The sequence below is a fragment of the Oncorhynchus mykiss genome, chromosome 23 (genome assembly GCF_013265735.2).
Source record: "Oncorhynchus mykiss isolate Arlee chromosome 23, USDA_OmykA_1.1, whole genome shotgun sequence".
NCBI lineage: Eukaryota > Metazoa > Chordata > Actinopteri > Salmoniformes > Salmonidae > Oncorhynchus > Oncorhynchus mykiss.
The window spans coordinates 2968219-3032500 of NC_048587.1; the positions used below are offsets into that span (position 1 = coordinate 2968219).

Sequence of the window (64282 nt, forward strand, 5' to 3'; positions counted from 1 at the left end):
AATAGCCCACCCATTGACACCTACCTCATCCCCATACTGTTTTTATTTATTTATTTTTCTGCTCTTTTGCACACCAATATCTCTATCTCTACCTTTACATAACCATCTGATCATTTATCACTCCAGTGTTAATCTGCATAATTGTAATTATTTGCCTACCTTCTCATGCCTTTTGCACACAATGTATATATAGACTCCCCTTTTTTCTACTGTGTTATTGACTTGTTAATTGTTTACTCCATGTGTAACTCTGTGTTGTCTGTTCACACTGCTATGCCTTATCTTGGCCAGGTCGCAGTTGCAAATGAGAACTTGTTCTCAACTAGCCTACCTGGTTAAATACAGGTGAAATAAAAAAAATAAAAAAAAAAAAAAGGTACTAAATTACCCCATAGCCATATTTATACCCTACAGACCAGGTACTTCATCATTTATTCAAAACACATTTTTAACATTATGTGAACACTTCTGAGTAAGCTTCATGTTTATCGCATATGAACATTGGTATGCCAAATCCTTACAATCAACTGGGCATTCCCTTGTCGCACAACTGGGCCATTAGACCCTGCCTGCTGTGAGTCAGACTATAAATGAGAGGACTTACTAAACATAAATCAGATCTTTGTGAGGTGTAGTCGAGCCCTTGAAGGTTCAATGATCCATCTCTAGGGCTGTGGCGGTCATGAAATCTCGTCAGCCGGTGATTGTCATGCAGTTAACTGCCGGTCTCATGGTAATTAACAAACACACTTAGCATCTCCTGGCTTCCACACAGGCCACTGATGCAGACCTCTGGAACATCTACATTTAAAAAAGTCTAATAAATCCATGTAATATAGCCTACACCGGGTATTCCGAAACTGGGGTATGGGGTACGCGCAATGTACCCCTCCACACTGACTCGGTACCAGTATCCCCTGTATATAGCCTCCACACTGACTCAGTACCAGTACCCCCTGTATATAGCCTCCACACTGACTCGGTACCAGTATCCCCTGTATATAGCCTCCACACTGTCTCTGTATTGGTACCCCCTGTATATAGCCTACACACTGACTCAGTACCAGTACCCCCTGTATATAGCCTCCACACTGACTCGGTACCAGTATCCCCTGTATATAGCCTCCACACTGACTCGGTACCGGTACCCCCTGTATATAGCCTCCACACTGACTCTGTATCGGTACCCCCTGTATATAGCCTCCACACTGACTCGGTACCAGTACCCCTGTATATAGCCTCCACACTGACTCTGTATCGGTACCCCCTGTATATAGCCTCCACACTGACTCTGTACCAGTATCCCCCGTATATAGCCTCCACACTGACTCTGTACCGGTACCCCCTGTATATAGCCTCCACATTGCCTCTGTACCGGTACCCCCTGTATATAGCCTCCACATTGACTCAGTACCGGTACCCCCTGTATATAGCCTCCACATTGACTTAGTACCGGTACACTCTGTATATAGCCTCCACATTTACTCTGTACCAGTACCCCCTGTATATAGTCTCCACATTGACTCAGTACCGGTACCCCCTGTATATAGCCTCCACATTGACTCTGTACCGGTACCCCCTGCATATAGCCTCCACATTGACTCAGTACCGGTACCCCCTGTATATAGCCTCCACATTGACTCAGTACCGGTACCCCCTGTATATAGCCTCCACATTGACTCTGTACCAGTACCCCCTGTATATAGTCTCCACATTGACTCTGTACCGGTACCCCCTGTATATAGCCTCCACATTGACTCTGTACCGGTACCCCCTGTATATAGCCTCCACATTGACTCAGTACCGGTACCCCCTGTATATAGCCTCCACATTGACTCAGTACCGGTACCCCCTGTATATAGCCTCCACATTGACTCAGTACCGGTACCCCCTGTATATAGCCTCCACATTGACTCTGTACCGGTACCCCCTGTATATAGCCTCCACATTTACTCTGTACCAGTACCCCCTGTATATAGTCTCCACATTGACTCAGTACCGGTACCCCCTGTATATAGCCTCCACATTGACTCTGTACCGGTACCCCCTGCATATAGCCTCCACATTGACTCAGTACCGGTACCCCCTGTATATAGCCTCCACATTGACTCAGTACCGGTACCCCCTGTATATAGCCTCCACATTGACTCTGTACCAGTACCCCCTGTATATAGTCTCCACATTGACTCTGTACCGGTACCCCCTGTATATAGCCTCCACATTGACTCTGTACCGGTACCCCCTGTATATAGCCTCCACATTGACTCAGTACCGGTACCCCCTGTATATAGCCTCCACATTGACTCAGTACCGGTACCCCCTGTATATAGCCTCCACATTGACTCAGTACCGGTACCCCCTGTATATAGCCTCCACATTGACTCTGTACCGGTACCCCCTGTATATAGCCTCCACATTGACTCTGTACCGGTACCCCCTGTATATAGCCTCCACATTGACTCTGTACCAGTACCCCCTGTATATAGCCTCCACATTGACTCTGTACCGGTACCCCCTGTATATAGCCTCCACATTGCCTCTGTACCGGTGCCCCCTGTATATAGCCTCCACATTGACTCAGTACCGGTACCCCCTGTATACAGCCTCTACATTGACTCTGTATCGGTACCCCCTGTATATAGCCTCCACACTGACTCTGTACCAGTATCCCCCGTATATAGCCTCTACATTGACTCTGTACCAGTACCCCCTGTATATAGCCTACACATTGCCTCTGTACCGGTACCCCCTGTATATAGCCTACACATTGCCTCTGTACCGGTACCCCCTGTATATAGCCTCCACATTGTCTCTGTACCGGTACCCCCTGTATATAGCCTCCACATTGCCTCTGTACCGGTATCCCCTGTATATAGCCTCCACATTGTCTCTGTACCGGTATCCCCTGTATATAGCCTCCACATTGTCTCTGTACCGGTACCCCCTGTATATAGCCTCCACATTGACTCTGTACCGGTACCCCCTGTATATATCCTCGTTATTGTTATGTTGTGATCCTTTTATATAGTTTTTTACTGAACTGTTGGTTAAGGGCTTGTAAGTCAGCATTTCACAGTAAAGTCTACACTTGTTGTATTCAGGTGACAAATAAAGTTTGATTTGGAATACGTATGTAAATGTGGTATTTCAGTTTTTTTTTTAATCAATTTGCAGAAATGTCTAAATTCCTGTTTTTGCTTTGTATTTATGGGGTATTATGTGTAGATTGATGAGGGGGGGAAAAACTATTTCATTATTTTTAGAAATAGGTTGTAATGTAAAATGTTTTGTTTTCAACAAACCCGAAATTCCAAGATCTGTGCAGAGAGATCCTTGATAAAAACCTGCTCCAGAGCACTCAGGACCTCAGACTGGGGCAAAGGTTCACCTTCCAACAGGACAACCACCCTAAGCACACAGCCAAGACAATGGAGGAGTGGCTTTGGGACAAGTCTCTTAATGTACTTAAACAAATATCTGAATGTCCAGAGCTCGGACTTGAACCCGATCGAACATCTCTGGATAGACCTTAAAGTATCTGTGCAGCGACGCTCCTCACCAAACTGACAGAGCTTGAAAGGAGAAGAATCGGAGAAACTCCCCAAATCAAATCAAATCAAATTTATTTATATAGCCCTTCTTACATCAGCTGATATCTCAAAGTGCTGTACAGAAACCCAGCCTAAAACCCCAAACAGCAAGCAATGCAGGTGTAGAAGCACGGTGGCTAGGAAAAACTCCCTTGAAAGGCCAAAACCTAGGAAGAAACCTAGAGAGGAACCAGGCTATGTGGGGTGGCCAGTCCTCTTCTGGCTGTGCCGGGTGGAGATTATAACAGAACATGGTCAAGATGTTCAAATGTTCATAAATGACCAGCATGGTCGAATAATAATAAGGCAGAGCAGTTGAAACTGGAGCAGCAGCACAGTCAGGTGGACTGGGGACAGCAAGGAGTCATCATGTCAGGTATTCCTGGGGCATGGTCCTAGGGCTCAGGTCCTCCGAGAGAGAGAAAGAAAGAGAGAATTAGAGAGAGCATATGTGGGATGGCCAGTCCTCTTCTGGCTGTGCCGGGTGGAGATTATAACAGAACATGGCCAAGATGTTCAAATGTTCATAAATGACCAGCATGGTCGAATAATAATAAGGCAGAACAGTTGAAACTGGAGCAGCAGCACGGCCAGGTGGACTGGGGACAGCAAGGAGTCATCATGTCAGGTAGTCCTGGGGCATGGTCCTAGGGCTCAGGTCCTCCGAGAGAGAGAAAGAGAGAAGGAGAGAATTAGAGAACGCACACTTAGATTCACACAGGACACCGAATAGGACAGGAGAAGTACTCCAGGTATAACAACCTGACCCTAGCCCCCCGACACATAAACTACTGCAGCATAAATACTGGAGGCTGAGACAGGAGGGGTCAGGAGACACTGTGACCCCATCCGAGGACACCCCCGGACAGGGCCAAACAAGAAGGATACAGGTGTGCCAAGCTTGTAGCGTCACACCCAAGAAGACCAAAGGTGGTTCAACAAAGTACTGAGTAAAGGTTCTGAATACTTATGTAAATGTGATATTTCAGTATTTTATTTTTAATCAATTTGCTAAAATGTCTAAACCTGACAACAAGAGAGACAACACAACACCACATAAAGAGAGATCAAAGACGATAACAGAGCATGGCTGCAACACATGACCACACAGCATGGCTGCAACACATGACCACACAGCATGGCAGCAACACATGACCACACAGCATGGTAGCAACACAACATGACAACAACATGGCAGCAACACATGACTACACAGCATGGCAGCAACACATGACCACACAGCATGGCAGCAACACATGACCACACAGCATGGCAGCAACACATGACTACACAGCATGGCAGCAACACATCCGGCGCCGACAGAGATGGCCGCCTCGCTTCGCGTTCCTAGGAAACTATGCAGTTTTTTGTTTTTTTACGTGTTATTTCTTACATTAGTACCCGAGGTCATCTTAAACAAGCATTTCGCTACACTCGCATTAACATCTGCTAACCATGTGTATGTGACAAATAAAATTTGATTTGACATGACCACACAACATGGTAGCAACACAGCATGGCAGCAACACATGACCACATAGCATGGTAGCAACACAACATGGTAGCAACACAGCATGGCAGCAACACAACATGACAACAACATGGTAGCAACACAACATGGCAGCAGCACAAAACATAGTACAAACATTATTGGGCCCAGACAACAGCACAAAGGGCAAGAAGGTAGAGACCATGATTGAGTCTTTGAATGAAGAGATGGAGATAAACTGTCCGGTTTGAGTGTTTGTTGCAGCTCGCTCCAGTTGCTAGATGTTGCAAACTGAAAAGAGGAGCGACCCAGGGATGTGTATGCTTTGGGGATCTTTAACAGAATGTGACTGGCAGAACGGGTGTTGTATGTGGAGGATGAGGGCTGCAGTAGGTGTCTCAGATAAGGGGGAGTGAGGCCTAAGATGATTTTGTAAATAAGCATCACATCTGTTGGTGCATTGTTGTTTCCATAGTTCCACCATCAGGACAAATTGGACCCATTCCAGTTGGATGAATACATTTGTACTTTATACCGTGCTTGCCAAATATCAGAACTCAGCATCAAACAGATCATACAAAATGCCCATCTTGGACCTTTTCTTAATTACTTTAAAATTCTACTTCACCAAAACCGCTGGACCGATCAACACCCAATTTGGTATGTAGCAGCTATCCACGGACATCTTTAAACACAGTATTTTCCAAGACTCTACATCAAACAACATGGCGCTACAAGCCAATGAACTTGCATGACATTTTTTCCTGTAAAACAGCACCACCATGTGCCGAACTGAACCATACTTTACAACTTAGCTGGACTGACATCCCTGCTGGTTAGAGCGACACCGTGTAGTCAATCTAAATGTGCTTACATATGTTGAGTTTTGACAGTGTACCAATTTGTCACAATACGAATATCCTTGTCTGATTTGTATGCATTTATGTGTGAGACCACACCACATGAAAATTCATTGGGAAATAGCGGCCATGTTTTTGTTACTAGTATGGAAATGATTGTGTTGTTAAACCTTGGTCCACACATGCCACATGTCAAGTTTTGTGCAGATCTGTCAATCGGTGCGAGAGGAGTAGAGTTTCAAGTGATTTTCACAAAATTCTAAATGGTGGAAAATCCATCATGGCGGACTTTATGGGTTCCTGAGGGAAATTTGTTCCTTGTGAGGAGAGGGACCAATGGACCAAATTTCATGACTCTAGTTCACACGGGCTGACCTTTCAAAGTGAGCAAATCCTATTGATTGTTGTAGCGCCACCATGTGGCCAATTGGCATAGTATTGCATGAGAGCGTGTGGCCTTTACCACGTTGCACAGTCCTGGGCCTTATCATCTCACAGGAATTTGTATATTTTTCCACCAAAATATCAGAAAAAGAAACATAACAATAATGAATTGGAACAAATACAATTGGGGTTCTATTCTACTATTTTATCAGGTTACAACACCCATACAGGTTCAGTGATCAATTGCTATATTGTAATTACTTCGCCACCATGGCCTATTTATTGCCTTACCCCTCTGATCCTACCTCATTTGCACATGCTGTATATATATATTTTTTCCTACTGTATTATTGACTGTATGTTTATTTATTCTATGTGTAACTCTGTGATGTTGTTTGTGCCGAACTGCTTTGCTTTATCTTGGCCAGGTCGCAGTTGTAAATGAGAACTTGTTCTCAACTGGCCTACCTGGTAGGTAAAGGTGAAATAAACAAAGAAAAACACAATACAGCTATTCTTCTGAGACCGAATAAACACTGCCACCTTGTGTTCAGATAATGGAATCACGTGAAGACATAACAAAGCAGAATAAACGGTGCTGATGTGATTAACTCGGGGAACCGAATGAGCGATTACCATCTATTGTGAAGTATCCTATATTAGTAAGAACTAGCGCGTGGAATGTAGGTTGTGTTTACTGAAGTGTCGCTCGTGATCAGGTAGTAAGTTACTTTGTATCAAGGATGTAGCCAACTGCTTTTTACCAAGGCCTTGTACGCAACACCTACAATATTCTTTCCAGGACAGACTGTTGGATTTGGATTGTATAAGGCTGCTGTTCAGTCGCTGTTTTTGCTCAGATGTGCCCAGACATTACGGACAAGATGGACGCTACAGTTTCTGGAGGCTTACAGTACAATAACAGAGTGTTGTTTGAACACCGATATCCGTGTTTACGGAGGGGATACCTGCATTCTCTGACTTCACAGTAAGGCCTATTGTTAATTCACACATCATATCTGTTTATTAGGCTATTGGACAGCGCGATGAAGAAGAAATAGGAATTCGGTTCAAATATTGTTTATTCCAAATCGGAGTTATGCTGCCATTTCATTTGTAGGCTTCCCCATCGAATAAAGGGTGTAGGTTTAGTATAGCCTTCAACCCCTTAATACTGTATTGTCACAAAGCCGTCCGTTCCAGCCAGTGATTAGCAGAATGACTGATCCAAGCAGCAACACGGACTTTATGGCTGGCTACTCCGGTATCACCAGACCAAATGTAGCTGGCAGTGGGTTACCTCATCGGACGGTGCTGAACTCCCCGCCTCCTCCAGGCAGACTGACGTCTCTGCGGTCCCGAGACCTGACTCTGGGCGGGTTCAAAAAGGTGATACCCAATGGAAACGCTCATACTGTATATCAAAGACTACGTACTCAACCCATAGAGATAGATAGAGGACTCATCTTTGTATCTGTGCCATCAGGGCCCTGCTCCAGGCACACGTAAAATTAGCGGTCTCAATTAGCCATGTGAGAAGAAAATAAATTGAATTGATAAATTGTCTGGATAGACTATCTAAACTAATCGTAGCCAATGTTTTTATTTTTATTTTAAGTCAGTGAAGAACAACATTTTATTTTCAATGACAGCCTTGTTCAGGGGAAGAATGACAGGTTTTTACCTGGTCAGCTCTGGGATTTGATCTTGCAACCTTTCGGTTACTAGTCCAACACCCTAACCACTAGGATACCTGCCGCCCCAGGTATACCTACCAGGCACGCAGGGCACATGAAGAACTACAGGAAATTAGCTGTAAAACTGCAACAACTAAAAATGGCTCTGCCCCAGGCAAAACGTGTAGAATTGCATGAAATGTGTTATAAAATTGAAAAAATGTCTCTCTGCCCCATGCCAAAATGTGTAGAACTGCAGAAAACTTGCTTTAAAACTGCAACATTATCTTCACCCCAAAAGGTGTAGAATGCCAGGAAATGTACTTTAAAACATAAATATATCATCTCCACCATAAAGTGGGGGGCCACTAAAATGTAAATGTATTTAACCTTTATTTAATTAGGCAAGTCAGTAAATAAGAACGTGTTCTTAACTATGACAGCCGACCAAAAGGCCTCCTGCGGGGATGGAGGCTGTGATTGATATAGATAGATAGAGATATATATATATATATATATATATATATATATATATAGAACAAAAAACACATTGAGACAAGAGAGACAACACTACATAAAGAGAGACCTAAGACAACATAGCAAGGCAGTAACACATAACACAACATGGTAGCAGCACAAAAAAATGGTACAAACATTGGGCACAGAAAACAGCACAGAGGGAAAAAAGGTTGATCTTCTTTACGATTGGCTGAACCCTCCTGATGACCCAGTTGGATATGACTCCAATAGGATCAGCAGGAGGGATGAGCCAATTAAGTTGGAAGTCCCACCCAGTTGACCACATTAAAATGGTGGAAGCCCTCAAATTGTTCTGCCCATGCTAATCCCATAGATGGAACAAGACAGATATTTCACCTGATGTGTAAATGTGAAGCATCCGCTTGGCGTTTCCACTTACTACCAAATATGGTAGTGAGAGGAGGCCCAGTGGCCGGCAGTGGTAAAAGATGGATTTTCACTGACATTCTGCTAATTTTCTCATCGATGAAACATTTGATCTCAATACAATTTTCTGTTTCCAAAACAATAATGAATATGTTTTGAACAGAGTGGACTAAGTTTTGTAGACGTTACCATTTTTCAACATATAAAAATCGAGCCATGCGGGGAGAGGCGGCAGGGTGTCCCAGTTCCAAGACCAGTCAATGACGTCGGTGGACCGTAAAAGGGAACTTGGATCCGGGTTAAGTAGCAATGATATCATCCTTCGCCACCGTTATCTTACGACATATAACTCAAACCAGTCGTGACGGTTCAACAAAACAACACATCATTTAAGTTTCTTTCCTGTGAATTTCTTAGTTCCATAATTGTATAACTAACTAGCAAATTAGTTTTGAAGTTGAGGGTGCAGTATTTATTTTTGCCAATGACGAACATGGCTGTTTAGCCAGGGAAAACAAGCTAGAGACATGATATAACTGGGCGCACATGCACACCAGGCTATTTCAGAACAGATTGGAGTTTTTATACCCTGATATCAGGAGCTGTCGGGGAAAAGTTTGATTAAAGAATTCAGAGACAAAGGAATAACAGATGAGAAATATTTAAGGAGAGCGAATCGATATACTATGCCAAAATCAGCTGTCAATTGTAAAAGCTTAAAACGATGTCTGCGTGAATCTGAATCTAGAAAATGAATGGTGAAGTCTCTTCTGGACACGGTAGACTCATCGTCCTCACCACTCTATTGTAAGCACTACTAAATAACCAGTCTACAGTGAAACGGAAACACAGTGGGTGATGAACAAAAGCAAATATACAGCTGTCCAGTGTCCTGTCACAAACATTAAACAAAACAGTCATGATATTCAGATGACAAAATAGTAGAAATTAATAAATTGATATTTTTATTACAGAAAACCTTCGTACCCAATGTCCATTCTCTGAGGAAGAGTAAAGATGAGTGAGTGTCAACTGTATTGCTTGAAGACACATTCCATTAGACTACCAAGGATCCAGTTTAGAAGAATACATGTTAACATTGAACTCCTTCCCCCAGGTTAAAGGAAGAGGCCCATGTTGCACCAAAGAAGGAGAGAAGAGTGAGGGAGGAGAGGCACAGGGAGAGAAGAGAGCGCCCCCCTCAGATCATTCAGTCCCACTCCATCTTTGAACAGGGTCCTGCAGACACAGTAAAGAAACCAGGTGAATTGGACCTTCTCTGCCAGAAGCTGCCTTTACTGTGTGTTAAAGAAACAGGTTATTATTATGATCATTAGAAACACTGGATTCCAGTGTGTCCTGTCCTCTGTTCTGTGCAGGGGGGTGGAGAGGGACCGACCTTACAGACAGCAGATCCTCTCCTGTAGCTAAGTGTTTTAAGAAGGAGAGACGTGCCTCAGAAGAAAACGATAATGATATGTTACACAAGCTTCAACGGGATGATGTAAGTACAACAGCCTTAATGACTAGTCAACTTAAAGTAAAACAGCCTTAATCAACATACATGAAACCCCTTTGTAACTTGGAGAGAAAGTTAAATAGTAAATACAAGCCTGAGAACCAGTGGAGGAAAAGGACAAGAGAAAGGAAAGTTGGGTTTGCACGATGAAAATAAAACCTAATATAACTCAAACGGAAAGCATTTGCATTTTTGCGCAGTCCAGGCAGTGCTGAGAGGGATAGTTTGGCCTGCTATTTGTTCTGGTTCTATGTCTTGGGGAATTGGGAGGTAGGGAGCCTAAAGTAAAACAGCCTTAATGACTAGTCAACCTAAAGTAAAACACAGCCTTAATGACTAGTCAACCTAAAGTAACAGCCTTAATGACTAGCCCCGTTCTTTTCTGTTCCGACCAGCAAAATAAAAGTTCTGAACTGGTTTGAACAAAAGAAAAGTACCGGTTTATATCGTTCCTTTTTAAACCTACTTCACCAATCATGCAGTGCAGGTAGAGCAGCTTGTTATGGAGTTGGAAAGCTATAGCTCAGTGAGTTGTTTACATGTGTGATAGACTAGTCAGGCGTGAGATGCAACTGAAATGTTGAATTAGGGCCACAGTATTATACCTACAGACGAGCGGCTTCTGGAGGAACTTTGAATGTCTTTGATCTTCAGAGTTGGTTTAACATTCGACCAGAGAAGCTAGCTAGTTAACAAGCTTGTGTGTGCAGAGCGGCACCAGAATGCAAATCACGTCTTACCTTTCTGTAGTTAAAAAATACAATGTGAAATGTGATAACTATAGTATCCTTAACTAGCATTGAAAAAGTGAATCCATTATTTTCTAATTAAAAATCTCTCCCCGCATCTTCATGCTTGTAACATCAGTAATACTTTGGAGGGCGAGGGGCAGGTAGCCTACATGCACACACACTGGCAACAATTTTTAGCTGGCAGGCAGACACTGGAAGAAGTTTCTGATTAACAGAGGGATAATGTTATTAACTGGTTCCCATGTGTTTAACGTAACAGTTCTGTTCCGGAACAGTATAGATCACTTTCGTTCCCGGTTCTGATTCTGTTCGTAGAAACATTTCATTATTTCCATGAACCGGTTCCAACCCCTGGTTGAAATACATATATTTATTTAAACCGCACACTTTTCCCCCCCCATATAGTTTTTGGATGATCCTGGTTTGAAAAATGATGCCAAGAACAAGCCAATTCAACTGCCACTGTATCAATCTAGCAACTTCCTGATAACAGAGGCAACAACTCCATGTAAGTATATACAGTGCCTTCAGAAAGTATTCATACCCCTTGACTTATTCCACATTGTGAGATTTCAAAATGTATCAAATGAAATAGAAATATCAAATTTACATAAGTATTCACACCCATGAGTCAATACATGTTAGAATCACCTTTGGCAGTGGGTAAGTGTCTAAGAGCTTTGCACAATATTTTCACATTGTGGAGTAACTACAATGTTGTTGATCCATCCTCAGGTCTACTATCAGCCATTAAAAACTCTTAACAGTTTTAAAGCCACCATTGGCCTTGTGAAATCCGAGTGGTTTCCTTCTACCCCAGCAACTAAGTTAGAAAGGATGCCTATATCTGTGTAGTGACTGGGTGTATTGATACACCATCCAAAGTGTAATTAATAACTTCACCATGCTCAGATATTCAATGTCTGTTTTTTACCCATCTATCAAAAGGGCACCTTTGAGGCATTGGAAAACCTCATTGGCCATTGTGGTTGAAATTCCCTGCTCGACTGAGGAAGCTTCCAGATAATTGTATGTGTGGGGTACAGAGATGAGGTAGTCATTAAAAAAATCATGTTAAACAATATTCGACTATTACACTGAGTCTAATCAACTTTATTTTAAAAGCCCTTTTTGCATCAGCAGATGTCACAAAGTGCTTATACAGAAACACAGCGCAAAACCACAAACAGCAAGCAATGCAGATGTAGAAGCACAGTGGCAAGGAAAAACTCCCTAGAAAGGCAGGAGCCTAGGAAGAAACGGGATGCTATTCTGGTTGTGCAGGTAGAGATGAGTACATGGCCATTAAGGCTAGATTGTTATTCAGGATGATCATAGATGACCAACAGGGTCAAATAAGTGGTTGTAGAGTGTGCAGCAGGTCAGCACCTCAGGAGTAAATGTCAGTTGATTTTCCATAGCCGAGCATTCAGAGGTCGACCGATTAATCAGAATGGCCGATTAATTAGGGCCGATTTCAAGTTTTCATAACAATCGGTGATGAGCATTTTTGGACACCGATCATGGCCGATTACATTGCACTCCACGAGGAGACTGCGTGGCAGGCTGACTACCTGTTACGCGAGTGCAGCAAGGAGCCAAGGTAAGGTGCTAGCTAGCATTAAACGTATCTTATAAAAAACAATACATCTTAACATAATCACTAGTTAACTACACATGGTTGATGATATTACTAGTTTATCTTGCTTGTCCTGCGTTGCATATAATCGATGCGGTGCCTGTTAATTTATCATTGAATCATAGCCTACTTCGCAAAACGGGTGATTTAACAAGCGCATTCGCGAAAAAAAGCAATGTCGTTGCACCAATGTGTACCTAACCAAAAACATCAACACCTTTCTTAAAATCAATACACAAGTATATATTTTTAAACCTGCATATTTAGATAATATTGCCTGCTAACATAAATGTCTTTTCACCAGGGAAATTGTGTCACTTCTCTTGTGTTCTGTACAACAGAGTCAGGGTATATGCAGCAGTTTGGGCCGCCTGGCTCGTTGCGAACTGTGTGAAGACTATTTCTTCCTAACAAAGACAGCCAACTTCGCCAAACGGGGGAGGATTTAACAAAAGCACATTTGTGAAAAAAAGCACAATCGTTGCACGAATACCTAACCATAAACATCCACGCCTTTCTTAAAATCAGTACACAGAAGTATATTTTTTCAAACCTGCATATTTAGTTAAAAGAAATCCAGGTTAGCAAGCAATATTAAACTAGGGAAATTGTGTCACTTCGCTTGCGTTCATTGCACGCAGAGTCAAGGTATATGCAACAGTTTGGGCTGCCTGGCTCGTTGCGAACTAATTTTCCAGAATATTACTTATGACATAACATTGAAGGTTGTGCAATGTAACAGGAATATTTAGACTTATTGATGCCACCCGTTAGATAAAATACGGAACGGTTCCGTATTTCACTGAAAGAAACATTTTGTTTTCGAAATGATAGTTTCCGGATTTAACCAAATTAATGACCTAAGGCTCATATTTCTGTGTGTTATTATATTATAATTAAGTCTATGATTTGATATTTGATAGAGCAGTCTGACTGAGCGGTGGTAGGCAGCAGCAGGCTCGAATTAATTCATTCAAACAGCACTTTACTGCGTTTGCCAGCAGCTCTTCGCTGTGCTTCAAGCATTGCGCTGTTTATGACTTCATGCCTAAGGGTTCCATAGCCGCAGGCAGAACAGCGGAAACTGGATCAGCAGCATGACCTGGAGGAGAGGGGACAGCCAGGAGTTGTCAGGCATGGTCCTGGGGCAGAGAGAGATGGCTGAATTAGAGGGAGCATACTTAAGATCACACCAGAGAAGATAGGATAGGACAGACTGACACTAGCCCCCCGACACTGGGGACCGAGGGAGGGCGACCAGGCAGGATATAAGCCCACCCACTTTGCCAAAGCACAGCCCCCCCCCCCCAACCTCAGAGGGACATCAACGTACTACCCTGAGACAAGGTGGAGCCCACAAAGATGTCACCCAAGACCGGAGAGGAAGATCATGTCAGTGACTCAACCCACTCATGTCAAGTATAGTGAAAAAAGCTTGGCAAGACACAAAGCTGACCTCCTAGGGACAACATGGGAGAGCACTAGCAAGCCAGTGACTCAGTCCCCGTAATAGGGTCAGAGGCAGAGAATCCCAGTGGAGAGAGGGGAGACGGACAGGCAGAGACAGCAAGGGCGGTTCATCGCTCCAGTGCCTTGCCGTTCACCTTCGCACCCCTAGGCCAGACTACACTTAATCATAGGACCTATTGAAGAGATGAGTCTTCAATAAAAGACTTAAAGGTTGAGACCAGAGTCTGCGTCTCTCACATGGATAGGCAAACCATTCCATAGAAAGGAGAAGGCCCTGCCTCCAGCTGTTTGCTTAGAAATTCTAGGGACAGTAAGAAGCCCTGCGTGTTGTGACCAAAGCGTACGTGTATGTACGGCAGGACCAGAGAGATGGGTAGGAGCAAGTCTATGTATTGCTTTGTGGGTTAACAGTAAAACCTTGAAAATCAGCCTTGACAGGAAGCCAGTGTAGAGGCACTGGAGTAATGATCAAATTTGACGGTTTGAGTCAAGAGTCTAGCAGCTGTATTTAGTGCTTTATGCAGGTAGCCGGAGAATCGCAGTCTAATCTACAAGTGACAAAAGCCTGGATTAGCTTTTCTGCATCATTTCATTTTTACAGAAAGTTTCAGATTGTCTGCCTGGACCAATTTTTGGGTTTCTAATCTCCAAAAGAATGTGGTGTCAAAAGTTGCACTAAAGCCTAGGAGCACAAGGACAGACAGAAAAGCCTTGGTCTGATGCTATTTATAAAGGTAATTTACCACCTACACAAGTGTGGTCTCAGTACTATGACGGGGTTTAAAAAGAGACTGGAGCGTTTCGTATACATTTCCTTCCTGAAGACACATTCCCATTTTTTTTTTTAAATGAATGGGAGATTCGATATAGGCCGATAGTTTACATTTTTCTGGGTCAAGGTTTTATTACTGCCACTTTTAGTGAGTTTGATACACATCCGGATAGGGAGCCATTTATGATGTTCAACATAGGAGGGCCAAGCACAGGAAGTAGCTCTTTCAGTAGTTTAGTTGGAATAGGGTCCAGTAGACAGCTGGAAGGTTTAGAGGCCATGACTATTTTTGTGAATGTGTTGAGAGATACAGGATTAAAATAACTTGAGTATCTCCATTGATCCGAGGTCCTGGCAGTTCTGTGCAGACTGGGAGAAATAATCACATTCAAAAGAGACTTTCTAATGAATATGATATTTTCGTCAAAGAAGTTCATGAATTCATCACTGCTGAAGTAAAGGCCATTCATCACTTGGGGAGTGCTGCTGTTTCGTTAGCTTTGCGACAGTATCAACAATAAATTGTGGATTGTTTCTATTCTCCTCAACTAGGTTGGAAAAGTAGGCTGATCAAGCAGCAGTTAGTGATTTTTGATATTGTCTTTCCAAGCTAGTCAGAAGACTCCCGGTTCGGTGGTGAGGGCTCTTCGATATTGCACGTTACTGTCTTTCCAAGCTAGTCAGAAGACTCCCAGTTTGGTGGTGAGGGCTCTTCGATATTGCACGTTACTGTCTTTCCAAGCTAGTCAGAAGACTCCCAGTTTGGTGGTGAGGGCTCTTCGATATTGCACGTTACTGTCTTTCCAAGCTAGTCAGAAGACTCCCGGTTCGGTGGTGAGGGCTCTTCGATATTGCACGTTACTGTCTTTCCAAGCTAGTCAGAAGACCCCCGGTTTGGTGGTGAGGGCTCTTCGATATTGCACGTTACTGTCTTTCCAAGCTAGTCAGAAGACTCCCGGTTCGGTGGTGAGGGCTCTTCGATATTGCACAGTACCGTCTTTCCAAGCTAGTCGGAAGACTTCCAGGGAGCTAGTTTCTTGTGACAAATGTTTGTTTTTAGCTGTGCGACTGCATCTAGGGTATTACACAAAGTTACTTTTAGATCCTCGGTTAGGTGGTTAACTGATTTCTGTACTCCGACATCCTTGGGTAGGTGGACGGAGTCTGGAAGGGCATCCAGGAATCTTTGCATTGTCCGAAAATGTATAGCATGGCTTTTGATGATCCTTGGTTGGGGTCTGAGCAGATCATTTGTTGCGATTGCAAATGTAATAAAATGGTGGTCCCATAGTCCAGAATTATGAGGAAAAACATTTATATCAACAATATTTATTCCACAGGACAAAACTAGTTCCAGGGTCTGACTGTGGCAATGTGTAGGTCCAGAGACATGTTGGACAAAACCCACAGTTGATGATGCCTCCGAAAGACTGAGTGGGTCTGTGGACTTTTCCATTAGAAGTCAGCAAAAATGTGAATATCTGCCATGACTACAAAGTCCGATAGGAGCTCGGTGAGGAACGCTGTATACGGCCCAGGAGGCCTGCAAACAGTAGCTATAAAAAGTGATTGAGTAGGCTGCATAGATTTCATGACAAGAAGCTCGAAAGACAAACGCAGTCATATGTTTTCATAAATTGAAATCGGCTGTCATAAAAAAATGTTAGCAACACCTCCGCCTTTGCGGGATGCACGGGGGGGGGATATGGTCACTAGTGTAACCAGGAGGAGAGGCCTCATTTAATGGCTTGAGCCATGTTTCAGTCAGGCCAATCACATCATGATCAGTGATCATGATCAGTGATTAGTTCATTGACTGTAACTGCCTTGAAAGTGAGGGATCTTTAACATTAAGAAGTCCTTTTTTGAGATGTGAGGTATTATCAATCTCTTTGAATAATGACAGGAATGGAGCAGATCTTTATTCCAGCGAGATTGCTAAGGCGAACACCGCCCTGTTTAGATTTGTCCTACCTAGATCGAGGCAGGCCTCCCGAGTGGCGCAAGGCTAGATGTGCCACTAGAGATTCTGGGCTCGAGTCCAGGCTCTGTCGCAGCCGACCGGGAGACCCATGGGGCGGCACAATTGGCCCAGCGTCGTTCGGGTTAGGAGAGGGTTTGGCTGGCAGGGATGTCCTTGTCCCATCACGCACTAGCGACTCCTGTGGCGGGTTGGGCACAGTGCACGTTGACACGGTCACCAGGTGCACGGTGTTTCCTCCGAAACACATTGGTGCGGCTGGCTTCCGGGTTAAGTGGGCATTGTGTCAAGAAGCAGTGCGGCTTGGTTGGGTTTCAGCGGACGCATGGCTCTCGACCTTCGGCTCTCCCGTGTCCGTATGGGAGTTGCAGCGATGAGACAAGACTAACTACCAATTGGATAATACGAAATTGGGGAGAAAAAGGGGTAAAAAAAAATTAAACCTAGATTGTTCACTGTCTCAATGGGGATAGCTGAGCTGACTACACTGACTGTGGCAGACTCCACTAAGCTGGCCTGCACCCTATCTCAATGTGGAGTTAGAGCCCTGTCTATATTCATCGATAAGATGAAAGCACACCTCCAGCTAGGATGGAGTCCGTCACTCCTCAGCAGGCCAGGCTTGGTCCGGTTTGTGGATGAATCCCAGAAAGAGGGCCAATTATCTACAAATTCTCTATTTTGCGAGTGGAAGAAAACAGTTTTCAACAAGTGATTGAGTTGTGAGACTCTGCTGTAGAGCTCATCACTCCCCCTAACTGGGAGGGGGCCAGAGACAATTAATCGATGCCGACTTCTTTCTAGCTGATTTACAAGCTGAAGCCATGTTGCGCTTGGTGACCTCAATGTTTCATCCTAACATCGTTGGTGCCGACGTGGATAACAATATCCCTATACTCGCCAGTTGTCAAAGCCAGCACCCTCTTCAGATTAGCCTTAACGTCAGTAGCCCTGCCCCCTGGTAAACAGTGTATGATCGCTGGATGATTATTTTTACGTCTAATACTGTGGGTAATGGAGTCTCCAATGACTAGGTCAATTTGTCAGAGCTAATGGTGGGGAGGCTTCGGCGGCTCAGACCCCGTAACAGTGGAGGAGACACCTGGGAAGCCTCAGGCTCTGACTGACTCGTTGCTTAGTGGGGAAAACTGGTTTCTAATCGGCTGCATGAGCGACACCATGTGGACAGCATTTCTTTCCAGAATCCATGTTGTTGACTGTGCTGTGGGGGACTGTGCTGGGGGGGACTGTGCTGTGGGGGACTGTGCTGTGGGGGACTGTGCTGGGGGGGACTGTGCTGGGGGGGACTGTGCTGTGGGGGACTGTGCTGGGGGGGGACTGTGCTGTGGGGGACTGTGCTGTGGGGGACTGTGCTGTGGGGGGGCTGTGCTGGGGGGGACTGTGCTGGGGGGGACTGTGCTGGGGGGGACTGTGCTGGGGGGGACTGTGCTGGGGGGGACTGTGCTGGGGGGGACTGTGCTGTGGGGGACTGTGCTGTGGGGGACTGTGCTGTGGGGGACTGTGCTGTGGGGGACTGTGCTGGGGGGGACTGTGCTGGGGGGGACTGTGCTGGGGGGGACTGTGCTGTGGGGGACTGTGCTGTGGGGACTGTGCTGTGGGGGACTGTGCTGTGGGGGACTGTGCTGGGGGGGACTGTGCTGTGGGGGACTGTGCTGGGGGGGACTGTGCTAGGGGGGGACTGTGCTGGGGGGGACTGTGCTGGGGGGGACTGTGCTGGGGGGGACTGTGCTGTGGGGGACTGTGCTGTGGGGGACTGTGCTGTGGGGGACTGTGCTGTGGGGGACTGTGCTGTGGGGGACTAACACTACTACCTGTATTTACTGGTGGCACAGACACCATCATCCTTTCCTACACTTCAATTGCCCTTGGCCTAACTATTGCATCTGAAGCAGGGTTCACAACTCAGCGATCCTCCTGTATATTCAGAGGACAGCGACTGCAGTGAGAAGGCATGATGTTACTCAGCTTTTCCATCTGGACGAGCTCCTGCAGATCCATGCCAGATGGAACGTTTCCATCCCGGACGCTTTTGGAAGGAAGTAGAGGGTGGACAAAACTAGGACATTGGTAAACTTGTTAACGTAAGAGTTTGATTAAACTGTTAACACTAAAAGAGAGAAAGGAGCAACAAACAGCACATCAGCAGAGACAACGGGGAAGTCCATTGTTAAGCACATTTGTACTCCTGAACTTATTTAGGCTTGCCATAACAAAGGGGTTGAAAACATATTCACTCAAGACATTTCAGCTTTTCATTTTTAAATTCTACAAACATAATTCCACTTTGACATTATGGCGTGTAGGCCGGTGACACAATCTCAATGTAATCCATTTTAAATTCAGGCTCTAACAACATGAGGAATAAGTCAAAGGGTTGTTTCCTGAAGGCCCTGGATGCACAGGATGTAGACATGCAAATACATGGGGGATATACAGAGGTGCACAGACTCAATACATTAACACGTGTTTCAGTCTTGTCAATCCAAACTGGTTCCCAGGTAGCTGATGGTCCTGTGTTTGTTGCCCTACAGCATTTAGAGCCCCTGCTACTACTAACCCAAACAGGGTTGGAGCAGGACATCAGTACGGACCAGGCCAGATCCCTCAGTATAGACCAGGCCAGGGGGTCCTGAGCCCTGACCAGCCCTCTGTAGCAGAGCTCTTCCACCAGCTGATGGTTTCAGAGACAGAAGAATTGCTTTTCATCCAGCTACCTGATACTATCCCTGGCCAGCCAACCACAGCCTCCATCCCAAGCCAGCCAATCACAGCCCCAGAAAGAAATTGTAAAAAAGACTCCAAGTCCGACGGCAAGCGCACCTCTCACATTAAAGCACCAGTGAGTAACGACCACATTCTATCCTTATTTTCTACCGTCCACTTCATTCTAACAGGGAAGCATTTCACGCCAAGGTCTACATTTGCTGTATTCCATCTTCTTCCTCAGGACCCTGCTAGAGACAGTGTTTCCATCCGGTCAGAGTTCCCCTGACCACTAACCCTAAAGGCCATGTTCTTCCTCAGGACCCTGCTAGAGACAGCGTTCCCATCCAGTCAGAGTTCTCCTAACCCTAAAGGCCATGTTCTTCCTCAGGATGCTGCTGGTAAAGACGTTCCTGTCCTGTCAGAGTTCACAGAGGGGTTTCTGGGTAAACTACAGATCAGGAAGTCTGGCAAGGTGCAGCTGGTGCTGGGAGACGTCACTATGGACGTCTCAGAGGGAGCTGCCTTCTCTTTCCTACAGGTCTGTTAATATAATAGACATTACAGGGTTAGATGGTGTTGAGACATCACTATGGACGTCTCAGAGGGAGCTGCCTTCCCCTTTAGAACAGGTCTGTTAATATAATAGACATTACAGGGTTAGATGGTGTTGAGACACATCACTATGGACGTCTCAGAGGGAGCTGCCTTCCCCTTTAGAACAGGTCTGTTAATATAATAGACATTACAGGGTTAGATGGTGTTGAGACACATCACTATGGACGTCTCAGAGGGAGCTGCCTTCCCCTTTAGAACAGGTCTGTTAATATAATAGACATTACAGGGTTAGATGGTGTTGAGACACATCACTATGGACGTCTCAGAGGGAGCTGCCTTCCCCTTTAGAACAGGTCTGTTAATATAATAGACATTACAGGGTTAGATGGTGTTGAGACACATCACTATGGACGTCTCAGAGGGAGCTGCCTTCCCCTTTAGAACAGGTCTGTTAATATAATAGACATTACAGGGTTAGATGGTGTTGAGACACATCACTATGGACGTCTCAGAGGGAGCTGTCTTCCCCTTTAGAACAGGTCTGTTAATATAATAGACATTACAGGGTTAGATGGTGTTGAGACACATCACTATGGACGTCTCAGAGGGAGCTGCCTTCCCCTTTAGAACAGGTCTGTTAATATAATAGACATTACAGGGTTAGATGGTGTTGAGACACATCACTATGGACGTCTCAGAGGGAGCTGCCTTCCCCTTTAGAACAGGTCTGTTAATATAATAGACATTACAGGGTTAGATGGTGTTGAGACACATCACTATGGACGTCTCAGAGGGAGCTGTCTTCCCCTATAGAACAGGTCTGTTAATATAATAGACATTACAGGGTTAGATGGTGTTGAGACACATCACTATGGACGTCTCAGAGGGAACAGTCTTCCCCTTTAGAACAGGTCTGTTAATATAATAGACATTACAGGGTTAGATGGTGTTGAGACACATCACTATGGACGTCTCAGAGGGAGCTGCCTTCCCCTTTAGAACAGGTCTGTTAATATAATAGACATTACAGGGTTAGATGGTGTTGAGACACATCACTATGGACGTCTCAGAGGGAGCTGCCTTCCCCTTTAGAACAGGTCTGTTAATATAATAGACATTACAGGGTTAGATGGTGTTGAGACACATCACTATGGACGTCTCAGAGGGAGCTGCCTTCCCCTTTAGAACAGGTCTGTTAATATAATAGACATTACAGGGTTAGATGGTGTTGAGACACATCACTATGGACGTCTCAGAGGGAGCTGCCTTCCCCTTTAGAACAGGTCTGTTAATATAATAGACATTACAGGGTTAGATGGTGTTGAGACACATCACTATGGACGTCTCAGAGGGAACTGTCTTCCCCTTTAGAACAGGTACCTAACAGTCTAGTTCTCCTGTTTAGTCCTAAAGAACCACAGTCCTGACTCACTGTGATCCAGGATGTGTTTAGTCCTGACTCACTGCGATCCAGGATGTGTTTAGTCCTGACTCACTGCGATCCAGGATGTGTTTAGTCCTGACTCACTGCGATCCAGGATGTGTTTAGTCCTGACTCACTGTGATCCAGGATGTGTTTAGTCCTGACTCACTGTGATCCAGGATGTGTTTAGTCCTGACTCACTGTGATCCAGGATGTGTTTAGTCCTGACTCACTGTGATCCAGGATGTGTTTAGTCCTGACTCACTGTGATCCAGGATGTGTTTAAGTCCTGACTCACTGTGATCCAGGATGTGCAGACAATGGCTTAGGGTCAGACAATAAGGGGCTAAATCATCTGTTATTTCTCCTACAGCAACTGGTGTCTGTGCGTCTGTCTGAGGGCCTGACTGGAGACATGAGTATCCTGGGGAACGTCAAGCACAAGCTGGTCTGCTCTCCAGACTTCCAGGCTCTGCTACAGGAGCCATCACCTGACCACTCAGCACATCTCTAACTTATATTCAGTACACCTTTTTCAGCATTAACTGTGTAGACATTGTACAGTTTTATTACACGATGTGAGGATTAACTGTGTAGATATTGTACATAGTTTACTTTCATCATACAGCGTTTATGTACCTTGTCGATTTCCTCCCAATTTGTTTTCACTGTATAAACATTGTGTATAATATGAAGTCTTTTTTTTATGTACGTAAATGTTTATTTAATAAAAATTAGATACAAAACATGAACGAAAACTAAGTCTACAAACAAAGTAACTGGTCAACACGTCTCTTAAAGACTATATCCAGTACAGACTAGCCTGTACACTGTGTATAGAGACAGTATATACAGAACGTGGCCCTGGTGACAGGAACTTAACTTCAACATAATTCATCTTTTCATACTAGAAAGAACACTGCTTTATGATAGTTTACAGTGAATTCTCATTCTGATAACTGTCAGTTGAGAATGTTATGTTTCATGATCTTTCCCAGACTGGTGAAGGTTCATTCACAGTTTGAGGCGCTAGGAGCATTGATATGACTATAAACAAAATGTATTTTATTTGGGACGGTAACTTGCCTTCATCACCCTTCCTCTCCAGAACAGCTCAGGCCTTTTTCCCGCTCCTCACTGTCGTAGCTCCTGCAGATTTAGTTTTCACCTCTTTCACTTTGGATTTCTGTTTGCCTCCTTTAGTAGCAGTTTTGTTCTTGTGGGTCTCTTTCCGTCTGATCAGGTCCTCCCGTCCAATATCCATCATGTGTTCCTCCCAGGACTTCATCTCATTCTTATAGCGCACTTTATCATCCTCCGCCAGCTGCATGTAGACCTGCAGAGCACACAGAGTGAGTTAGTCATGTAGACCTGCAGAGCACAGAGTCAGTTAGTCATGTAGACCTGCAGAGCACACAGAGTCAGTTAGTCATGTAGACCTGCAGAGCACACAGAGTAAGTTAGTCATGTAGACCTGCAGAGCACACAGTCAGTTAGTCATGTAGACCTGCAGAGCACACAGAGTCAGTTAGTCATGTAGACCTGCAGAGCACACAGAGTCAGTTAGTCATGTAGACCTGAAACAACATCACAGAGTCAGTTAGTCATGTAGACCTGAAACAACATCACAGAGTCAGTTAGCCTAGTAATTAAAAATGTATGTCCTCCAAATCAAGGTTTCACAATCATTTAAGTCTTAAGGAACTTAATTGAGCCATTACATCACTTCCAGTTTCACTAGGGTATCAAAATGAGGTAACACGCATGCAATATCCCTTTGTCATCCAACACCATGAAGAAAACAAAAGAACTGGCAGTTCAAAAGAGACAGATGGTCGTAGACCTTCATGAATCTGGTAATGGCTACAAGAAGATCCACAAATGATTGAATATACCACGGAGCACTGTCAGAGCAATTATTAAAAATTATAAAAGATATGGAACAGTTGAAAACCTCACAGGTAGAAGACCCCCCCCCCCCCCAGGAATGGGAGGAGGATGGTGAGAGAAGCAACAAAATCCCCAAGAATCACTGTGGAAGAATTGCAGGCCTTGGTGGCGTCTTGAGGTCACCAGGTCACCAGGTATCAAAAAGCTCCAACAGACAACCACAGGCTCATTGGAAGAGTTGCCAGAAGAAAGCCCTTTCTGACATCAAGACACAGACGCAAGCGCTTGGAGCCAAACGTAATTTAAATTATGACTGGAAGAAGGTGCTCTGGTCCGATGGGACCAAAATTGAACGTTTGGTCAGATACAGCATTGGCATGTTTGGCGTGGAAACAGAGAGAGGCACCAGGAGAGGCACCTCATACCCACGGTGAAACAGAGATGCATACAAGGAGAGGCACCTCATACCCATGGTGAAACAGAGATGCAACAAGGAGAGGCACCTCATACCCATGGTGAAACAGAGATGCATACAAGGAGAGGCACCTCATACCCACGGTGAAACAGAGATGCATACAAGGAGAGGCACCTCATACCCACGGTGAAAGAGATGCATACAAGGAGAGGCACCTCATACCCACGGTGAAACAGAGATGCATACAAGGAGAGGCACCTCATACCCACGGTGAAAGAGATGCATACAAGGAGAGGCACCTCATACCCACGGTGAAACAGAGATGCATACAAGGAGAGGCACCTCATACCCACGGTGAAATATGGAGGGGGGTCAGTGATGTTTTGGGGCCGTTTTAATTCCAGAGGTCCAGTGGCACTGGTTCAGATTGATGGCGTAATGAATTCCACCAAGTATCAGGCAATTTTGGCTGACAATCCGGTTGCCTCTGCCAGAAGGCTGGAACTTGGCAGTAGGTGGACTTTCCAACAACAAAATTTTGTGGCAACAAAATCAATGTGCTGCCATGGCCATCTCAGTCACCTGACCTCAATCCAATGGAAAACCTTTTGGGCTGAGTGGAAGAGGGCAGTTGACGAGCGTAAACCCAAGAATGTGAAGGATCTTGAAATGATCTGCATAGAGGAATGGTCCAACATCCCTCCAGATGTGTTCCTTAACCTTGTCAAACATTACAGGAAAAGACTCCACGCCGTTGTCCTTGCCAGATGTCGTTGTACTAAGTACTAAATGAGGAGTGCCAATAATTATGAAACCTTGATTTTAGTTACAATTATTTAATACAAAATAAATGTATGATTGGTGGGTTCCATTGAAACATGAATAAAGTACAGTATCTCACATGTTGGTATTTTGAATCTCTCTATATAATTATATTGCTTATATTTTTTTGAAGAAATGTTTGTGCATGTTTGTACACCTGAAACACAGCTAGGGCTGTGACGGTAATTTGGGAGCCCACTGTACACCTGAAACACAGCTAGGGCTGTGCCAGTAATTTGGGAGCCCACTGTACACCTGAAACACAGCTAGGGCTGTGACAGTAATTTGGGAGCCCACTGTACACCTGAAACACAGCTAGGGCTGTGACGGTAATTTGGGAGCCCACTGTACACCTGAAACACAGCTAGGGCTGAGACAGTAATTTGGGAGCCCACTGTACACCTGAAACACAGCTAGGGCTGTGACAGTAATTTGGGAGCCCACTGTACACCTGAAACACAGCTAGGGCTGTGACAGTAATTTGGGAGCCCACTGTACACCTGAAACACAGCTAGGGCTGTGACGGTAATTGGGTAACCGTGGGTAACCGTGGGTAACCGTGACATTGACGGTTTTGGATGAAGTAAAATAACTGTCAAAAAAACACATTTTTACCAGATGTTTTACCAACTTTATTTTAATGCAGATATACTTTACCCAGAGTGGGAGTGTTAGCTAGAGATTATATAACTTAGTCCATCTATTATACTGGATACATCCATCTCCTCTTTCCAACTATCTTTTCTTTTGATGTGGTGCGAATAGGAGAGAATCTTTGAAGGTCAATTCAGTTCATTGAAGAGGGGAGGGGTGAAAGGCATCACTAATTACATCTACACCATCATAAGTATATAACTACATCTACCATCACCATGTGTATATATCTACATCTACCATCACCATGTGCATATATCTACATCTACCATCACCATGTGTATATATCTACATCTACCATCACCATGTGTATATATCTACCATCACCATGTGTATATATCTACATCTACCATCACCATGTGTATATATCTACATCTACCATCACCATGTGTATATATCTACATCTACCATCACCATGTGTATATATCTACATCTACCATCACCATGTGCATATATCTACATCTATACCATCACCATGTGTATATATCTACATCTACCATCGCCATGTGTATATATCTACATCTACCATCACTATGTGTATATATCTACATCTATACCATCACCATGTGTATACATCTACATCTACCATCGCCATGTGTATATATCTACATCTACCATCACTATGTGTATATATCTACCATCACCATGTGTATATATCTACATCTACCATCACTATGTGTATATATCTACATCTACCATCACCATGTGTATATATCTACATCTATACCATCACCATGTGTATATATCTACATCTACCATCACCATGTGTGCATATATCTACATCTACCATCACTATGTGTATATATCTACCATCACCATGTGTATACATCTACATCTACCATCACCATGTGTATATATCTACATCTACCATCACTATGTGTATATATCTACATCTACCATCACCATGTGTATATATCTACATCTACCATCACCATGTGTATATATCTACATCTACCATCACTATGTGTATATATCTACATCTACCATCGCCATGTGTATATATCTACATCTACCATCACTATGTGTATATATCTACATCTACCATCGCCATGTGTATATATCTACATCTACCATCACCATGTGTATATATCTACATCTACCATCGCCATGTGTATATATCTACATCTACCATCACTATGTGTATATATCTACCATCACCATGTGTATATATCTACATCTACCATCACCATGTGTATATATCTACATCTACCATCACCATGTGTATATATCTAAATCTACCATCACCATGTGTATATATCTACATCTATACCATCACCATGTGTATACATCTACATCTACCATCACCATGTGTATATATCTAAATCTACCATCACCATGTGTATATATCTACATCTATACCATCACCATGTGTATACATCTACATCTACCATCACCATGTGTATACATCTACATCTACCATCACCATGTGTATATATCTAAATCTACCATCACCATGTGTATATATCTACCATCACCATATGTATATAACTATATCTACCACCACCACAGGTATATAACTACATCTACACCACCACAGGTATATAACTACATCTACACCACCACAGGTATATAACTACATCTACACCACCACAGGTATATAACTACATCTACACCACATGTATATAACTACATCTATACCACCACCACATGTATATACAGTGCCTTGCGAAAGTATTCGGCCCCCTTGAACTTTGCGACCTTTTGCCACATTTCAGGCTTCAAACATAAAGATATAAAACTGTATTTTTTTGTGAAGAATCAACAACAAGTGGGACACAATCATGAAGTGGAAAGACATTTATTGGATATTTAAAACTTTTTTAACAAATCAAAAACTGAAAAATTGGGCGTGCAAAATTATTCAGCCCCTTTACTTTCAGTGCAGCAAACTCTCTCCAGAAGTTCAGTGAGGATCTCTGAATGATCCAATGTTGACCTAAATGACTAATGATGATAAATACAATCCACCTGTGTGTAATCAAGTCTCCGTATAAATGCACCTGCACTGTGATAGTCTCAGAGGTCCGTTAAAAGCGCAGAGAGCATCATGAAGAACAAAGAACACACCAGGCAGGTCCAAGATACTGTTGTGAAGAAGTTTAAAGCCGGATTTGGATACAAAAATATTTCCCAAGCTTTAAACATCCCAAGGAGCACTGTGCAAGCGATAATATTGAAATGGAAGGAGTATCAGACCAGTGCAAATCTACCAAGACCTGGCCGTCCCTCTAAACTTTCAGCTCATACAAGGAGAAGACTGATCAGAGATGCAGCCAAGAGGCCCATGATCACTCTGGATGAACTGCAGAGATCTACAGCTGAGGTGGGAGACTCTGTCCATAGGACAACAATCAGTCGTATATTGCACAAATCTGGCCTTTATGGAAGAGTGGCAAGAAGAAAGCCATTTCTCAAAGATATCCATAAAAAGTGTTGTTTAAAGTTTGCCACAAGCCACCTGGGAGACACACCAAACATGTGGAAGAAGGTGCTCTGGTCAGATGAAACCAAAATTGAACTTTTTTGGCAACAATGCAAAACGTTATGTTTGGCGTAAAAGCAACACAGCTGAACACACCATCCCCACTGTCAAACATGGTGGTGGCAGCATCATGGTTTGGGCCTGCTTTTCTTCAGCAGGGACAGGGAAGATGGTTAAAATTGATGGGAAGATGGATGGAGCCAAATACAGGACCATTCTGGAAGAAAACCTGATGGAGTCTGCAAAAGACCTGAGACTGGGACGGAGATTTGTCTTCCAACAAGACAATGATCCAAAACATAAAGCAAAATCTACAATGGAATGGTTCAAAAATAAACATATCCAGGTGTTAGAATGGCCAAGTCAAAGTCCAGACCTGAATCCAATCGAGAATCTGTGGAAAGAACTGAAAACTGCTGTTCACAAATGCTCTCCATCCAACCTCACTGAGCTCGAGCTGTTTTGCAAGGAGGAATGGGAAAAAATTTCAGTCTCTCGATGTGCAAAACTGATAGAGACATACCCCAAGCGACTTACAGCTGTAATCGCAGCAAAAGGTGGCGCTACAAAGTATTAACTTAAGGGGGCTGAATAATTTTGCACGCCCAATTTTTCAGTTTTTGATTTGTTAAAAAAGTTTGAAATATCCAATAAATGTCGTTCCACTTCATGATTGTGTCCCACTTGTTGTTGATTCTTCACAAAAAAATACAGTTTTATATCTTTATGTTTGAAGCCTGAAATGTGGCAAAAGGTCGCAAAGTTCAAGGGGGCCGAATACTTTCGCAAGGCACTGTAACTACATCTATACCACCACCATATGTATATAACTACATCTATACCACCACAGGTATATAACTACATCTACACCATCACAGGTATATAACTACATCTATACCACCACAGGTATATAACTACATCTACACCACCACCACAGGTATATAACTACATCTATCCCACCACCACAGGTATATAACTACATCTATCCCACCACCACAGGTATATAACTACATCTATCCCACCACAGGTATATAACTACATCTACACCACCACCACAGGTATATAACTACATCTACACCACCACAGGTATATAACTACATCTACACCACCACCACAGGTATATAACTACATCTACACCACCACCACAGGTATATAACTACATCTACACCACCACCACAGGTATATAACTACATCTACACCACCACCACAGGTATATAACTACATCTACACCACCACCACAGGTATATAACTACATCTACACCACCACCACAGGTATATAACTACATCTACACCACCACCACAGGTATATAACTACATCTACACCACCACCACAGGTATATAACACAATCTACAGTGCATTCGGAAAGTGTTCAGACTCCTTGACTTTTTCCACATTTTGTTACGTTACAGCTTTATTCTAAAATGGATTAGATATTTGTTTTCCTCAATCTATACACAATACCCCACAATGAAAGTGAAAACAGGTTTACATTTTTTCTAATGTACTACAAATAAAAAACAGAAATACCAAATATGAGACTCAAAATTGAGCTCAGGTGCCTCCTGTTTCCATCCATTGTTAGAGTCTACCTGTGGTAAATTAAATTGATTGGACGTGATTTGGAAAGGCACACCTGTCTATATATCCCCACAGTTGACACTGCATGTCAATGCAAAAACCAAGCCATGAGGTCGAAGGAATTGTCCGTAGAGCTCAGAGACAGGATTGTGTCGAGGCACAGATCTGGGGAAAGGTACCAAAACAATTCTGCAGCATTGAAGGTCCCCAAGAACACAGTGGCCTCCATCATTCTTAAATGGAAGAAGCTTGGAACCACCAAGACTCTTCCTAGAGCTGGCCGCCCGGCCAAACTGAGCAATCGGGGGAGAATGGCCTTGGTCAGGGAGGTGACAAAGAACCTGATGATCTCTCTGACAGAGCTCCAGAGTTCCTCTGTGGAGATGGGAGAACCTTCCAGAAGGACAACCATATCTGCAGCACTCCACCAATCAGGCATTTATCAGTAAAAGGCACGTGACAGCCCGCTTGGAGCTTGCAAAAAGGAACCTAAATGACTCTCAGACCATGAGAAACAAACATCTCCAGTCTGATGAAACCAAGATTGAACTCTTTGGCCCCAATGCCAAGAGTCACATCTGGAGGAAACCTGGCACCATCACTACGGTGAAGCACGGTGGTGGCAGCATCACGTCTGGAGGAAACCTGGCACCATCACGACGGTGAAGCATGGTGGTGGCAGCATCACGTCTGGAGGAAACGTGGCACCATCACTACGGTGAAGCATGGTGGTGGCAGCAGTCATGATCAAGGCAAAGATGAACAGAGGAAAGTACAGAGAGATCCTTAATGAAACGTAACGAATGCACTGTATCAAACACTTCATTCCACCTACTTGTTTCTGTGAGGTTGACAGTTTGGTCCAGTCCTCCCGCAGCATCTTCATCTTGCCCTGAGGGGAAAAAGGCGACAGCATTATAACAGGTGCGTGTTATACCGTTACATTTAGATTACATATTAACCATCTCTTTAACGCTGGTATAATGTAATGTGTTAAAGAATATAATATTTTCATCACATAGACTCAGAACTCATGAAAAAGTATTTGATTACTGGACACTGATACCAACCTGCGTGGTATCACACCCCCCCCCCCCCCCCCCCCCCCCCCTCTGGACTCCTCAGTACAAACCTGCATGGTCCCCCCTCCCCCTCTGGACTCCTCAGTACCAACCTGCATGGCCCCCCCTCCTCAGTACCAACCTGAGTGGTCCCCCCCTCTGGACAGTACCAACCTGCATGCCCCCCCCTCCTCAGTACCAACCTGAGTGGTCCCCCCCCTCTGGACTCTTCAGTACCAACCTGTGTGGTCGTCCCCCTGGACTCCTCAAAGTGTTCTGCCATGAAGATGTTAAAGGACGACCGGGGACGTTTGGGTTTGCCAAGACTGTTCAACTCCTAAAAGTGGAAGATGGTGCTCAAGTCAGACGAGTCACCAGGAACATTTCAGTGGCACAACATCAGAACACACCACTACTAATACTATCACAAGGCCTTAGTAGTATGCCATTACATTCACTAGGAGGGGCCTGTCATGCCAAATAGTGTCCACGGCGCACAGCACATCACTATGAAGTAGAGGTCGACCGATTATGATTTTTCAACGCCGATACCGATTATTGGAGCACCAAAAAAGTCAATAATAATAACAATTACAACAATACTGAATGAACACTTATTTGAACTTAATATAATACATCAATAAAATCAATTTAGCCTCAAATAAATAATGAAACATGTTCCATTTGGCTTAAATAATGCAAAAACAAAGTGTTGGAGAAGAAAGTAAAAGTGCAATATGTGCTATTTAAGAAAGCTTTTATGTGCTATGTAAGAACGTTTAAGTTCCTTGCTCAGAACATGAGAACATATGAAAGCTGGTGGTTCCTTTTAACATGAGTCTTCAATATTCCCAAGTAAGAAGTTTTAGGTTGTAGTTATTATAGGACTATTTCCCTCTATACCATTTGTATTTCATTAACCTTTGACTATTGGATGTTCTTATAGGCACTTTAGTATTGCCAGTGTAACAGTATAGCTTCCGTCCCTCTCCTCGCTCCTCCCTGGGCTCGAACCGGCAACACAACGACAACAGCCACCCTCGAAGCAGCCTTACCCATGCAGAGCAAGGGGAACAACCACTACAAGGCTCAGACCGAGTGACGTTTGAAACGCTATTAGCGCGCACTAACTAGCTAGCCATTTCACTTTGGTTACACCAGCCTCATCTCGGGAGTTGATAGGCTTGAAGTCATAAACAGCGCAATGCTTGACGAACAACGAAGAGCTGCTGGCAAAACGCAAAGAAAGTGCTGTTTGAATGAATGTTTATGCACCTGCTTCTGCCTACCACCGCTCGGTCAGATACTTAGATACTTGTATACTTGTATGCTCAGTCAGAATATATGCAACGCAGGACACGCTAGATAATATCTAGTAATATCATCAACCATGTGTAGTTAACTAGTGATTATGATTGATTGATTGTTTTTATAAGATAAGTTTAATGCTAGCTAGCAACTTACCTTGGCTTACTGCATTTGCGTAACAGGCAGGCTCCTTGTGGAGTGCAATGAGAGGCAGGTCGTTATTGCGTTGGACTAGTTAACTGTAAGGTTGAAAGATTGGATCCCCGAGCTGACAAGGTGAAAATCTGTCGTTCTACCCCTAAACGAGGCAGTTAACCCTCCGTTCCTCATTGAAAATAAGAACGTGTTCTTAACTGACTTGCCTAGTTAAATAAAGATAAAATAAAGGTGTAAAAAATCAATTAAAATAAAATTTAAAAATTCGGCCAAATCGGTGTCCAAAAATATCGATTTCCGATTGTTATGAAAACTTGAAATTGGCCCTAATTAATCTGCCATTCTGATTAATCGGTCGACCTCTACTATGAAGATCAATGAGCTACACTCACCCTCTTCCTCCTGATGGCTTTCCTCTTGGCCAGCCTACATCTCCTCTCCTGTTTCAGAGCAGCAGCCTGTGCAGGTGTGAGCTGGGACTGGTACCTCTGCATGTCCACCTTAAACTGTTCCCTGGCAACCACTGACGCCTGTTGAAAAGGCTGTGGGGGAAAGTCAACATGTATTTAGTTAATCAACCACACAAGTCTGTCCACAGTACAACAACGCTGATATGTCAATTTCAGGTAGGCTATAAGTCAAACAGCCTATTTTCAGTTATTTAAATACTGTCAAGTACATCCATGTTGGTAGGAAGTAGACGCATGACAGTCTGTGTAGTCTTCTCTGATGGAAGGTGCAAACATGGACTACTACACCTTGCTGTCCAAGGTGTCAGGGTCTGGGGACGGGGCTTGCTGCCCAAGGTGTCAGGGTCTGGGGGGGGCTTGCTGTCCAAGGTGTCAGGGTCTGGGGGGGGGGCCTGCTGTCCAAAGTGTCAGGGTCTGGGGGGGAGGCATGCTGTCCAAGGTGTCAGGGTCTGGGGGGCCCTGCTGTCCACAGTGTCAGGGTCTGGGGGGGGGGGCCTGCTGTCCACAGTGTCAGGGTCTGGGGGGCCCTGCTGTCCACGGTGTCAGGATCTGGGGGGGGCCCTGCTGTCCACGGTGTCAGGGTCTGGGGGGGGCCCTGCTGTCCACGGTGTCAGGGTCTGGGGGGCCCTGCTGTCCACGGTGTCAGGGTCTGGGGGGGGGGGGGGGGGGGGGGGCATGCTATCCACGGTGTCAGGGTCTGGGGGGGGGGCATGCTATCTACAGTGTCAGGGTCTGGGGGGCATGCTGTCCACGGTGTCAGGGTCTGGGGGGCCCTGCTGTCCACGGTGTCAGGGTCTGGGGGGGGGCATGCTATCCACAGTGTCAGGGTCTGGGGGGCCCTGCTGTCCACGGTGTCAGGATCTGGGGGGGCCCTGCTGTCCAAAGTGTCAGGGTCTGGGGGGGAGGCATGCTGTCCAAGGTGTCAGGGTCTGGGGGGCCCTGCTGTCCACAGTGTCAGGGTCTGGGGGGGGGGGCCTGCTGTCCACAGTGTCAGGGTCTGGGGGGCCCTGCTGTCCACGGTGTCAGGATCTGGGGGGGGCCCTGCTGTCCACGGTGTCAGGGTCTGGGGGGGGCCCTGCTGTCCACGGTGTCAGGGTCTGGGGGGCCCTGCTGTCCACGGTGTCAGGGTCTGGGGGGGGCATGCTATCCACGGTGTCAGGGTCTGGGGGGGGGGCATGCTATCTACAGTGTCAGGGTCTGGGGGGCATGCTGTCCACGGTGTCAGGGTCTGGGGGGCCCTGCTGTCCACGGTGTCAGGGTCTGGGGGGGGGCATGCTATCCACAGTGTCAGGGTCTGGGGGGCCCTGCTGTCCACGGTGTCAGGATCTGGGGGGGCCCTGCTGTCCACGGTGTCAGGGTCTGGGGGGGGCCCTGCTGTCCACGGTGTCAGGGTCTGGGGGGGGCCCTGCTGTCCACGGTGTCAGGGTCTGGGGGGGGGCCCTGCTGTCCACGGTGTCAGGATCTGGGGGGCCCTGCTGTCCACGGTGTCAGGGTCTGGGGGGCCCTGCTGTCCACGGTGTCAGGGTCTGGGGGGCCCTGCTGTCCACGGTGTCAGGGTCTGGGGGGCCCTGCTGTCCACGGTGTCAGGGTCTGGGGGGCCCTGCTGTCCACGGTGTCAGGGTCTGGGGGGCCCTGCTGTCCACGGTGTCAGGGTCTGGGGGGCCCTGCTGTCCACGGTGTCAGGGTCTGGGGGGCCCTGCTGTCCACGGTGTCAGGGTCTGGGGGGGGGGGGCATGCTATCCACGGTGTCAGGGTCTGGGGGGGGGGCATGCTATCCACGGTGTCACGGTCTGGGGGGGGGGGCATGCTATCCACGGTGTCAGGGTCTGGGGGGGGGCATGCTATCCATGGTGTCAGGGTCTGGAGGGCATGCTGTCCACGGTGTCAGGGTCTGGGGGGCCCTGCTGTCCACGGTGTCAGGGTCTGGGGGGGGCATGCTGTCCACGGTGTCAGGGTCTGGGGGGGGCATGCTGTCCAAATCAAATCAAATCAAATTTTATTTGTCACATACACGGTGTCAGGGTCTGGGGGGGCATGCTGTCCACGGTGTCAGGGTCTGGGGGGCCCTGCTGTCCACGGTGTCAGCGTCTGGGGGGCCCTGCTGTCCACGGTGTCAGGGTCTGGGGGGCCCTGCTATCCACGGTGTCAGGGTCTGGGGGGCCCTGCTGTCCACGGTGTCAGGGTCTGGGGGGCCCTGCTGTCCACGGTGTCAGGGTCTGGGGGGCCCTGCTGTCCACGGTGTCAGGGTCTGGGGGGCCCTGCTGTCCACTGTGTCAGGGTCTGGGGGGGGCATGCTGTCCACGGTGTCAGGGTCTGGGGGGGCAAGCTGTCCACGGTGTCAGGGTCTGGGGGGCCCTGCTGTCCACGGTGTCAGGGTCTGGGTGGCCCTGCTGTCCACGGTGTCAGGGTCTGGGGGGGGGGGGCATGCTGTCCACGGTGTCAGGGTCTGGGGGGGGGGGGCATGCTGTCCACGGTGTCAGGGTCTGGGGGGGGGGCATGCTGTCCACGGTGTCAGGGTCTGGGGGGGGCCTTGCTGTCCACGGTGTCAGGGTCTGGGGGGGGGGCCTTGCTGTCTACTGAAGTGTCGCTACTGAATCAAGACACAACCTACCTGTTTCTGGTCTGCTGTCAGAGTTCTCCACTGTTGTGCAATCTTCCTTATCACATCGACAGCTTTGACATCTGAAACTCACATCAACATTAACTCAGTGATGTGTGAAGACAAAGGAATGAGTGAAGCTGTAGAGATACTGTCCATTCTAACACCAGTCACCTGGATACTCCCTGACAACGAGAGGTTGTTGCTGTTTCACAAATCTCATGTATCCGTTCAGGGGCCTCTTAGGGGGAGCGCCTGCAATGGTGGTCAAACTCTTTACCGCTGGGATCACATTGACGAGCCTACAACACACACCACAACACATTATCCCTACAACACATTATCCCTTGTAATGGAAAAATTGCAAGATTATGTTATAATGCTTTTATTGCATCATGGTTGTGTTATGCAACAGAAGAGTATTTTGTTAACTATTGTGTGTGTGTTCTACTGAGGGTGGGCTTCTGGGAGATTACACTGAGATTTACGATGTCTTTAAGTGATAAAACCTAAAGAGCATTACAGAGAATGAGGTAATGTTTCTGTTCTATACCGTAGCAGGGTGAGATGGTTCCAGTTTGGAGTCAGAGGACCAGACACTGGTCTATACAATGAAAACTGTTGACACAGCAGATGCTGTCTGCTATGTATTATAGATACCTTTCATACAAATCTTAACCTTGTGACCCATTCTATGTATCTGTTGTTTGTCATGTAGGTTGAAAGGGGTGTATTAGAAATGGTGCATCATTGAAAGTCAAATGCTATTGCAAAGCTCTCATTATTAAAGATTTAGTTTAAGTATAACTCTGACTTGTGTGATAAGTTTGTCTCTCCTCATTTGATAGTAGAGAAATGAGCCACCACACCACAATACATTATCCCTACTACACACTAGGTGTCGACCGATTAATCGGAATGGCCGATTAATTAGGGCCGATTTCAAGTTTTCGTAATCTGAAATCGGTATTTTTGGACACAGATTAAAAAAAATAAAAAATGTTTTAACTAGGCAAGTCAGTTAAGAACACATTCTTATTTTCAATGACGGCCTAGGAACGGTGGGTTCACTGTCTTGTTCAGGGGCAGAACGACAGACCCCGCCCTGTGCAACTGGGTACTGGACTTCCTGACGGGCCGCCCCCAGGTGGTGAGGGTAGGCAACAACATTTCCACCCCGCTGATCCACAACACTGGGGCCCCACAAGGATGCGTTCTGAGCCCTCTCCTGTACTCCCTGTTCACCCACGACTGCGTGGCCACGCACGCCTCCAACTCAATCATCAAGTTTGCGGACGACACAACAGTGGTAGGCTTGATTACCAACAACGACGAGACGGCCTACAGGGAGGAGGTGAGGGCCCTCGGAGTGTGGTGTCAGGAAAATAACCTCACACTCAACGTCAACAAAACTAAGGAGATGATTGTGGACTTCAGGAAACAGCAGAGGGAACACCCCCCTATCCACATCGATGGAACAGTAGTGGAGAGGGTAGTAAGTTAAGTTCCTCGGCGTACACATCACAGACAAACTGAATTGGTCCACCCACACAGACAGCATTGTGAAGAAGGCGCAGCAGCGCCTCTTCAACCTCAGGAGGCTGAAGAAATTTGGCTTGTCACCAAAAGCACTCACAAACTTCTACAGATGCACAATCGAGAGCATCCTGTCGGGCTGTATCACCGCCTGGTACGGCAACTGCTCCGCCCACAACCGTAAGGCTCTCCAGATAGTAGTGAGGTCTGCACAACGCATCATCGGGGGCAAACTACCTGCCCTCCAGGACACCTACACCACCCAATGTCACAGGAAGGCCATAAAGATCATCGAGGACAACAACCACCCGAGCCACTGCCTGTTCACCTCGCTATCATCCAGAAGGTGAGGTCATTACAGGTGCATCAAAGCGGGGACCGAGAGACTGAAAAACAGCTTCTATCTCAAGGCCGTCAGACTGTTAAACAGCCACCACTAACATTGAGTGGCTGCTGCCAACACACTGACTCAACTCCAGCCACTTTAATAATGGGAATTGATGGGAAATTATGTAAAATATATCACTAGCCACTTTAAACAATGCTACCTAATATAATGTTTACATACCCTACATTATTCATCTCATATGTATATACTGTACTCTATATCATCTACTGAATCTTTATGTAATACATGTATCACTAGCCACTTTAACTATGCCATGTTGTTTACATACTCATCTCATATGTATATACTGCACTCAATACCATCTACTGTATCTTGCCTATGCCGCTCTGTACCATCACTCATTCATATATCTTTATGTACATATTCTTTATCCCCTTACACTTGTGTCTATAAGGTAGTAGTTTTGGAATTGTTAGCTAGATTACTTGTTGGTTATTACTGCATTGTCGGAACTAGAAGCACAAGCATTTCGTTACACTCGCATTAACATCTGCTAACCATGTGTATGCTTTGGGGATGACCAGTGAGAAATACCTGCTGGAGCGAGGGCTACGGGTGGGTGTTGTTATCGTGACCAGTGAGCTGAGATAAGGTGGAGCTTTACCTAGCACAGACTTACAGATGACCTGGAGCCAGTGGGTCTGGCAACGAATATATAGCGAGGGCCAGCCGACTAGAGCATACAGGTCACAGTGGTGGGTGGTGTAAGGTGCTTTGGTAACAAAACAGATGGCACTGTGACAGACTACATCCAATTTGCTGAGTAGAGTATTCAAAGTTATTTTGTAGATGACTTCGCCGAAGTCGAGGATCGGTAGGATTGTCCGTTTTACTAGGGTAAGTTTGGCGGCGTGAGTGAAGGAGGCTTTGTTGCGACATAGAAAGACGATTCTAGATTTGATTTTTTATTGAAGATGTTTGATATGAGTCTGGAAGGAGAGTTTACAGTCTAGCCAGACACCTAGGTATTTCTAGTTGTCCACGTATTCTAGGTCAGAACCGTCCACCGTAGTGATGCTAGTTGGGCGGGCAGCGAACGGTTGAAAAGCATGCATTTGGTTTTGCAGGCGTTTAAGAGCAGTAGGAAGTCACAGAAGGAGTGTTGTATGGCATTGAAGCTCGTTTGGAGGTTTGTTAACACAGTGTCCAAACAAGGGCCAGAAAGGAGCAGATTTCTGGGTGTGGTAGAATAGATTCAGGGCATAATGTGCAGACAGGGGTATGGTGGGGTGCGGGTACAGTGGAGGTAAGCCCAGGCACTGAGTGATGAAAAGAGAGGTTGCATCTCTGGACAAGCTGGTTATACTAGGTGAGGTCACCGCATGTGTGGGAGATGGGACAATGGAGGTATCTAAGGCATGTAGTGGGACTAGGGGCTCCGCAGTAAACTAAAACAATGATAATTATCCTAAACAACAGTATACAAGACATATTAACATTTGAGAGAGGCATAAAGCAATCACAGGTGTTGATTGGGAGAGCTAGCTACAACAGCTAATCAGCTAAGACAACAACAGGTCAAATTGAGATGAATGGGCAGAGAGGGTCGGTTAACTAGACACAGGGCCTGAGTTCGGGGCTAGGGCAGACAGATAAACAAAGGTAAACAAAGTGGAGTACCTTGATGAATTTACAGTCCAGCAAGCACCAGCCCCCGTCCAAACAGGAGGCCTTTTGCAGTCATTGGAAATAATAAGAATTTGTTCTTAACTGACTTGTCCATTTTTAAAGGTTAAAAACATTTGACAAAATAAAACATGTCCTTGGATACCAGTCAGTGCCAGTCAAGCTAACCTTGGCTAACCTTAACTAGCTAACTAACTAGGCTCTAATTAGACTAATACTGGCGTGATAGCTGGAAATAAAGCAATTCCTTTGCAGAATTGGTTTTATGAATGTCCAAAAATCTATAATACCAATTATAAATTGTACAGGGTGGCTTACTAACTACCTAGCATATCTATCTTGACAACGGGAAGTTTTGCTCCTTATGTTACCTTGTAAGACTGGATGCGTGGGAGAAGAGACTGAATGACTTTTTCAAAAGGCAAACCCCAGAAAACATCAGACCGAAAGGTGCCATGTCTGGTTGACTAGACGGTCAGGATACAGCTTTGACAGAGACAACAATGGTACTGTCCCGTACTGACTGGCTCACAAGTTCCTCGTTGTTTATTAGCTACCTAATTCAATAATGTCCGTTTGCCCCTGCCATGCACGGATAACCCGCCTTCACCGCTCCGCTGCATTGTGGGAAAAGGTCATGGCAGTGTTTACGTAGTTTAAGATTCACTGCAGCACATTCACGAAAAATGGGAACGTCAACCAATTATTTATGTGACCAATAAATAATCAAGTGACTTTTGAATTACTCCAATAAATTGCTGTGTTCTTGACCCATGGGTTTCATTTATATAAATTATATTTTTTGCGTTCTTGACCCATGGGTTTCATTTATATAAATTCTATTTTTTGCGTTCATGACCCATGGGTTTCATTTATATAAATTATATTTTTTGCGTTCTTGACCCATGGGTTTCATTTATATAAATTATATTTTTTGCGTTCTTGACCCATGGGTTTCATTTATATAAATTATATTTTTTGCATTCTTGACCCATGGGTTTAATTTATATAAATGATAAATGCTGCGATATGTTTTTATTTGTGTTCACCTTTATTTAACCAGGTAGGCCAGTTGAGAACAAGTTCTCATTTACAATTGCGACCTGGCCAAGATAAAGCAAAGCAGTTCGACAGATACAGCAACACGGAGTTACACATGGAGTAAAACAAACATACAGTCAATAATACAGTAGAAAAATAAGTCTATATACAATGTGAGCAAATGAGGTGAGATAAGGGAGGTAAAGGCAAAAAAAAGGCCATGGTGACAAAGTAAATACAATATAGCAAGTAAAACACTGGAATGGTAGATTTGCAGTGGAAAAAATGTAGAGATAGAAATAATGGGATGCAAAGGAGCTAAATAAATACAATAGGGGGAGAGGTAGTTGTTTGGGCTAAATAATAGATGGGCTATGTACAGGTGCTGCTCTGACAGCTGGTGCTTAAAGCTAGTGAGGGAGCTAAGTGTTTCCAGTTTCAGAGAATTTTGTAGTTCGTTCCAGTCATTGGTAGCAGAGAATTGGAAGGAGGAGGCCAAAGGAAGAATTCGTTTTGGGGGTGACCAGAGAGATATACCTGCTGGAGTGCGTGCTACAGGTGGGTGCTGCTATGGTGACCAGCAAGCTGAGATAAGGGGGGGACTTTACCTAGCAGGGTCTTGTAGATGACCTGGAGCCAGTGGGTTTGGCGATAAGTATGAGGCGAGGGCCATCCAACGAGAGCATTGGTGGGTAGAAAATTAGGCTTTGGTGACAGTGGGGCTTTGGTGACAAAACGGATGGCTGGCACTGTGATAGACTGCATCCAATTTGCTGAGTAGAGTATTGGAGGCTATTTTGTAAATGACATCGCCAAAGTAAAGGATCGGTAGGATGGTCAGTTTTACAAGGGTATGTTTGGCAGCATGAGTGAAGGATGCTTTGTTGCGAAATAGGAAGCCGATTCTCAGTTTAGCTTTGGATTGGAGATATTTGATGTGAGTCAAAAGCTTGTTTGGAAGCTTGGTAACACAGTGTCCAAAGAAGGGCCAGATGTGTACAGAATGGTGTCGTCTGCGTAGAGGTGGATCAAGGAATCACCAGCAGCAGGAGCGACATCGTTGATATATACAGAGAAAAGAGTCAGCCCGAGAATTGAACCCTGTGGCACCCCCATAGAGACTGCCAGAGGTCCGAACAACAGACCCTCCGATTTAACACACTGAACTCTGAGGCGTAGTTGGTGAACCAGGCGAGGCAGTCATTAGAGAAACCAAGGCTGTTGAATACGGTGATTGACAAGAGTCGAAAGCTTTGGCCAGGTCGATGAAGACGGCTGCACAGTACTGTCTTTTATCAATGGTGGTGTAAACAATCAGCTACTGGTGTAAGACAGCCTGATGCCCCTTGGCCATACCCAGTAACAGGGGCAGACAAGCCCCCATCACACTTTCTGTAAGACAGCCTGGTGCCCCTTGGACATACCCAGTAACAGGGGCAAACCCATCACACTTTGTTTGATCAGTTGAGTAACCCTCTGAATCTCCACCCATTGGTCTGCACTCATTTCCCAGGGAGTGTCTTTCAGGAGTCAGCAGTTACAACTCAACTCACTGTGAGCATCATTCACTCCACTGAACATGTTGAGCCTTTACACTGGTTTAATATTTAACTCATAATAAAACTAACTCATGCTTACCTCAGGACAATTTTCCATGCTTTCAACAGCAGTGAATTAGAACACATGAACATTAATAAAAAGTGTACCATTCTTTAATTATACAAAAGTGCTAAACAGCATAAGCCATAACTGAAGCCCCTAAATCACTGTTAATGGCAGAGAATGTATTTCAATGTTTTAATGATACAAGTTCTGACTTAATGCTAAAACAACTAAAGTAGGTCCAGAATAGTTTGATACAATAAAAAAAAAAACTGTAAAATTGGTTTGATTCCTCAATTTCCCTCTTTATGGGTGAGTCAGCAGAGCCATGAGTATGTTGTACTGTAGCAGTAGGCCACAGTATTCTGATGACTAACAGCAGGCTACAGTATTCTGATGACTAACAGCAGGCTACAGTATTCTGATGACTGGAACAGCAGGCTCCAGTATTCTGATGACTGGAACAGCAGGCTCCAGTATTCTGATGACTGGAACAGCAGGCTCCAGTATTCTGATGACTGGAACAGCAGGCTCCAGTATTCTGATGACTGGAACAGCAGGCTACAGTATTCTGATGACTGGAACAGCAGACTACAATATTCTGATGACTGGAACAGCAGGCTACAATATTCTGATGACTGGAACAGCAGGCTACAATATTCTAATGACTTCCTCTTCCATTCATGAGACAAGAAACAAAAGTTCCCAAAACCAGGAAGTAGGGATAACAACAATGTACAGTTGTTGTCCCCCATATCTATCACCCTTAATGTACATATGTGCAGTGTATACCCCCTGTAAACACAAAATCATCTATAGTTCATGGGTTCACATGATAAATGTTGACAGTACAATGTGTTCCATATCACCTAAGTTTACTTTCTATTACCAGAATGTACAGTGTTTTGTGACTTTAAAAAACATCTTCAGGAGGGCCTTTACATTGCATACTTCTGAGTCCAATCTCTTGCTAGTCTATTGTATCTGGAAACAAAATAAATACGGTTATCTCACAATAACAATGGCAGAAATAATATGAAACAAAGTTTAAATGTCATCTCTGTTGATTTGCTATAGAATGTTCAAATATACTGCAACGATCTAAATAGGTACAGCATTATTCAAAGAATTTGGTTCCAGCAGCTCATTGGAGAAATAGGCGTAACACTTTACACAGTTACAATATACTCACTTCTCTTTGTCTAGTTTGTAGATCTGTGCTATGTCTGGAACTAAGGGGTCGTCCGGGTTCGGGTCACAAAGCAACGAACATATGGACAACAGAACTGGAAAACAGATGAAGCGACAGATGAAGTTGTGTCTTAAATGGTCATCGGCATTTCACATTCTATTCACGATCAGTGAGATTGTTCATTCGGATTTAATGATCAGGTTAAAGTTATAGAAGGGTTGTAATATTGTGATTTAATGATCAGGTTAACGTTATAGGAGGGTTGTAATAGAACATTCTACAAGTGTTGGCTGGAACAATGTTTTAACATGGAACCAGGTGTGTCATTTATACCAGTTAGCCAGCTACATTGTGTCAGCATGTGTAGTAAAGTACCAGCCCAGTTAACTCACCTTTTGATACAGTTAATGCTGGAGACCACTGGGATCGCAAAATGTCCAAGCAAATGCTCCCGTTACTGTTGATGTTTGGATGATAGATCTTTGTTGTGAATGCTACCTGTAGAAAGATGGACATGTGTTTATGTTCAATTTATCCACGAGGACCATTCTTTAGCAACAGTTTAATGATGTAATGACATACATAACAAATCAATTCTTACCTTTGGTGGCTTGAAGGGATAGTCGGTGGGGAAGTGGATTGTGAGAAAGAAGACCCCACTTTGGTATGGACTATCACCCTAGGAATAACAGGAACAGATATACATTGTTATAAATTATGAAAAATGTACAATAAAATGAGTTCAATATCCATTCATACCTGTTCAGATGACCCATGTTGCAATCATTAAACACACACATCTTTTTGAAGTCATACTCACTGGCCCCATTATTGTTGCTTGCCAATGGAACACTGGAATATAGAAAGAGAACATGTATTAGGCCTATACAACCGGCCCCTCCAGGCAGGGGCCTGTACAACCGGCCCCTCTAGGTAGGGCCTATACAACCGGCCCCTCTAGGTAGGGCCTGTACCACCAGCCCAGGTCTCTCTAGGTAGGGCCTGTACAACCAGTCCCTCTAGGTAGGGCCTATACAACCAGCCTTAGTCCCTCTCCCCTTCACCGGATATAGACTGCATTACCCTCAGAGTCATAAACTTACAGTCCTCTCCCACGGGTCCAGCAGAGCACTGTGCTGGCGGATCCCTCTGCAGGTCATGAAGCTCCTAGGGGACAAAACAAGTCAGACAAGTAGTGCTAAGGGTTACACATGGAACTGAAAGCTGTCCTTGAGGACTAGGTCAGATACATTTTACATCCACGAAATAGCTGGGTTTCTTAACATGTCCCTAGTCATAGCTTTATTCGTAGATATATTTGACTGTAATAATGATAGGCCTACTTCATAATGCCCTGCCTTAGCTACAACCTCAAGTCAAATTAGACTAGTTATCATTACAACATGAACAGGTGCTGCACCTAAATAAGTGTATTTAGCATGAATAACTGTGTCCTGGAGAGGGGTTGAATGGCTGACAAAGAAAATTACAATCTAGTTTAGACGTGGTGCCATACCATGATATCATGTAATGCTAAACATTAAGATTGTGGGCCGTGTTAATTCATTGTTAACTAGCCTCCTCGTATGTGTGCTGTCTAGCTCGATAGCTGGCTATCTGGTTAGGATTAGAAATGAACCAATTATCTAGCAAGCGTAACATTAACAAACAATAACTTCCGATAGATGAGGTCCGGTTCGGTGACGCTAACGTTAGTTATCCAGCCACCCCGGCACAGCCGGCCGGCCACCCTGGCACAGCTAGCCACCCCGGCACAGCCGGCCGACCACCCTGGCACAGCTAGCACAGACAGCCACCCCGGCACAGCCGGCCGGTCACCCCGACACAGCCGGCCGACCACCCTGGCACTGCCGGCCACCCTGGCACAGCTAGCTACAGCTAGCCACCCTGGCACAGCTAGCCACAATGCTAGCTAACCATCTTACCTTCTGTATTCTTTTCAGTGCCATGGTGACCAACTTAGTAAAATGCCCCTAAGTACTCGTCGACTTCGTATTTTCTTAGATGTCTATTTAATAGTATTGCTTAAAAGGTAAAGGTATTTTATTTCCCTGAGTATATCGCCAAGACAAGGGTGTGTGTTTGTGGTTCCCTATTGTTTCCGCTTTCTGTTTACGGTCGGCTTTAAAGGGGATTTTGGGGATTGTAGTTCCTCTTCGGAAAATGTAGTTTTGTTCCAGCTCCCAGTAGCATTATGCACAATGCATTTCTCCCTTTCAACAATGATTGATTATTGAAATAACATATTTATTTCCCACTATCAATTCATTGATTGTATTTTTAAATAGTTTGCGTGTGTGTTTATTACTTTTAAATAAGAATAAACCTACTTGACAAAGCACATTTCATAATTTTATACTCTATATAATTTTATACTCTATTTTATACTCCTAATGTGTTGAGAGCTTCAAGTTCATTGGTGGTTGGAGTCATTAAAACTCGTTTTTCAACCACTCCACAAATTTCTTGTTAACAAACTATAGTTTTGGCAAGTTGGTTAGGACATACACTTAATTTTTCCAACAATTGTTTACAGACAGATTATTTCACTTATAATTCACCGTATCACAATTCAAATGGATCTGAAGTTTACATATGCTAAATTGACTGTGCCTTTAAACAGCTTGGAAAATTCAAGAAAATAATGTCATGGCTTTTGAAGCTTCTGATAGGCTAATTGACATTTTTTTAGTCAATTGGAGGTGTACCTGTGGAGGTATTTCAAGGCCTACCTTTAAACTCGGTGCCTCTTTGCTTGACATCATGGGAAAATCAAAAGAAAAAAGACCTCAGAAAAAAAATTGTAGGCCTTCACAAGTCTGGTTCATCATTGGAAGCAATTTCCAAACGCCTGAAGGTATCACGTTCATCTGTACAAATCAAATCAAATCAAATTTTATTTGTCACATACACATGGTTAGCAGATGTTAATGCGAGTGTAGCGAAATGCTTGTGCTTCTAGTTCCGACAATGCAGTAATAACAAGTAATCTAACTAACAATTCCAAAACTACTGTCTTGTACACAGTGTAAGGGGATAAAGAATATGTACATAAGGATATATGAATGAGTGATGGTACAGAGCAGCATAGGCAAGATACAGTAGATGGTATTGAGTACAGTATATACATATGAGATGAGTATGTAAACAAAGTGGCATAGTTTAAAGTGGCTAGTGATACATGTATTACATAAGGATACAGTCGATCATATAGAGTACAGTATATACGTATGCATATGAGATGAATAATGTAGGGTAAGTAACATTATATAAGGTAGCATTGTTTAAAGTGGCTAGTGATATATTTACATCATTTCCCATCAATTCCCATTATTAAAGTGGCTGGAGTTGAGTCAGTGTCAGTGTGTTGGCAGCAGCCACTCAGTGTTAGTGGTGGCTGTTTAACAGTCTGATGGCCTTGAGATAGAAGCTGTTTTTCAGTCTCTCGGTCCCAGCTTTGATGCACCTGTACTGACCTCGCCTTCTGGATGATAGCGGGGTGAACAGGCAGTGGCTCGGGTGGTTGATGTCCTTGATGATCTTTATGGCCTTCCTGTGACATCGGGTGGTGTAGGTGTCCTGGAGGGCAGGTAGTTTGCCCCCGGTGATGCGTTGTGCAGACCTCACTACCCTCTGGAGAGCCTTACGGTTGAGGGCGGTGCAGTTGCCATACCAGGCGGTGATACAGCCCGCCAGGATGCTCTCGATTGTGCATCTGTAGAAGTTTGTGAGTGCTTTTGGTGACAAGCCGAATTTCTTCAGCCTCCTGAGGTTGAAGAGGCGCTGCTGCGCCTTCTTCACGATGCTGTCTGTGTGAGTGGACCAATTCAGTTTGTCTGTGATGTGTATGCCGAGGAACTTAAAACTTGCTACCCTCTCCACTACTGTTCCATCAATGTGGATAGGGGGGTGTTCCCTCTGCTGTTTCCTGAAGTCCACAATCATCTCCTTAGTTTTGTTGACGTTGAGTGTGAGGTTATTTTCCTGACACCACACTCCGAGGGCCCTCTCCTCCTCCCTGTAGGCCGTCTCGTCGTTGTTGGTAATCAAGCCTACCACTGTTGTGTCGTCCGCAAACTTGATGATTGAGTTGGAGGCGTGCGTGGCCACGCAGTCACGGGTGAACAGGGAGTACAGGAGAGGGCTCAGAACGCACCCTTGTGGGGCCCCAGTGTTGAGGATCAGCGGGGAGGAGATGTTGTTGCCTACCCTCACCACCTGGGGGCGGCCCGTCAGGAAGTCCAGTACCCAGTTGCACAGGGCGGGGTCGAGACCCAGGGTCTCGAGCTTGATGACGAGCTTGGAGGGTACTATGGTGTTGAATGCCGAGCTGTAGTCGATGAACAGCATTCTCACATAAGTATTCCTCTTGTCCAGATGGGTTAGGGCAGTGTGCAGTGTGGTTGAGATTGCATCGTCTGTGGACCTATTTGGGCGGTAAGCAAATTGGAGTGGGTCTAGGGTGTCAGGTAGGGTGGAGGTGATATGGTCCTTGACTAGTCTCTCAAAGCACTTCATGATGACGGATGTGAGTGCTACGGGGCGGTAGTCGTTTAGCTCAGTTACCTTAGCTTTCTTGGGAACAGGAACAATGGTGGCCCTCTTGAAGCATGTGGAAACAGCAGACTGGTATAGGGATTGATTGAATATGTCCGTAAACACACCGGCCAGCTGGTCTGCGCATGCTCTGAGGGTGCGGCTGGGGATGCCGTCTGGGCCTGCAGCCTTGCGAGGGTTAACACGTTTAAATGTCTTACTCACCTCGGCTGCAGTGAAGGAGAGACCGCATGTTTTTGTTGCAGGCCGTGTCAGTGGCACTGTATTGGCAGCAAGACATCCTGGTCCGTGACTGGGCTGGATTTCTTCCTGTAGTCCGTGATTGACTGTAGACCCTGCCACATGCCTCTTGTGTCTGAGCCGTTGAATTGAGATTCTACTTTGTCTCTGTACTGGCGCTTAGCTTGTTTGATAGCCTTGCGGAGGGAATAGCTGCACTGTTTGTATTCGGTCATGTTACCAGACACCTTGCCCTGATTAAAAGCAGTGGTTCGCGCTTTCAGTTTCACACGAATGCTGCCATCAATCCACGGTTTCTGGTTAGGGAATGTTTTAAGCGTTGCTATGGGAACGACATCTTCAACGCACGTTCTAATGAACTCGCACACCGAATCAGCGTATTCGTCAATGTTGTTGTCTGACGCAATACGAAACATCTCCCAGTCCACGTGATGGAAGCAGTCTTGGAGTGTGGAGTCAGCTTGGTCGGACCAGCGTTGGACAGACCTCAGCGTGGGAGCCTCTTGTTTTAGTTTCTGTCTGTAGGCAGGGATCAACAAAATGGAGTCGTGGTCAGCTTTTCCGAAAGGGGGGCGGGGCAGGGCCTTATATGCGTCGCGGAAGTTAGAGTAACAATGATCCAAGGTCTTTCCACCCCTGGTTGCGCAATCGATATGCTGATAAAATTTAGGGAGTCTTGTTTTCAGATTAGCCTTGTTAAAAGCCCCAGCTACAATGAATGCAGCCTCCGGATAAATCGTTTCCAGTTTGCAGAGAGTTAAATAAAGTTTGTTCAGAGCCATCGATGTGTCTGCTTGGGGGGGGATATATACGACTGTGATTCTAATCGAAGAGAATTCTCTTGGTAGATAATGCGGTCTACATTTGATTGTGAGGAATTCTAAATCAGGTGAACAGAAGGATTTGAGTTCCTGTATGTTTCTTTCATCACACCATGTCACGTTGGCCATGAGGCATACGCCCCCGCCCCTCTTCTTACCAGAAAGATGTTTGTTTCTGTCAGCGCGATGCGTGGAGAAACCCGTTGGCTGCACCGCTTCGGATAGAGTCTCTCCAGTGAGCCATGTTTCAGTGAAGCAAAGGACGTTACCGTCTCTGATGTCCCTCTGGAATGCTACCCTTGCTCGGATTTCATCAACCTTGTTGTCAAGAGACTGGACATTGGCAAGAAGAATGCTAGGGAGTGGTGCACGGTGTGCCCGTCTCCGGAGTCTGAACAATAGTATGTAAGTATAAACACCATGGGACCACGCAGCCGTCATACCGCTCAGGAAGATGACGCATTCTGTGTCCTAGAGATGAAAGTACTTTGGTGCGAAAAGTGCAAATCAATCCCAGAACAACAGCAAATGTCCTTGTGAAGATGCTGGAGAAAACAGGTACAAAAGTATCTATACCCACAGTAAAAAGAGTCCTATTTTGACATAACCTGAAAGTCCGCTCAGCAAGGAAGAAGCTAAAACCCCCATTAAAAATCCCAAACTTCGTTTTGCAACTGAGATATACAACTTTGCAACTTTGAGATATCAGCTGATGTACGAAGGGCTATATAAATACATTTGATTTGATTTGACAATGACCCCAAGCATACTTCCAAAGTTGTGGCAAACTGGCATAAGGACAACAAAGTCAAGGTATTGGAGTGGCCATCACAAAGCCCTGACCTCAATCCAATAGAACATTTGTGGACAGAACTGAAAAAGCATGTGCGAGCAAGGAGGCCTACAAACCTGACTGTTACACCAGCTCTGTCAGGTGGAATGGGCCACAATTCACCCAGCTTATTGTGGGAAGCCACCCAAAACGTTTGACCCAAGTTAAACAATGTAAAGGCAATGCTACCAAATACTAATTGAGTGTATGTAAACTTCTGACCCACTTGGAATGTGATGAAAGTAATACAAGCTGAAATAAATAATTCTCTCTACTATTATTCTGACATTTCACATTCTTAAAATAGTGGTGATCCTAACTGACCTAAGACAGGGAATTTTAATTAGGATTAGATGTCAGGAGTTGTGAAAAACTGAGTTTAAATGTATTTGGCTAAGGTGTATGTGAACTTCTGACAAATTATCAGGACATGTAAACACCTTAATTGGCGTCCCATCAGTGTATTTAAGGTGTTTACATGTCCTAATAATTTGAAAGATTGCTCAGAAAACCAGGTGTTTTAACCAGTGTATGCTTCGATTTTGTCCTCATGGCAATTAAGACAAGCAGAGTAAGGTGCTAACATGACTATTGTATAATCTGCCTACTGCCATAATTTAATAAAAAATTATTCCTGGTCATATAAACAAACTCATTGAGGCTATCTCCATTTTAAAGTAGTCCATGTTCTTCAGTAGAGCAAGCTTCCCTCTAGCGCGAGTAAAGTGAGTTCGGAACAACTGAAAGTATGTGTCTTAGAAATAGTTATCATATACACACAAACTGAGAATTAAATATACTTCCCAAAAATAACGTTGTCGCTATGGTAGAACATTTATTTTGATTTCTGTATTCATCAGAGTACCATTATGTATGATTTGATTTCAGATGTGTCCATGTAAACATGATTATTAGGCAAGTCGTTCTTCCAAAGCATGTAAACGTTTTAATATATTACATTAATCCGACTATCCACAATAATCGCATTATATGCATGTAACCTTTCTCATTGGCGCTGCCCATGTCACAGATACAGAAACGTTTTGCAACAGAATCGGCATAATGATTACACCCCTGCTGTATCCTGTGCACGTGACGATTAAACTTTGATTTGATATTGAGTGCAGATTGAATTTGATGATGATTGATTACTAATGCCTGGCAAGTAAAGTCTGTGCTTGCGAGTTCTGTCTGACTATCACGTGACGAGTTGTTGGTTGCTTGAGATAGAAGTAGCTGGTCGCGACATTGAGCTCCGTTGTGAATGCAGTACAGTATTAGCTGCCACTAACAGAAAAGATGGTGGTGTATAGTGCTAAAAACTAAATGTTTGACAGTACATGCTACGTGAGGTGTGACAGTTATCCAGCCAGGTGGAGGAGCAGGTACAGTAGCTATGTGGGTGTTCGGTTATGGCTCTCTGATCTGGAAGGTGGATTTTCCCTATGAGGAGAAGCGGATCGGCTACATTTTAGGCTTCAGCCGGCGCTTCTGGCAAGGCAGCACCGACCACAGGGGAGTGCCAGGCAAGGTGACGTATCTATCTGTATGGATGACTAGTGAAGGGAGTGTAAGTTTATTATTAAGTAACAGTCTATGTTGACTAGTGGTGATATCCAGCTAGCTACATAACTGCTCTACAGCATCTGAACTGTAATACGGTGACTGGAGGCTCAATGCTGTTGACCTCTAAAGGTTGTATTTATTAAAGCTCAATCAGCTCCTCCCTGTCTTCTCTTTTCAGCCTGGCCGAGTCGTGACTCTGGTGGAGGACCCAGAGGTGAGCTGCCACATAGTTACTTACACCTGTGTGTGTGTGGTAATGTAACCGGTGTGACATGGCAACTAGTCCAACACTCTAACCACTAGGCTACCTGCCACCCCATGTGCCGAATACAACAGGTGTAGTAGACCTTACCGTGAAATGCTGAATACAACAGGTGTAGTAGACCTTACCGTGAAATGCTGAATACAACAGGTGTAGTAGACCTTACCGTGAAATGCTGCATACAACAGGTGTAGTAGACCTTACCGTGAAATGCTGAATACAACAGGTGTAGTAGACCTTACCGTGAAATGCTGAATACAACAGGTGTAGTAGACCTCACAGTGAAATGCTGAATACAACAGGTGTAGTAGACCTTACAGTGAAATGCTGAATACAACAGGTGTAGTAGACCTTACCGTGAAATGCTGAATACAACAGGTGTAGTAGATCTTACCGTGAAATGCTGAATACAACAGGTGTAGTAGATCTTACCGTGAAATGCTGAATACAACAGGTGTAGTAGACCTTACTGTGAAATGCTGAATACAACAGGTGTAGTAGACCTTACATATCCAGCACAGCGTCTCTTTGGCTGTTAGCCAATCCAGCACAGTGTCGAAGCTAGCTAACAAGACCCTCCTTCCTCTGATTTAGTTATTGCACAGTTGTCGCTGCTAATTTCCATAAACCTGGGACTTTCTGAGCTCTGGTCACCCGAGCTCTTCGCCGCCAACAGTCACTGAATGTCTTCCTGTGTCTCCTTCAGTGACTGGTCTCTGGTAGTTTTATTGGTAAAGGTCGTGCCTGGTATAACTGGGCTTCTCTCTCTCACTCTCTCAGGGTTGTGTCTGGGGCGTGGCATATAAGCTGCCGTCTGGCCGAGAGCAGGAAGTGAAGTGTTTCCTTGACTACCGGGAGAAGGGCGGTTACCGTGTCATCGCAGTGAACTTTCACCCCCGACCCTCCGTGACCCCCACACGACACACTGACACTCTCCCTGAACCCAGCCAGGCTCTGCTCTACATCGGTTCTAATGACAGCCCTGACTACCTGGGTCCCGCCCCCCTGGAGCTGATAGCCAATCAGATTGTAGATGCTGTCGGACCAAGTGGACGGAACACTGAATACCTGTTTTCATTGGCTGAGGCGCTGAGGACTCTCCTCCCTGAAGACTCAGACACACACCTCTTCTCTCTCGAAGACCTGGTTAGAGAGAGACTAGCACACACACTTACTACATGTGTGTCAGTAAACCATCGCAGGGATGCTGTAGATTGTCAGTCATGTGATTGTCTCCAGGACCATTCAGAGCTGGGTTAAGGTTAGGGTTAGGACCGTTCAAAGCTGGGTTAGGGTTAGGACCTTTCAAAGCTGGGTTAGGGTTAGGACTGTTCAGAGCTGGGTTAGGGTTAGGACTGTTCAGAGCAGGGTTAGGGTTAGGACCGTTCAGAGCTGGGTTAAGGTTAGGACTGTTCAGAGCTCGGTTAGGACTGTTCAGAGCTGGGTTAGGGTTAGGACTGTTCAGAGCTGGGTTAGGGTTGGGACTGTTCAGAGCTAGGGTTAGGGTTGGGACTGTTCAGAGCTGGGTTAGGGTTAGGACTGTTCAGAGCTGGGTTAGGACTGTTCAGAGCTGGGTTAGGGTTAGGACTGTTCAGAGCTGGGTTAGGACTGTTCAGAGCTGGGTTATGACTGTTCAGAGCTGGGTTAGGGTTGGGACTGTTCAGAGCTGGGTTAGGGTTAGGACTGTTCAGAGCTGGGTTAGGGTTAGGACTGTTCAGAGCTGGGTTAGGACTGTTCAGAGCTGGGTTAGGGTTGGGACTGTTCAGAGCTGGGTTAGGACTGTTCAGAGCTGGGTTAGGACTGTTCAGAGCTGGGTTAGGGTTAGGACTGTTCAGAGCTGGGTCAGGGTTAGTAGAATATGTACCAAACCTGCCAGGTCAGTGTTACTTTTTGCGGCGTTCAAAACAACTGGGAATTCGATAAAAAACGAGCTCTGACTGGGGAGAAATCGATTTGAACGGTCATCCAACTCGGGAACTCGGGCCTCTTTCTAGAGCTCACTGACGTCATGATTTGACCTTATATTTTTACAAATTCCCAGTAGTTTTGAACGCGGCATTAGTCCTATCTCTAAGGACTGGTTTACTGTTCGAGATCTCTCACTTTCCAGCGATGTCATTTAAACCTGTCTCACGCTCCAGTGATGTCATTTAAACCTGTCTCACGCTCCAGTGATGTCATTTAAACCTGTCTCACGCTCCAGTGATGTCATTTAAACCTGTCTCATGCTCCAGTGATGTCATTTTAAACACTTGTCTCAGTCTCCAGTGATGTCATATTAAATAGCTGTCTCACTCTTCAGTCCATATAGACAGGTTGGTTATTTAGCAACAAAACTGACGCATTGAGGTAGTATGTACAGTTGAAGTCGGAAGTTTACATACACTTAGGTTGTAGTCATTAAAACTTGTTTTTCAACCACTCCACACATTTCTTGTTAATAAACTACAAACTATAGTTTTGGCAAGGAGGTTAGGACATCTACTTTGTGCTTGACACAAGTAACTTTTCCAACAATTCTTTACAGACAATTCATTGTATCACAATTCCTGTGGGTCAGAAGTTTACATACATGAAATTGACTGAGCCTTTAAACAGCTTGGAAAATTTCAGAAAATGATGTCATGGCTTTAGAAGCTTCTGATAATTGACATCATTTGAGTCAATTGGAGGTGTACCTGTGGATGTATTTCAAGGCCTACCTTCAAACTCAGTGCCTCTTTGCTTGACATCATGGGAAAATCTAAAGAAATCAGCCAAGACCTCAGAATTTTTTGTTGTTGAACTCCACAAGTCTGGTTCATCCTTGGGAGCCATTTCCAAACGCCTGAAGGTATCACGTTCATCTGTACAAACAATAGTACGTAAGTATAAACGTCATGGGACCACGCAGCCATCATACCGCTCAGGAAGGAGATGCGTTCTGTCTCCTCGAGATGAACGTACTTTGGTGCGAAAAGTGCAAATCAATCCCAGAACAACAGCAAAGGACCTTGTGAAGAGGATGGAGGAAACAGGTACAAAATTATCTATTTCCATAGTAAAACGAGTCCTATATCGACATAACCTGAAAGGCAGCTCAGCAAGGAAGAAGCCACTGCTCCAAAACCGCCATAAAAAGCCAGACTATGGTTTGCATCTGCACATGGGGACTTTTTGGAGAAATGTCCTCTGGTCTGATGAAACAAAAATAGAACTGTTTGGCCATAATGACCATCGTTATGTCCGATGGTCACTCTGACAGAGCTCCAGAGTTCCTCAGTGGAGATGGGAGAACCTTCCAGAAGGACAACCATCTCTGCAACACTCCACCAATTAGGCCGTTATGGTAGAGTGGTCAGATAGAAGCCACTCCTCAGTAAAAGGCACATGACAGCCCGCTTGGAGTTTGCCAAAAGGCACCTGAAGAATTTCAGACCTTGAGAAGCAAGATTCTCAGGCCAAAGATTGAACTCTTTGGCCTGAATGCCAAGCAGAGGAAACCTGGCACCATCCCTATGGTGAAGCATGATGGTGGCAGCATCACGTCTGGAGGAAACCTGTCACCATCCCTACGGTGAAGCATGGTGGTGGCAGCATCACGTCTGGAGGAAACCTGGCACCATCCCTACGGTGAAGCATGATGGTGGCAGCATCATGCTCTGGGGATGTTTTTCAGTCGTAGGGACTTGGAGACTAGTCAGGATCAAGTGAAAGATGAACGGATCAAAGTACAGAGAGATCCTTGATGAAAACCTGCTCCAGAGCTCTCAGGACCTCATCCAAACCAGCCAGAACTTGAGAGGATCTGCAGAGAGGAATGGGAGAAACTCCCCAAATACAGGTGTGCCAAGCTTGTAGCGTCATACCCAAGAAGACTGGAGGCTGTAATCACTGCCAAAGGTGCTTTAACAAAGTACTAAGTAAAGGGTCTGAATACTTATGTAAATGTGATATTTTGGGTTTTTTTGCCAACTTTTCTAAAAACTTGTTTTTGCTTTGTCGATATGGGGTATTGTGATGTCATTATGGGGTATTGTGTGTAGCTTGATGAGGGGGAAAAAAACATTTAATACATTTTACACTAAGACTGTAAATTAACAAAATGTGGAAAAAGTCAAGAGGTCTGAATACTTTGCGAAGGCACTGTAGATGGATATACAGAACCATATCTATCATTTGGCTGTATGTATTTTTTAATATAGGCCTGTTGTAAGTGTGTATTATTGTTGCTCCACCATCTTTATTGCAAAAAGAAATACAAGTACAAACAACTTCAAGTTACATGTTATTTTGGTAATAAACTGTCCATTGATCAACACAGCAATTGATAAAACAAGACCTAGTTTGAAACACAAGTGGTTCTGAGCTTATGTCAATATTGCACAGGTAAGCTAATCATTCAAAATGTATTCCAATCACTCACGCAATACAGAAACCCAGCCTAAAACCCCAAACATGGAGAAATGCAGATGTAGAAGCATGGTGGCTAGGAAAAACTCTCTAGAAAGGCAGGAACCTAGGAAGACACCTAGAGAGGAACCAGGCTCTGAGGGGTGATCAGACCTCTTCTGGCTGTACCGGTTGGAGATTATAACTGTGCATAAGGCATAAGGCTAGATTCTTCTTCAAGATGTTCAAACGTCCATAGATGACCAGCAGTGTCAAATAATATTCACAGTGGGTGTAGAGGGTGCAAAAGGTCAGTACCTCAGGAGTAAATGTCAGTTGGCTTTTCATAGCCAAGCATTCAGAGGTCGAGAGGTGCGGTAGAGAGAGAGAGTCAAAAACAGCAGGTCCAGGACAAGGTAGCACTTCCGGTGAACAGGTCAGGGTTCCATAGCCGCAGGCAGAACAGTTGAAACTGGAACAGCAGCATGACCAGGTGGACTGGGGACAGCCAGGAGTCATCAGGCTAGGTAGTCCTGAGGCATGGTCCTAGGGTTCAGGGAGGGAGAGAGGGAAAGAGAGAGAATTAGAGGGATCATACTTAAATTCACACATGACACCTGATAAGACAGGAGAATTACATCAGATATAACAGACTGACCCCAGCCCCCCAGCACATGAACTATTGCACCATAGATACTGGAGGCTGAGAAGGGGGGATCGGGGGACACTGTGACCCCGTCCGACAATACCCCTGGACAGGGCCAACCAGGCTGGATTTAACCCCACCCACTATGCCAAAGCACAGCCCGCACACTACTAGATGGATATAAACAGACCACCAACTTACTACCCTGAGACCAGGCTGAGTATAGCCCCCACACCACTAGAGGGATATCTACCACCCTACTACCCTGAGACAAGGCTGAATATAGCTTCCACACCGCTAGAGGGATATCTACCACCCTACTACCCTGAGACCAGGCTGAGTATAGCCCCCGCACCACTAGAGGGTTATCTACCACCCTACTACCCTGAGACCAGGCTGAGTATAGCCCCCACACCACTAGATGGATATCTACCAACCTACTACCCTGAGACCAGGCTGAGTATAGCCCCCACACTGCTAGAGGGATATCTACCACCCCACTACCCTGATACAAGGCTGAGTATAGCCCCCACACCACTAGAGGGATATCTACCACCCTACTACCCTGAGACCAGGCTGAGTATAGCCCCCACACCACTAGAGGGATATCTACCACCCTACTACCCTGAGACAAGGCTGAATATAGCTTCCACACCGCTAGAGGGATATCTACCACCCTACTACCCTGAGACCAGGCTGAGTATAGCCCCCGCACCACTAGAGGGTTATCTACCACCCTACTACCCTGAGACCAGGCTGAGTATAGCCCCCACACCACTAGAGGGATATCTACCACCCTACTACCCTGAGACCAGGCTGAGTATAGCCCCCAAACCACTAGAGGGATATCTACCACCCTACTACCCTGAGACAAGGCTGAATATAGCTTCCACACCGCTAGAGGGATATCTACCACCCTACTACCCTGAGACCAGGCTGAGTATAGCCCCCGCACCACTAGAGGGTTATCTACCACCCTACTACCCTGAGACCAGGCTGAGTATAGCCCCCACACCACTAGATGGATATCTACCAACCTACTACCCTGAGACCAGGCTGAGTATAGCCCCCACACTGCTAGAGGGATATCTACCACCCCACTACCCTGAGACAAGGCTGAGTATAGCCCCCACACCACTAGAGGGATATCTACCACCCTACTACCCTGAGACCAGGCTGAGTATAGCCCCCACACCACTAGAGGGATATCTACCACCCTACTATCCTGAGACAAGGCTGAATATAGCCCCCACACCACTAGAGGGATATCTACCAACCACCACCCTACTACCCTGAGACCAGGCTGAGTATAGCCCCCAAACCACTAGAGGGATATCTACCATCCTACTACCCTGAGACAAGGCTGAGTATAGCCCCCACACCACTAGAGAGATATCTACCACCCTACTACCCTGAGACAAGGCTGAATATAGCTCCCACACCGCTAGAGGGATATCTACCACCCTACTACCCTGAGACCAGGCTGAGTATAGCCCCCACACCACTAGAGGGTTATCTACCACCCTACTACCCTGAGACCAGGCTGAGTATAGCCCCCACACCGCTAGAGGGATATCTACCACCCCACTACCCTGAGACAAGGCTGAATATAGCCCCCACACCACTAGAGGGATATCTACCACCCTACTACCCTGAGACCAGGCTGAGTATAGCCCCCACACCACTAGAGGGATATCTACCACCCTACTACCCTGAGACAAGGCTGAGTATAGCCCCCACACCACTAGAGGGATATCTACCACCCTACTACCCTGAGACCAGGCTGAGTATAGCCCCCACACCACTAGAGGGATATCTACCACCCTACTATCCTGAGACCAGGCTGAATATAGCCCCCACACCACTAGAGGGATATCTACCAACCACCACCCTACTACCCTGAGACCAGGCTGAGTATAGCCCCCACACCACTAGAGGGATATCTACCACCCTACTACCCTGAGACAAGGCTGAGTATAGCCCCCACACCACTAGATGGATATCTACCAACCTACTACCCTGAGACCAGGCTGAGTATAGCCCCCACACCGCTAGAGGGATATCTACCACCCCACTACCCTGAGACAAGGCTGAGTATAGCCCCCACACCACTAGAGGGATATCTACCACCCTACTACCCTGAGACCAGGCTGAGTATAGCCCCCAAACCACTAGAGGGATATCTACCATCCTACTACCCTGAGACAAGGCTGAGTATAGCCCCCACACCACTAGAGAGATATCTACCACCCTACTACCCTGAGACAAGGCTGAGTATAGCCCCCACACCACTAGAGGGATATCTACCAACCTACTACCCTGAGACAAGGCTGAGTATAGCCCACAAAGATCTCCTCCACCACACGGGCCCGAGGGGGCGCAAAACCGGACAGGAAGATCACGTCTGTGACTCAACCCTCTCAAGTGATGCACCTCTCCTAGGGACTGCATGGAAGAGCACTAGTAAGCCAGTGACTCAGCCCCTGTAATAGGGTCAGAGGCAGAGAATCCCAGTGGAGAGAGGGGAGACAGCCAGTCAGAGACAGCAAGGGTGGTTCCTTGCTCCAGTGCCTTTCCGTTCACCTTCACACTCCTGGGCCAGACTACACTCAATCATATGACCCACTGAAGAGATGAGTCTTCAGTACAGACTTAAAAGTTGAGACCGAGTCTGCTTCTCTCACATGGATAGGCAGACCTTTCCATAATAATTGAGCTCCATAGAAGAAAGCCCTGCCTCCAGCTGCTTAGAAACTCTAGGGACAATAAGGAGGCCTGCGTCTTGTGACCGTAGCGTACGTGTAGGTATGTACGGCAGGACCAAATCAAAAAGATAGTTAGGAGCAAGCTCATGTAATGCTTTGTAGGTTAGCAGTAAAACCTTGAAATCAGCCCTTGCCTTAACAGGAAGCCAGTGTAGAGAGGCTAGCACTGGAGGAATATGATCACATTGTTTGGTTCTAGTCAAGATTCTAGCAGCAGTGTTTAGCACTAACTGAAGTTTATTTAGTGCTTTATCCGGGTAGCCGGAAAGTAGAGCATTGCAGTTGTCTAACCTAGAAGTGGCAAAAGCAATGATACATTTTTCTGCAATATGTTTGGACAGAAAGTTTCAGATTTTTGTAATGTCACGTAGTTGGAATAAAGCTGTACTTCAAACAGTCTTGATATGTTCGTCAAAAGAGAGATCAGGGTCCAGAGTAACGCCGAGGTCCTTCACAGTTTTATTTGAGACGACTGTACAACCATCAAGATTAATTGTCAGATTCAACAGAAGATCTCTTTGTTTCTTGGGATCTAGAACTAGCATCTCTGTTTTGTCTGAGTTTAAAAGTAGAACATTTGCCACCATCCACTTCCTTATCTCTGAAACACAGGCTTCCAAAGAGGGCAATTTTGGGGCTTCACCATGTTTCATCGAAATGTACAGCTGTGTGTCGTCCGCATAGCAGTGAAAGTTAACATTATGTTCCAGAATGACATCACCAAGAGGTAAAATATATAGTGAAAACAATAGTGGTCCTAAAACGGAGCCTTGAACACCGAAATTTGCAGTTGATTTGTCAGAGGAGAAACTATCTTGTCTCATCGCTACAACTCCCGTACGGGCTCAGGAGAGACGAAGGTCGAAAGTCATGCGTCCTCCGCTACAAAACCCAACCAAGCCTTACTGCTTCTTAACACAGCGCCATCCAACCCGGAAGCCAGCCGCACTGCTTCTTAACACAGCGCGCATCCAACCCGGAAGCCAGCCGCACTGCTTCTTAACACAGCGCGCATCCAACCCGGAAGCCAGCCGCAATGCTTCTTAACACAGCGCGCATCCAACCCGGAAGCCAGCCGCACTGCTTCTTAACACAGCGCGCATCCAACCCGGAAGCCAGCCACACTGCTTCTTAACACAGCGCGCATCCAACCCGGAAGCCAGCCGCACCAATGTGTCGGAGGAAACACCGTGCACCTGGCGACCTTGGTTAGCGTGCACTGCGCCCGGCCCGCCACTGGAGTCAATGGTGTGTGATGAGACAAGGATATCCCTACCGGCCAAACCCTCCCTAACCCGGACGACGCTAGGCCTATTGTGCGTATTTGTAGGTATTTGGTATTTGTAGTTGTCCACATATTCTAAGTTAGAATCGTCCAGAGAGTGATGCTAGTCGGGCGGGCGGGTGTGGGCTGCGATCGGTTGAAGAGCATGCATTTAGTTTTACTTGTATTTAAGAGCAGTTGGAGGCCACGGAAGGAGAGTTGTATGTCATTGAAGCTCGTCTGGAGGTTAGTTAACACAGTGTCCAAAGAAGGGCCAGATGTATACAGAATGGTGTCGTCTGCGTAGAGGTGGATCACCAGTAGCAAGAGCGACATCATTGATGTATACAGAGAAGAGAGTCGGCCCGAGAATTGAACCCTGTGGTACCTCCATAGAGACTGCCAGCGGTCCGGACAACAGGCCCTCCGATTTGACACACTGAACTCTATCTGACAAGTAGTTGGTGAACCAGGCGAGGCAGTCATTTGAGAAACCAAGGCTGTTGAGTCTGCTGATAAGAATGCTTTTTTTTACCTTTATTTAACTAGGCAAGTCAGTTAAGAACAAATTCTTATTTTCAATGACGGCCTAGGAACAGTGGGTTAACTGCCTGTTCAGGGGCAGAACGATAGATTTGTACCTTGTCAGCTCAGGGATTCGAACTTGCAACCTTTCGGTTACTAGTCCAACGCTCTAACCACTAGGCTACCCTGAGTCGAAAGCCTTGGCCAGGTCGATGAAGACGGCTGCACAGTATTGTCTTTTATCAGTGGCGGTTATGATATTGTTTAGTACCTTGAGCGTGGCTGAGGTGCACCCCTGACCAGCTCAGAAACCTGATTGCACAGCGGAGAAGGTACGGTGGGATTCGAAATGGTCAGTGATCTGTTAGTTAACTTGGCTTTCGAAGACTTTAGAAAGGCAGGGCGGGATGGATATGGGTCTGTAACAGTTTGGCCGCGGCAGCTTTCCAATCTTTAGGGATCTCGGACGATACGAAAGAGAGGTTGAACAGACTGGTAATAGGGGTTGCAACAATGGCGGCGGTTTAGAAAGAGAGGGTCCAGATATTATGTGTACAGTGACTGCAATTCAAAGGCATCATGTTAATGTTACTACTTATCTTTGGCTGGTGGAGGTCCTGATGAACCACGTCCAGATAAAGCATCATGTTAATGTTACTACTTATCTTTGGCTGGTGGAGGTCCTGATGAACCACGTCCAGATAAAGCATCATGTTAATGTTACTACTGGTTGGCTGGTGGAGGTCCTGATGAACCACGTCTAGATAAAGCATCATGTTAATGTTACTACTGGTTGGCTGGTGGAGGTCCTGATGAACCACGTCCAGATAAAGCATCATGTTAATGTTACTACTTATCTTTGGCTGGTGGAGGTCCTGATGAACCACGTCCAGATAAAGCATCATGTTAATGTTACTACTGGTTGGCTGGTGGAGGTCCTGATGAACCACGTCTAGATAAAGCATCATGTTAATGTTACTACTGGTTGGCTGGTGGAGGTCCTGATGAACCACGTCCAGATAAAGCATCATGTTAATGTTACTACTGGTTGGCTGTTGGAGGTCCTGATGAACCACGTCCAGATAAAGCATCATGTTAATGTTACTACTGGTTGGCTGGTGGAGGTCCTGATGAACCACGTCCAGATAAAGCATCATGTTAATGTTACTACTTATCTTTGGCTGGTGGAGGTCCTGTAGAACCACGTCCAGGTAAAGCATCATGTTAATGTTACTACTTATCTTCGGCTGGTGGAGGTCCTGTAGAACCACGTCCAGGTAAAGCATCATGTTAATGTTACTACTTATCTTCGGCTGGTGGAGGTCCTGTAGAACCACGTCCAGGTAAAGCATCATGTTAATGTTACTACTTATCTTCGGCTGGTGGAGGTCCTGTAGAACCACGTCCAGGTAAAGCATCATGTTAATGTTACTACTTATCTTCGGCTGGTGGAGGTCCTGATGAATCACGTCCAGATAAAGCATCATGTTAATGTTACTACTTATCTTCGGCTGGTGGAGGTCCTGTAGAACCACGTCCAGGTAAAGCATCATGTTAATGTTACTACTTATCTTCGGCTGGTGGAGGTCCTGATGAATCACGTCCAGATAAAGCATCATGTTAATGTTACTACTTATCTTCGGCTGGTGGAGGTCCTGTAGAACCACGTCCAGGTAAAGCATCATGTTAATGTTACTACTTATCTTCGGCTGGTGGAGGTCCTGTAGAACCACGTCCAGATAAAGCATCATGTTAATGTTACTACTTATCTTCGGCTGGTGGAGGTCCTGTAGAACCACGTCCAGATAAAGCATCATGTTAATGTTACTACTTATCTTCGGCTGGTGGAGGTCCTGATGAATCACGTCCAGATAAAGCATCATGTTAATGTTACTACTGGTTGGCTGGTGGAGGTCCTGATGAACCACGTCCAGATAAAGCATCATGTTAATGTTACTACTGGTTGGCTGTTGGAGGTCCTGTAGAACCACGTCCAGGTAAAGCATCATGTTAATGTTACTACTTATCTTCGGCTGGTGGAGGTCCTGATGAACCATGTCCAGATAAAGCGTCCGAGGGGAAAAAATTGAATGAAAAAAGTTGAGCGAGGGTAAAAAATGTAAATATAAACAGTAATTAAAAAGTACAAACCGTAAAGTTGGCAGGTAGCAAAGTAAGGTTAGCAACAAACCGCACAGCAGCACGTAAACAAGTCTACAAGTTGTGACCGGAAATGACTACAACACTAGAACTACAACACTAGAACTACAACACTAGAACTACAACAATTGAACTAAACTATTATAATTATTGGAACAGTAGATCTAGAACAGTAGAACTAGAACAGTGGAGCTAGAAACAGTATAACTAGAACAGTAGAACTATAATTAGAGCAGTAAATATAGAACAGTAGAACTACAACAATTGAACTAAAATATTATAATTATTAGAACAGTTGAACTAGAACAGTAGATCTAGAACAGTAGATCTAGAACAGTGGAACTAGAACAGTATAACTAGAACAGTAGAACTATAATTAGAAGAGTATATCTGGAACTGTAGAACTACAACTGTAGAACTACAACAGTAGAGCTACAACTAGAACAGTAGATCTAGAACAGTAGAACTAGAACAGTAGAACTATAATTAGAAGAGTATATCTGGAACTGTAGAACTACAACTGTAGAACTACAACAGTAGAGTTACAACTAGAACAGTAGATCTAGAACAGTAGAACTACAATTAGAACAGTAAATATAGAACAGTAGATCTAGAACAGTGGAACTAGAACAGTAGAACTAGAACAGTAGAACTACAATTAGAAGAGTATATCTGGAACTGTAGCACTACAACTGTAGAACTACAACAGTAGAGCTACAACTAGAACAGTAGATCTAGAACAGTAGAACTAGAACAGTAGAACTATAATTAGAAGAGTATATCTGGAACTGTAGAACTACAACTGTAGAACTACAACAGTAGAGTTACAACTAGAACAGTAGATCTAGAACAGTAGAACTACAATTAGAACAGTAAATATAGAACAGTAGATCTAGAACAGTGGAACTAGAACAGTAGAACTAGAACAGTAGAACTACAATTAGAAGAGTATATCTGGAACTGTAGAACTACAACTGTAGAACTACAACAGTAGAGTTACAACTAGAACAGTAGATCTAGAACAGTAGAACTAGAACAGTGGAACTAGAACAGTAGAACTAGAACAGTAGAACTATAATTAGAACAGTATATCTGGAACTGTAGAACTACAACTGTAGAACTACAACAGTAGAGTTACAACTAGAACAGTAGATCTAGAACAGTAGATCTAGAACAGTGGAACTAGAACAGTAGAACTAGAACAGTAGAACTACAATTAGAACAGTATATCTGGAACCGTAGAACTACAACTGTAGGACTACAACAGTAGAGCTACAATTAGAACAGTAAATATAGAACAGTACATCTAGAACAGTGGGACTAGAACAGTGGAACTAGAACAGTGGAACTAGAACAGTATAACTAGAACAGTAGAACTACAATTAGAACAGTATATCTGGAACCGTAGAACTACAACTGTAGGACTACAACAGTAGAGCTACAATTAGAACAGTACATCTAGAACAGTGGAACTAGAACAGTGGAACTAGAACAGTGGAACTATAACAGTGGAACTAGAACAGTGGAACTAGAACAGTATAACTAGAACAGTAGAACTACAATTAGAACAGTATATCTGGAACCGTAGAACTACAACTGTAGGACTACAACAGTAGAGCTACAATTAGAACAGTAAATATAGAACAGTACATCTAGAACAGTGGAAC

General features: G+C 45.1%; 4 protein-coding genes across 9 annotated transcripts; 2 read left to right on the top strand and 2 right to left on the bottom strand.

The window, feature by feature from the left end:
- Positions 1 to 7317: 7317 nt before the first annotated feature.
- LOC110514011 (DNA-directed RNA polymerase III subunit RPC4) lies at positions 7318 to 22489 on the top strand. The gene is made up of 8 exons (XM_036959682.1): positions 7318 to 7712; positions 9880 to 9926; positions 10023 to 10168; positions 10285 to 10409; positions 11582 to 11684; positions 19591 to 19898; positions 20154 to 20303; positions 22117 to 22489. The coding sequence occupies exons 1-8, from the start codon at positions 7542 to 7544 to the stop codon at positions 22255 to 22257; spliced, it is 1191 nt and encodes a 396-aa protein (XP_036815577.1). The 5' UTR covers positions 7318 to 7541; the 3' UTR covers positions 22258 to 22489.
- On the bottom strand, positions 9848 to 39381 carry LOC110518872 (transcription factor A, mitochondrial). 4 transcript variants are annotated; one of them, XM_036959685.1, is made up of 9 exons: positions 39122 to 39380; positions 38745 to 38795; positions 35354 to 35481; positions 35192 to 35262; positions 32503 to 32652; positions 30888 to 30983; positions 30421 to 30477; positions 22830 to 23079; positions 9848 to 10144 (listed from the first exon to the last, which is right to left on the bottom strand). In XM_036959685.1, the coding sequence occupies exons 1-8, from the start codon at positions 39205 to 39207 to the stop codon at positions 22858 to 22860; spliced, it is 861 nt and encodes a 286-aa protein (XP_036815580.1). In that variant the 5' UTR covers positions 39208 to 39380; the 3' UTR covers positions 9848 to 10144; positions 22830 to 22857. The 4 variants fall into 4 exon arrangements, with proteins under 4 accessions (XP_036815580.1, XP_036815581.1, XP_036815578.1 ...); XM_036959686.1 differs by lacking the exon at positions 9848 to 10144 and adding an exon at positions 13683 to 13957; XM_036959683.1 differs by lacking the exon at positions 9848 to 10144 and having other exon boundaries at positions 22294 to 23079.
- Positions 39382 to 41485: 2104 nt separating this feature from the next.
- On the bottom strand, positions 41486 to 44725 carry LOC110518874 (ubiquitin-conjugating enzyme E2 D4). The gene is made up of 7 exons (XM_036960343.1): positions 44532 to 44725; positions 43689 to 43752; positions 43406 to 43437; positions 43187 to 43264; positions 42978 to 43083; positions 42586 to 42679; positions 41486 to 42377 (listed from the first exon to the last, which is right to left on the bottom strand). Exons 1-7 carry the CDS (start codon positions 44553 to 44555, stop codon positions 42332 to 42334), a joined length of 444 nt encoding a protein of 147 aa, XP_036816238.1. The 5' UTR covers positions 44556 to 44725; the 3' UTR covers positions 41486 to 42331.
- A 5518-nt stretch (positions 44726 to 50243) lies between these two features.
- LOC110518873 (ChaC, cation transport regulator homolog 2 (E. coli)) lies at positions 50244 to 53310 on the top strand. Of its 3 annotated transcripts, XM_036960173.1 has the most exons (4): positions 50244 to 50626; positions 50801 to 50836; positions 51665 to 52172; positions 52555 to 53310. In XM_036960173.1, the coding sequence occupies exons 1-3, from the start codon at positions 50453 to 50455 to the stop codon at positions 52142 to 52144; spliced, it is 690 nt and encodes a 229-aa protein (XP_036816068.1). In that variant the 5' UTR covers positions 50244 to 50452; the 3' UTR covers positions 52145 to 52172; positions 52555 to 53310. The 3 variants fall into 3 exon arrangements, with proteins under 3 accessions (XP_036816068.1, XP_036816067.1, XP_036816069.1); XM_036960172.1 differs by having other exon boundaries at positions 50245 to 50626; positions 51665 to 53310; XM_036960174.1 differs by having other exon boundaries at positions 50246 to 50587; positions 51665 to 53310.
- Positions 53311 to 64282: the final 10972 nt, after the last annotated feature.

Excerpts from the sequence above, each read along its gene's own strand:
- LOC110514011 (XM_036959682.1), top strand. The coding sequence starts at position 7,542 with ATGACTGATCCAAGCAGCAACACGGACTTTATGGCTGGCTACTCCGGT. Across the intron at positions 9,927-10,022 it reads CTGAGGAAGAGTAAAGATGA|GTTAAAGGAAGAGGCCCATG; the intron begins GTGAGTGTCAAC and ends TCCTTCCCCCAG. Across the intron at positions 19,899-20,153 it reads CCTCTCACATTAAAGCACCA|GATGCTGCTGGTAAAGACGT; the intron begins GTGAGTAACGAC and ends GTTCTTCCTCAG.
- LOC110518874 (XM_036960343.1), bottom strand. The coding sequence starts at position 44,555 with ATGGCACTGAAAAGAATACAGAAG. Across the intron at positions 42,680-42,977 it reads AGCATTAACTGTATCAAAAG|TTCTGTTGTCCATATGTTCG; the intron begins GTGAGTTAACTG and ends TCTGTTTTCCAG. Across the intron at positions 42,378-42,585 it reads TACAAACTAGACAAAGAGAA|ATACAATAGACTAGCAAGAG; the intron begins GTGAGTATATTG and ends TTTTGTTTCCAG.
- LOC110518873 (XM_036960173.1), top strand. The coding sequence starts at position 50,453 with ATGTGGGTGTTCGGTTATGGCTCTCTGATCTGGAAGGTGGATTTTCCC. Across the intron at positions 50,627-50,800 it reads GGATGACTAGTGAAGGGAGT|CCTGGCCGAGTCGTGACTCT; the intron begins GTAAGTTTATTA and ends TTCTCTTTTCAG. Across the intron at positions 50,837-51,664 it reads CTCTGGTGGAGGACCCAGAG|GGTTGTGTCTGGGGCGTGGC; the intron begins GTGAGCTGCCAC and ends TCACTCTCTCAG.
- LOC110518872 (XM_036959685.1), bottom strand. The coding sequence starts at position 39,207 with ATGGCACCTTTCGGTCTGATGTTTTCTGGGGTTTGCCTTTTGAAAAAG. Across the intron at positions 30,478-30,887 it reads CCAGGGGGACGACCACACAG|GGCAAGATGAAGATGCTGCG; the intron begins GTTGGTACTGAA and ends TTTTCCCCTCAG. Across the intron at positions 23,080-30,420 it reads TGTCAACCTCACAGAAACAA|GTCTACATGCAGCTGGCGGA; the intron begins GTAGGTGGAATG and ends TGTGCTCTGCAG.